Source organism: Varroa jacobsoni, unplaced genomic scaffold, assembly GCF_002532875.2.
Source record: "Varroa jacobsoni isolate VJ856 unplaced genomic scaffold, vjacob_1.0 contig00117, whole genome shotgun sequence".
NCBI lineage: Eukaryota > Metazoa > Arthropoda > Arachnida > Mesostigmata > Varroidae > Varroa > Varroa jacobsoni.
This window is the reverse complement of record NW_019214410.1, coordinates 164,057-236,145: the sequence shown is the minus strand read 5'-3', so window position 1 is coordinate 236,145 and position 72,089 is coordinate 164,057. Positions and strand designations below refer to the sequence as shown.

General features: G+C 39.5%; 2 protein-coding genes across 7 annotated transcripts; one reads left to right on the top strand and one right to left on the bottom strand.

Moving 5' to 3' along the window:
• Positions 1 to 29,927: 29,927 nt before the first annotated feature.
• LOC147752084 (uncharacterized) lies at positions 29,928 to 54,196 on the bottom strand. Of its 6 annotated transcripts, none has more exons than XR_015315074.1 (5): positions 52,788 to 53,413; positions 52,643 to 52,672; positions 37,004 to 37,219; positions 31,730 to 36,619; positions 29,928 to 31,506 (listed from the first exon to the last, which is right to left on the bottom strand). XR_015315074.1 is itself a non-coding variant. In XM_086972621.1 (5 exons), exons 3-5 carry the CDS (start codon positions 37,816 to 37,818, stop codon positions 36,577 to 36,579), a joined length of 312 nt encoding a protein of 103 aa, XP_086828747.1. In that variant the 5' UTR covers positions 37,819 to 38,224; positions 52,643 to 52,672; positions 52,788 to 53,019; the 3' UTR covers positions 35,026 to 36,576. The 6 variants fall into 6 exon arrangements, 4 of the variants coding, with proteins under 4 accessions (XP_086828747.1, XP_086828748.1, XP_086828749.1 ...); XM_086972621.1 differs by lacking the exon at positions 29,928 to 31,506 and adding an exon at positions 37,766 to 38,224 and having other exon boundaries at positions 35,026 to 36,619; positions 52,788 to 53,019; XR_015315075.1 differs by lacking the exons at positions 29,928 to 31,506; positions 52,788 to 53,413 and adding an exon at positions 54,036 to 54,196 and having other exon boundaries at positions 35,026 to 36,619.
• A 495-nt stretch (positions 54,197 to 54,691) lies between these two features.
• On the top strand, positions 54,692 to 59,631 carry LOC111270767 (U-scoloptoxin(01)-Er1a). The gene is made up of 4 exons (XM_022851168.2): positions 54,692 to 54,867; positions 55,986 to 56,156; positions 58,120 to 58,232; positions 59,265 to 59,631. The coding sequence occupies exons 1-4, from the start codon at positions 54,831 to 54,833 to the stop codon at positions 59,394 to 59,396; spliced, it is 453 nt and encodes a 150-aa protein (XP_022706903.1). The 5' UTR covers positions 54,692 to 54,830; the 3' UTR covers positions 59,397 to 59,631.
• Positions 59,632 to 72,089: the final 12,458 nt, after the last annotated feature.

Genomic DNA, 72,089 nt, shown 5'->3' with positions numbered 1-72,089 from the left:
GCAATACATTTGAATTTAAAAGTAACCTACTGACATATGTAGCATGTCCAGCGCTCTTCGCATACCCATAATCATAAAGAGCAGCTTCTCGCAGACGCTGCGCGACTAAAACGAATGATTCTATGGATTTCAAGCATTTACTGTGCTACCGCAATCTGGCTATCTCACTGATCATTGAAATTTAGATGCAATACTATTACGGAGCTTAGTTGTCTAGCAAGGAAGGTTACTAGAAACATCTTATTGCGTACGCAATGATAAGATGACCTTATTCACGTCAAAAAGGCTGACGTAAGCACGCTCGGTGCAAACTGTTGTATCTTTTACATTCAGAGGAAACGTACGTATATTTGCATGTATAGCGAATTTGGATGTTAAACTACATTTTTAAAAGTTTATGGGTCATTCGCTCGGGCTTCAGCACAGCAAAGAGGTTCGCAGATATTCAAACACAAATATTTCAGCGTTCATTGTTCCCAAAAGGAGAACATGGATGAAAAGGGAAATTTATTATTTCTTGCAATCATTATTGTCAGTTGTAGTTTATCCCCGACTAACCAAGACGCATCTGCAGAACCTTGTACCTGACTACTGTCGTCTGAAAGAGACCTACCAGTGATGTGTTTCAAGGTTTCTGTTGAAATGGCTAACTCGTTGTAATTCTTCCATGTTTACTTAGGTGCCCCTGTTTGTAATTTGAAGGTAGTTTACGACAGCCATACAATGTTCGTCTGATGGAACGTCTAACGGTGGCATAGGACCTAAAACATCGTCTATATCGTCTCCCACCATCGAACGACAAACGGCACCATCACCGAACCCCGATGGAGTCGTGCCGTCTCGAACCTGGGGCTGCACCCCACCGCCTGGCCGCCATCGTTTAATCCGCTCGATTCGCGCGTTTTACACAGTAATAAACCCCTATGTTTCGATTTTTAGCTCAGGGGGATGGCTGGCTGCCAGCACAAAGCGAACCGAGCATCTACGCCCCGGCTTCGAACCCAAACCGCAACGTGTCCCTGAGGTTAGCAGGCCAATACGTTAACCACCAACCTATCATAGGGTCGCAGCAATAAACCAAAGCTATCTTGAGGTTACGTTGGCAGAAACTTATTCTAACCGTTAGTAGAACAAACCTAACTGGACAGTTTTGTGCTAACGTTGCAGCCGACGTTTCGGAGAAAAAGGGGGTCTATTTAATGGTTCCGCTTCCACTGTAGCCAATCGCTGCTAACAGCGACTTATGTGATCGTGCTGTTTAGTAGACAGCGCTGTCTGTGCATAGGTAGCTGGTAGTCTGTAGCAACATCAACGACGTGTATCACTATGAAGCTCTTCTAGGGCACTGCAGACTGGAACCGAAAACACAAGTGTTTGTTTTGCGTCTGCTGTGTCGTGCGATTTCAACATTATATTTGATTAAATACAGTTTATATAGCTAATTAAGTGGTAACTTTAAAGATATGTTTTTATTAAAAGCACAATTGACTGATTGTGCTTTTTGCTTAAGCAAACTATTCAAGGTTCCGCTACATGATTTAGCCATCTTCTGATATTTAACCGGGTGCACTACATTTAGCTTTCTGAGCTATCAAAAGGCTGTACTTATTCATTTGGTTATTTATATGATTGAAGCGATCCCACAAGGTATTACTAGCATAGGTGAGTTCCTGCAATTGGTATGCAAGAGACGAAAAGAACAGTGAGTATAGTCCTATTCAGTGTTTGTCTATATTCTACAATCTCCATCCTGTGAGGCAGTTAATAAACAATTTGTATAAGGGGTTGATGGAAACAGGTTCGCTTCTGAACTCATGAAAACGGTGGATTAACATAGACGTTAGATACAAATGTTTTTTGGTCTGCTCGACTACGAATATGACGTACGTGGTTACGGCAAGAAACTGATTCGCGACGTATCTCAGTTGTCTGTAGAATAGAATGCGGTACTTAATCACTTCTTACGGCACTGACGAGGGGCAACTTGTCATAAGCCGTATAACGATCAACTTATCTTCAGTTCTGCATGAAGCTCGTCAGGAGTGACAATGAGTTTAGAGCGTACGCAAGAAGCTCGGTACAACGTTCAGCCATTGTACTTATGGTGCGACAAATATTTATAGTACTATCGTTCAGGAAATACTAGCAATCTAGTTGTAGACGTTTGCTCTTCGTTGCAAATGTTCCTTGAACGGATCTGTCATGGCGTAAATTGTAGTAGTCGTGGCTTTGGTTCAACATAAATTGTCATGATTCTATATAAATAAAATTATAATCTCCATGTAACTATATCGGTACCATGTCACACTGAGGCAGAATATTCATATTTCTTTAGTCCATTTGTAAATATGTACGTATTATTATAATATATATATATATATACACTTAAGAATAATAATCGTGTAATATCGCACGGCTAGACTCTGCAGTCTAGCCCAATATATGATGTTCTTTAACTTGAGGCCTAATTGCCATCGTCGTCCTTCCTACTATCACGAACGCGACTTTTGGAACGGATCAGAAAATTAACGTTAGATTAGATTTTCCTCATTACGCCAAGCTCTAATGACAAGGGAGTGTTTTACCGTAAAGGCACCACTAAAACCTATCGGACATGGAAGGCACGTCCTTGATCCTTAGATTCCTTAATCCTCGACGATCATATCACTGCGTAACAGTCAGTTACTTTGAACCATCGTGGATATTATGTACTTTTCAGCAATTCTTAGCACAGTTACGATGCTAGAAATAGTATGTTCACTTAAACACTCTTCTTACGGGAGGGATTTGGATAAATAAACAGCGATCTGTAATAACACTTGGACATACCCTACCTATGAGAGAATATTAATACAGTCAAGACTATTGGATCACTTCTACAGAATAGAAGACTACAAAAGTGCGACTTCTTAAGGTGGAAAAATCTTTCTTGAAGAGACTAGTGACTCTTAAAGGTTCCACACAGGTTACACCTCAACTCAGTCCTTTATGCCTAACAAAATGTCAAACCATTTCGACTCCTTGTCTGCAAGCAGTTTCAACATTTCTGTGTGTGTCTATATAAAACTGTTACGATTCGGCGATATGTGCTATACTGGACTTATGTATGCTTGATAAAGTTGTCCATACCTACGCTAAATTTATCAAGTTAAAACAGAAATCCATGCAAAATATGCTAACAGGTAACAAATTAGTTTTTCTGCATATCCATGTTCGGTGTAAAACCTACACCTTTCCTTAACATGTTTTTGTAAACGGGCTATGTTATTTCTCTATCGATTGCCCCGCGCAGTCGATAACGATTCCTTATCTATGTAGCCGTCTCTAAACATCGTTATTTCTGTTTAATGCTAGATTTTTTAGCTCGGAAGTTACTTTAGACATACGTAGTCTTTACATATTCATTGCTGTAGAGCTCGTGTAAGACTTATTGCTGTTATAAATGTCGGGAACATGGGTCAAAACCGCATTACGTTATCGCGCAGAAAATGAGGTTTCCTGCCTTAAGACATGTTTCCTCTCCTTTCCCTTCCTCCCCAGCCTTGCCACTCCGTTGTTTCAAATCGCCATTGCTCAAAAATTTTGTTTCAGGAAACCCAACCCTGTCTGCAGCAAAAAAGTTTAACCCAAAAGTTTAATCCAACGTTCGTGTGCCCTAAGCATATCGTATGGGCAGACTTCACACTTATGCGTAAACCTGCTTAGGGCAATCACCGGTTTCCACATATTTTATATAAAACTGGTCATGATAGGTTAACCACATACGGAATAACGCAACGAAACAGCCGCAAACGAGCGACATCGTTGAAGGAAGCCAGCCATGTGATTGGGTCAATTAGAGGAAGCTTATGGGTTTAATTGAACTGCTCTTTTCATCAGCTAGTAACGACAGCTTTTACTCAAACAGCCACTGCTAGCACCCGTAATGACAGTTACCGGTACGGTAAAATGGGCAGTTCTCTTATGCGCTGCGTAATGGTTAGGTTTACTATGACTGTAGCTGCGATCGTTTATGTGGACGTATTTAGTATACCCAAGACTAACCTGGTGTGGACGACAAATTGTGAGCGTGTAATTGTGGTCGTAAAAACAATTGCGCGAAATAAAAGGTTAAATATAGGGAACGCACGTTGAGTGATAGGTTCTGAAACACGAACATAATTAAACGTGCATTGGTTTTATAGGTAACCAGGTTTGGCCATATTTCTATGGAAAATTTCGCCAGCCGGCTTCGCAGAACGAACAGTAGCGAGATTTCCTGGGGGCTGAAACCCGGCGCGATATTACTTATCAAGATCAGATAGAGCTTGACTAATACTCGGAACGTCACGAACCAACAGCACGGTCAGGTGGGCAGCATAAGCCTACCTGCAAGGTCACGCTGAGGTGAAATATATCACGCTTGCACCCTTCAATAGATACGGGTCGTAGGGAGCCAGCGTGATAAACAAGAAGGGATACTGAACAAATCCTACAGATCTTAGCTGCTGACCAGCAAATGATAACAAATGCAATGACGATATCGGGTCCGTATTATGAAGCGCATACAGGAATAACAGTTGTGGGGGTACGCTACGCAAGCGAAGAACCTTAATTCTACGTAAACACGTATATGCAGCCCGGGCGCACGCATTTGCATAGAAAAGAATGTTTATTGCAATAATTTAGAATAGATAGTGAGTGCCAACCACGAGCTGATTATACGTCAAACTGACGAACCCGATAAAAGAGACTACGGATAAAGGAGCATGGCATAAGGTACTCTACTTTTTGACTAAAATAATTATTACCATTTATTAAAATATTGTGGTTTAATCATCCTTGAACTGGAATCGAAAAGCAAGTAGATTTGTCATACGGATCCCGGTAGTCCATATTTCCAGTGTTGAAGTTTCATCTCGTTATGAAGTAGCTCAGATACGTATGACAAACCGTTATACGCATCTGAACTACTTCATACGCATGATTAAACTACAATATAAGTAATGATAATTATTATTATTTTAGTCAGTATCTACATTTAGCCTATTAGCGTTCGACCTGAATTGCCAAACTAAGCGTGTAGCACTCACTAGCTGAAGTGATGAAGTTAGTAAAAGAATTTTACATTCCCCCAAGCAAATTCACAAACAAATTGATTTTGTTTGGCTTTTAATCACATGGCATCAGCTCATCATCCTGATGTAGCAACTATGATTGTTTATTTTCTAAGTTCTAATGCCGCAGATTTTGCAACCTTTTTATTACCTCACAAAGGGGTAATTTTGTGATTCATCTTTCGAGGCCGTTGTCCTAGAAAATTGTAATGACGAATTCTAATTATGTATTATGCAGCAGTGAAATAACAGCCGTAACATTTTGATAATTACCTGCCGGTGGATCATCAGGCTGGGAAGGGGGCTGCAAACAGCTGTTCTGTCGATAACGTATAGGAATCCTAGACAAATTGCGAAATAGTACAATCATAAATGACAAAAACACCATCGAGGTAGAGGTAATGTACGGATACACGAGCAGCCTACAGCAATTCTGAAGGGACTTATATGGGACGTGAGTGGCTCGACGGCTAGGGTTTAATGCTTTATGGCTTCCGTACTGATATTCAAGAACACTTTGAAGCCGGAAGCCTTCAGGGACCCAGGCTCGACACTGGCCTAGGGCCAAAAAGCCTAGCGACTTGTAATTACCTGTTACCAATAATTTTTCAACTGGTATTTCTGGCTTTGAATTGATACTATTTTGATAAGGAAAGCAAGCAAGCCACTGAACCTGACTCTGGCTATACCCAGTTTTATATGGGCGACTAAGCTGGGTTTGTGCTTTAGATGTCTACCTTAGCAATTGTCTAGCGTTTTGAGGATTACATTGTATATAATTCCTTTTCGGCAATGTGCGACACCCGTAGGGCAACAACGAAAGAGGTTAATTTATGAAGTAGCATCTTAAGGTATACGTTGCTTACTTTACAAATTGAAACGACACAGATAATAATAATACAGATCATGGTTAGAACAAGGCCGTCAAAGCTGATTCAATACTCCAGTCCAGTAACTTATCAAGTTCGACTTCACGAAACCTCGTTGCCGAATCACCAACCAAAGGTTACCTCAAGCAACTAAGGATAAGAACATGTACTTTAAGTAATACACACAAATATACACTACGGACTTATAGTTCCTGATTTCATTATCGGTTATTAAACTTCTGCTAAAATTCGTTGTAATTCTTCCTCGTAGAATGTCAGGTCAGTGATGGTGGGGGAGTCGCCGCAGAAAATTGCTCTTATATGACAGAAAACTTCCATTTACTGGCGTGCTGTTGGATTTTGACTCAGATTGGTTTGCACGGATTGATCAGGCGATTCCCATGAGAACAAAACTAGTCTTTGTCTTGCATCTCTAGGGCCATTTTTTCAATTTTTCTAGAGTTTTGAATACGATCATAGCTTCACAATTAAATTGGGCGTTGCCCTGGTGTTGCGATGAGTGGTTCTTGGAATAGCTCATACATGTCCTAATTTTTTTAACGCCTACATAAAACGCTCATGTTATCGTATGATACCACTGCGGGACAGATTTTACTGCTTTGTCCATGTGTATTACAAGAAGACGTAGCTCGTTCAAGGGTGTAATGCGTTTTCCCCGTATTTATCCAATGCTATAATATCCCCTAAGCATCGAACAGTAGTGATACTTTGTCCAAGTTGGTTTATTTAAAAATATCCTTTTTGTAATATAAAATAAATAATATACAGATTTGATAGCAAATATTTGTATCAATTCAATTTGCGACTTAGTGCGTCCTCAGAGGAAGAAATTGACTTAACAATACATTTTCTACGACTGGAGAGCTCATCTCGAATGAAAAGAAAATAATTTCAACCCAACTATAACATGCTATCTCAAAATAAAGAGCGTGTCAGATGTTTAACCGTAGAGAATGTATTTTTAACCTCGTTGGCTTTAAAGCAAAAGAAACATTTTAGCAATACGAAAAAAAGTTTCGGTAAGTTATTCGTAGCAGCATAATCATTAGAATTAGATACGAATCGACAAATAACGAAAACTGTAGACCCAGTTTGCTAGGCCAAAAAACAAGCAAAATATAGATAAGTTAATTTAGCTTGCCGCCGACTCAGTAGAATAGTTAGACGGCATTCGAAAACTTGCCATTGATCTTTTTTGAAACCGACAGAATATTGCACCCGCTAAAAGAAAACACGTGTAAGTATGTCGTTATCAGAGCAAAAATGCTGATACGCGATCCCTAGCCAGACACATTCACGTAGTGATTACTTATCTAAAAATAGTATGTAGTCAGAGGGCACAGGCAAATGGGTCAAGCTGACGGAATAATTAAATTAGAAATAATATAGAGTTGACTAATGCTTCGGGCGTGGGCCAGTCATACATAGCTAACCCCATAACGGTTTATGCAAGGCGGCAAAACGTATTTTCACTGATTTCTATAGACCTAAAAAGTAAATGAATAATCCAAAATTGCATTTAGCCCGACAGGCAATATGATGACGAACTATGCCAGATGCAGAGTCGGCCGGACAATTTTGCCCGTCGGCGCTATCAAAGAAAAGGGCAAATCACAACGACCACTAACAAATAACACTAAGAGCGCCCAAGATAACATTTAGCTTACATGTGTTATATGTACATGTTTTACATAATAGAGCTGCTCCGGTCGGGACAAGGGTGCTGCTTGAGAAGTGCTCGTTAATTAACTGAGCAGAGTATTCTTCTTGAGTACCTTGGTTCTGGTGTGAGTCTATAGAGAAAATTACCCGCCATGTATTTCAGCGGCTGCACATATTTATATCAAGTGACTGTTGGTAACAGCTCGTTGTTTTCGGTCAGTGAATATATCACTAGGAGCAGCTTATTCCGTTCACTTCGCCATACTTCCTTATTTACTTGCACAACATAGTGGAGTTGTTACTCTTTTAATCATGTTTATTTATTATCAGATACAGAGGCTCACAAGGGACGTTTTTTCTCCAACTTGTTTTTCGTATTAATAATGATTCCTTAGATTCAGTGTTAAAATCAGCGGAATCTTTCAAGTTTGTTACTTCTAATTGATTTTAAAGGCTTACTTTGTATTATTACAGGAACTCCTTTGTGGCCATGCGGAACAAACAGAGTTCTCTTCAACTCGCACTTTATTATATCCATGATCTGAACTGTCCGCTAACCGCTAGGTCCTCGGGAGATAATTTAACAACACTAGCTACTGTTTAATATTGTGGATACAGAGAATCTTATGCTGCAAGCGAGCCCTCGAAACTAATCCTAATTAATAGACATCAAGCACAACTCGAACTACATTACTTAAAGCTTTTCAATGATGAGATTCAATATAATAATGCACGATAAGCGGACGACAGCAGCTGAAGGAGCGCCAGCAGGGACAAGCAGAATAACGTCCATACACTAACCGAATAGATCCTGGAGTAAGACTTTGTAGCTTGCTTGTCGATATCATAATCCTGTCATAAATGACGTCGCCTAATCGTATTCCCATAGTTCTATTACACTTTATATATATACACGTATAGTTCTTATATATATATATATATCCGTATATACCGATAAGATAAAAGCCATCTGTAATAGTTCCTATTTACCCAAAGGCGAGAAAGCGTTGCTGACAGAAGTGTATGTTTTAACGAATCAAAGAGATTACAAACATTTTTCGCCAGAGCTACCAAATCCAAAATACAAACCAGACAGAAAATGATGACGACCAATTACGCAGAAGGTCTGTAAAGTTGCTTAGAGTGGAACCATCGAACATAGTTGTTAGAAAAGTAGTATTTACTCTGGCGCTGGTTTTCATGGGGGGGGGGGGGGTTGAAACTTACTGTAGTAATCTATAACCGTCAGATGCGGCTCAGTTTGTGAAGTTTTGTATGAGAAGAAATTAATCTTTCCTCATATTTTTACCAATATATAAGCCTACGATAGTATATATAGGATTTATTCACATTAGGTTCAGGTTAAAAGGTCTTGTAAACAAGGCTGTAGCAACATAGCAGTATATGCATGTGTACATACGCGTATACTCAAACATCCCATTAGTCAACTTACAGTACACGTGATAGTCGTGATTGTGTCCTGACAATGGCAACAAATTAAATTTAATGAAATGTTTGCAAAGCTCTTCTGTGCTCGACTTCATTATGCACAGCATGTTTCAATAAATCTTCTACGAGGATGTTCAGTAGAAAATGTTCTTTTGCAAGGATCCTGTTGATAGGTTTCGATGGTCGAAAATATGAGAGACATACGAGCATGGCGTATACACGCCTTTGCTCCTAGGATGACTTCTAACATGCTATGATCACTTACATGGCGAGATAACTCGTGAAAGTTTGGGGTATAAGTATAGGGTATTTCACTGATTCTCAATGTCAAAAATTGTTTGATGGCTGGTTAAAACGAACATAATCTAGGTACGCACTTAATTTAGGATGCATATTGAAATAGAAAACGGAAAAAAGGGCAGTACACTAACAATCATTGAGTTCTCTGCCGTAAAGTATATGAATATCTTATATGCTAACCAAAAATCGGTCTAGAACTGCAGCCAAACATGAGTCGTGGGAATGACTCCTCTTAAGCATAGAAACACACTATAGTTAATCAACATCAACATATGCCGCATATTTGGATTGATTAACACAGATCAAACCCGTTAAAGAATATCGTGCAATCTCATATCAAGATCCAGTCACAACAAAGTTATATAGAATGTCGTTTGTTGTGGGTATCATTTATTATCTTCGCTAACCTCTTTTTTATCGTGTGTAAAAAGCACCCTCGATGTTAGTGCGAGTTCCGACAAGTTTAAACATCACTCAGATTAAATTAACTCATTACGGCTTTGAAGGATGTAGCACTCTAAATATTGAATCGTTCGCTATAATTTACTTGACCAACTGTTTCTGATTCGTCATCGTTCTGAACTTCAGACGGATTTATAACGGAGAGAGATGTATTATGCAACTTGAACTTTAGTATTTATCCCGTAGTGCGAGAGTCTTACACACTGGAATCAAAACTCTTTCGCGCATTCTTTTTTTCAAGAAAGGAAATGGAAGCAAAGATCTGGGAATGTTAGTTAACATTATTTCAGAATCTCTCTAGCTGCATGTCTTAAGCCACGGCCTTTCCTTCGGTGAGAGGTTTTACTGACGCAAAATGTATAAGCTTGGAAGAAATCGTGACCGGTTTGGATCTGTGAGAGCGGGTATGCACGGAAACAATCACGTTAGTTAAACATGTAGTGTTAGGTTCGAAAAAATACGTAAGATATACCACTCGTCCTAGCTGCAGAGAAATCCATCTTTGTAATTACGCTTCGAACGTCCATTACTGGCTTATTTCCTAGAGGAGGAGCTAACTGCCACTTAAGTGCAAATTTAGTAGCACAGAAGTTACATAGTATTTGCCTTGCGACTATCTGAACAGTCATTGTAGCAATTATTCAGTCTGCTTGGGTAATCGTGAAGATTATAAATCTTTATGTTCTGTCAGAGCTGGGGCAATGAGCTCTAAATGCAATTCTTCATATAACTTTTTACCTTTCCAACTCTCTACCTTTTCCAAATAATCGAGAAGATTCCAGATCCTAACAATTCTCCACTTGCCGACCAAGAAGGGACAGGTGACCTCTCATGAATATTCAGATTGTTTTCGCAGGGAGCAAATTTATTTCAGGGTTTTGGCAAGATTTATAGACATTTGTAACACTTCCTGTATTTCCTTAAGGGTGATCGAGAGAAAGAATAGTGTTTTACACGGTAGATGGCAGTCTATTGAGGGAAGCGTGTATTTAGGACGGGACGATCACGCTTGTGCACGCCAAGGATTTTCAAAAGGGATAGAATCTCAATAGGGATTCCGAAAGTGAGATCATATAATATTCTGCACTCTAGTTAATATAACTCTTTCTCATTATATACGATGTGTCCGAGTAGAGATAGCATAGAATCTATCTTGTTTGTTGCTATTAACTATCGTGGGATATGTAGGATGTTTGCATTTTCATGAATATTGGGCGTATCCGGAATTTCCATTCCAGGTGTCTCGTTTATTGTTATTTGCGATATCTGTATGCGCTGTGGTAAGGCCTTTCTGCGTTTATTGCTATGTGAATGTATGCAGGAAGGGCCTAAGTTGTACTGCGTCCAAGAAGTGTTGGCTTCAGCAGTTTAGTGAAGCTAAGGGTTCTCGACCTGTTTTTTTGCCTCCTACAATTGACTTGCTTCATTATTCGATTATCTTGTTGGTAAATAAATTATATATCTGTGAATACCGATAAGTGCAAAATTTGCTTGATTCTCTTGTAGGCCCAAGAGTGCCCTAGCCGGTTCCACTTACTAATCTGTGATTCTTCTACTTGGACACACGTGTTATGGTCGTCGCAGTACCACAAACTCGATTGCCAAGTTGTTTTTGAAGCAAGTATCTTGTAATAGCTTTAGCATATTCGAGAGGGCAGCTTCATACGGCTGAAAACAATATCTCAAATTCCATTTAAATACGGCATCGTATACAGTTTTTACGAATTTGATCAGACGTGCAATTGTTATCCTCAATTTAGCTTTTAGCACGTTCACATGCTTCCATCGGATGAGTTTTTTTTTATTCAAGCGTGACACCTGGAAGTTTTTTGTTGTCTCATTATTGATTTTAAAGCAGTCGCGTATGTTTGCTTGCTTATTTCAACATGTTGCACCGCAAGCTTTTAATCCTTTTCGGACCTTATTAATGTGGTAACTGATTTTGCCCCGTTTAGGCTGATTTGTGTAAGCCTATTTTTGAATGTATGGAGCGGCTCCTGTCCAAACTTGTCAGTTTAGTGTATTCGACGACTATACCTGAGAATTTGTGTGCTGTAGCTGAGGCTGTCTGTATCTACTACCAATAAACCTAGGATCAATAGTTGTCATTTTGTTTCGTAAACCTAGCTTGTACGAGTCCTTTTTTCGTCTAGAAATTATTAAATTGGCTTAGGAGCTACTTCTTGAAGTTGTCGTCTTCCAAAATTCTGCTTCAAACAGACGATTGAAGAAACGCCTATTTGACCCTGCAAATTTTCGTCATTTTCACAGCCGTAACACCTGTTTACTTATGCTGATTGAAGTAGATAACGACAGAATTTAATACATTCATACATTTTTCTTTATACAACACCTAACTATATAAAATATATATTTTATAAATTTAATTTCAATTTAATGGTATCTATTATCCTGCCCGAGGAATATATATGAATGAAAATGCAAAAATAGCTTACAATACGGTACAGGCGCAGACCGGATGAGCAAGTAATAGTGGAACAAACTTTATTACGTGTAGGGGCTAAAGTGTCAGTATGAGTCAAGGTTGGCGCTACAGTTACGACAACTTCAACTATAACTATAGCAGGCCGTTTGTAAACGCGTGCCCGTCTTACAAGCTAACGTCTTATTTGAGAGTGCAGTAGGGTAGCGCCCGTCGAGATGTGCGGGCGTGCATTTATGGTAAAGCTAATCCAGTTGTCGGCAGTAGTCCAATTTCTACTTTGGTTCTGGCTCTGTTCTTCATAGCAAAAGAGTACACTTGGCTGAAATGAAGCACCCCCTATACCTGTAGGATTTCTATTTACAAGAACACATAAGAAGTATTTATCGCTATCCGTTACACCCCATAAATGTTCCGTCGACATCGAACAAAGGTAAGACAACCCAAATACGGGTTTGATAGGTTTCTCGAACCAGCAGGAGAAAATGAATGTAGAATCGAAGTGCCTATCTCATCCGTCATGTAATAAAATTTTCATATATGTCATATCATAAAAAAAAGTATATATATCTGCTAGAGATGTTCCCACAAAGGGCTGCTTTTGCTAGGTGTGAGGTAAACGTGTGAGATTATGTAGCAGTAGACCTGCCGATCTATATGTATTCTAGAAGCACTCGTTTGATATCTGATGGACACCAGATTTGATATCTGTAGGGTCTTCGTAAGACTATGTAAATCTGTGAGGAACTAATAATATCTTGGCAGTTTCGAAAATAACTTTTACGCAATGTTTCCCATAACGACACACTTCGATAGAGATAAAGATCTGCCTTTATAGGTTTGCGAAACTTCGTGAACTCGAGCTTGATTGAAAACTTCCTGCCGTTTGCCGTAGTGTTTTTTCCACTACTGTTCACACATAAGTGCAGTGCATCTGTTATAGATTTTCATATTCCTCACACGGTGCCCATGGACCGTCTGTTGTTATCGCTTTGTCTGTGTAATAAAATTTTTGTCAAAAATCAGGCGTCAGCTTTAACACTTTATAATATAATGTATACACAGGTACTAGGTAAGAAACATAAATGGTACAATAAAGTGAACAACTTAATTGAGCCATACTTAGATATATGGACGAATAGTAGCCAAAGAGGTACAAAAAAAAAAATAAATAAATGGAAGTGGACAACTAATACGGGGCTTTCCAAGAAAAAACATACAGGTCCCCTCGCTTTTATCGCCCTCGCTCGAAGGGCTTTTATCAATACCATTCATTGAGTTTCCATTCAGAAGGAGACGCATCGTTCGACTCGGGGATTAAGTTTGAATGAGAACTAAGTAGTCCGTTTATATGTAAGAAAGATTAAAAGCAAACGAGCTTGACACAACCCATCGTTCATCGACATAGCTAAGCCGGCTTAGGTAACAACCCACTCACTATCTTTTTCAGATATCTGCAGATGCCAACGAGGTACATAGCAATAAAACTTTCTTCCTAACTTAAGTAGAACGATTTTATGTTCGTACACCTATTCAATTAAGTCATCTTTGTTCAAGTTATTTTAAGTTGACATGCTTTTGATTGTGATACAGCAGCCTCTCTTTCCGTGGTGGTTCGGAAGGATACTAATCAATGGTTTAGCTTAAGCTGAATGGTCGACAACGTTCACTGTGCTAATGTAGCTTTATCGAACAAATTACTCTGAAAAGCATACCTTAAGTATAGAAAACGCTAATTTGGATATAATCTATTCTTGATTGATAACCACAAGGGAATATCAGCGTGTATAGTCAGGCAAAACTTGAGCTTTCTGAAACATCGTCCAGAGCTTGCGGTACATGATACGTATGATCAATGACGAACGATGACTGATAGGTCAATAGTAACTTTTTCATGTCTATAACATCGGAGAAAATAATGTGAGTGAGTTTAAAATAACGTCGAAGATTAGCTCGCAAGAAAAATGAGCACGACTGCGGCCATATATGTACTTTCTAGATAAGCAAAACCTGCAAAATTATTTGTAAAACTCGATAATTGTTAGATAGACATTTTCGCTTGTCGTGTCCTTTACGCTATATTCAATTGCGTCACTGTCGTATGCCTGCGTATTTATTATATACTAGGAGTATAACCTACTGGGTCAGGTACTTCAGCTAACACCACTCTATGTATTACGGGCGACGTGAGCAAAACTGGACTGACAGTTGTTATACTTTTTCGATCCTATCCAAAGCATAAAAAAACATTTACACATGTCTGCTAAGACGTTAACGTTACAACTAAGTAGGTGTAGCGTCCACAGACAAATTTCACTTAGACGTTTTGCGAACCGAAGACGTATCCCAACTGAATTTATAGAATATAACTTTAATTTCCATCCTGTCATTTGGTGCTCACCAAGTATAGTTTTTGTGCGTTTCCAATGTCTTACTGTGTTTTAGGAGGTGAGACGAAGGTAATAGTGGTCTAAGTCCCAGAAAAAAGGACGAGGTTATTTATCAAAGAATGGACTGCGTAAATATTTACGTGTTCAATTTCTGTATGGATTTCCAAATTTTATCCACCTTGATTACTACATGAGATTTAACAATAGGTGTGTGTCACTGTAGCTTTTTTGTCTGCCTTTCATCGAAAACAGCGTTTTTGCTAATTTAGCATCAAAATACTACTGGTTAATCTTGTTACACACCGCTATCTTATCCCAAGTGAAACCATTAGATATTGATGCATTTCAGTGTACGTTCCTGTTAAATCTTCCTTAAGATGTATCTATTGCAACTAGTCTGCTTAAAATTATCAAATACAGAAGAATATCACATTGTCTCATATATATATACGTGTTATCATAGCATTTATTTTTCAATCGTCTCTCAAATTTTCTGATAATTGGTGCGTGAACTGACAAACCCGAAAATCCTAGAAAAACAATTCATACTGCACGTCTAATTTTATCTACACAACTTTTCGTGTGTCTGTCGTTCTCTATCGGCGCATTCGTGACTGTTCCAACAACCAGATTTAGGTGAGTCATAACACAGGATCGTGAGAGTGAGTTTTTTTTTTTGACAAATTTTCTGTGCCTAGCATAAACGCTACGCCCGCGACTAGAGGAACATTGGCACGATAGCGTGCTATATCGTTATAGCAACTATGATCGTTTTTCTAGAACCGCTGGTTAGAACTCCTCAACTGTCTAGTTTACAGCATAGTCTGACCATGGACCCTACGAAGGGTCTCATAGTCTGTCTGGCCCTTGAATAGTGTACGCCGAAAACACGATGTCCAAACGGAATAAATAGACAGAAAACAGAATGAGACATACTGCGTAAATTGTGCATGAATGCCTATGAGTGAAGAAAGGTCCAACCTCAATCGAAGATGTATCAGCGCGTTACTTTTTGAATTATATTTGGGATCGCAAAACAAAGCTTAGGAACCGCTATCGATAATCGATAACCGTAAATAACCAATGACCCAAGACGCTGACGCGTATCGCAAACAATACGTTCAAATAATATGGACTCGCCTCACCTATCAAATTATATTTTCGTGTTCGACACTACCACATATGGTTTCTATATGCGTATAATATGGTAATGAAACTATGGATTTTGGCTATTTCTATATTTTTAATCGTTTTCTCAGTGTTTGACAGCTCACAACGTGCAAGCCTATGTAAGCCATTGTGTAGCATCGTGACAACAGAGCAGCTCGCTTATATATCACAAAAACCAAAGTGTCGTACAGCTTCGCCCAACGGACATAGCAAGCACAGTGTGCAAAACGTACGTTGCAGTCCCCACAGATATTTTACACGATAGCGTTGTGAAACAAGTAAAATTATTACACATATTGCCTATTTCTGTCTCGAAGGCACTTGTAAGGCCAAATCGATGGCATGTTTATCGATGTTTACATTTTTAGCAGACGGTCGATTGCGTTCGATGAAACGAAATATGAACACTAATTAGAACAGATTTTATATGTCACGACTGCGTGCTTACATTTAAGTGGTACAGCGTCGGCATAAAGTTAAATTTCCCGTATTCGATCCAACTAATCTGAGAAGCTAGCTTGAACAAATCGAAAACTCCATTCTAATAATAGGTTAAATAAGGAAAAAAGGAAAGCAAGCAGCCATCAATTAGTAATTAAAAAACGATTCACGAAAAGTTACCAAGCATTCAGCTATTTTTTCTTCGGTATTAATGCGCATGTATAGCTCGTTGTAGGTATACATCGTTTCTGTCGTAATCGAAAATGCATTCATTAATCGTATTAACGCATTTTGCTGTTTCAAGCTATTGCACACGTGTTTTATGTCACACCAAATCATATGATCTGAGCCACCCCGTTACATTCTTCTTTCCGTAAGCGCTGGTTAAAAAGAAAACAGGAAACATCTATTTAAAGCATCGATTTAGGAAATCTTTCGTTTTATTCCAATGGCTGCAACCTGCCCTGTCGGTAATTAATGTATTAGTGCTTAGGCATGTAGTTTTCGAAAATAACAATATGCTTCCGTTAATTACTCCTCTGATTTTTAGGGAAATCAAGGACCGATCGCATAACCGCACCGACGACCTTCATCAAGGACAAAACGCGTTAAAAGAGAGAAATTGTTAAAGTTTAATTATTGCTAGATTCTAGAGACTCGCCTTTTCTCAAACTTAAACGGACCTCGATTCCTTTTTGCGTAGAATTGTACCTTGACCAATTGGCGGCTACACAAGGCTGCCTGAAATGCATCTTGGAAGCCTACTCGTGACACGATACTCGGAAGACAATTACATTAGTATAAGTAAGGGACACTTGCACTGACAGTAAGTCTAGTTTGCTGTAAATAATATCAAATATATCCCGAAGCATGACCCAAGCTCATGAAAAGGTCCAGGGTTTAGTGGGTGAGAGTCCCACAGTACCAGACAAAGCACAATTTAGGGATGTCTGGTCTGCATAATGCATTTGCCCTCAATCTCCAAAAAAAAAAAAAAAGCTTAGTTTGCTATGTCACGTTTCCGTCTGAAAGGTTAAATCATATGTATTTAAATCAGGCCAGAAAGCTAACTATGTTACAGTATTCACTTAATCATATCATTCCAAAGCTCAGTGTAGATATATAAAAAGCGCAAAAGTGTGATCAATCGGTGTTGGTTTAAGCAAATATACCATATCTAAAGATTTCACATTTGAACTTAAGTACAATTGTAATAATTTCCCTGCGCGTTGATCTCGGCACGTCGATTAGACTTCATTATAATCTGAAAGCGAATCTGTCACCACTCAATGTAATTTATCTTCTTTTTATCGAAATCAAAACAGTCCGTCAGTATATGTAGCGAGGAGCTGATTCGATAGAAATAGATCTTATAGCGATAAGCACCGCTATAAGTCAAAACGAGATAGGTGAAAGCAGGCCTCCTAGATGGCCCACACGTTGATCTTGTATCATCCATAGTTGTTGGACCTGGCAGCTAGAGCTTCATTCAAAGTTCGTGAATCAGGTCGGTAGAGCTGATAAAGAGCCACAGCTCTATTCCTGTATTCATGTCTTCCGTCTTTTATGCGCCTGAAACCTTTCGTCGTAGGCAATACCACCTTATTTCACGTCTGATTATTCGATGGAATGACAGTTCAGATGGCGTTTGGGCACGTCTTAACATCACCATTTCGCCGTGGGATATTTCAATATTACAAAGGTTATGCAGGGTGTATCAACAGCGAAATTTCTTCAAGCAGCGATCTCTTGTCTGTTTCAACTGGAAGCATAACCGTCTAAGTAAGATAAATGTACGTGCGTCCGCACATTGGAATACACCAGCTCCAAGTAACAGCCACTGGTTTTAGCAGACAAAATAAACAGATTGCAGATAGGGCTTATAAAAACTGGATCGTAAAAACGAACCCTAATCATTATGCAACGTTTAGACAAAATGTGATGAAAATACGGTTTGCCTAACTTCATTTTCTCCTCTTTCGGTTGAGGCAGATCGAACCCTAACGAGAAGTTCCGACTACAGTAGCACAACCATGTAAATGTAAAAAGAGTCAATAAATTACCGAGTCTAAGTTATGCTAACCCTGAAACTTTGGTACCGTAACATGGCTTGAGAAAGCTGCTAAAATAATTAAAATTATCCTAGAAAATCAAAAAATAGCCTAGAAAATCAAATAGCTCTATCAGTTACTCACGAAAATATAATAGAGTTACGTGCGCATATGAATATATACCGATTTAATAATAACAGAGACTGGATCTTAGCTAAAGACTAGCGAGCACTCTGTTTCGATAGAATTTTAACAAACCTCGTATTAATGCGATTAGAAAATAGTCAGCGGTTTTAAGAAGACGTTTTTCAATGCTCTGTAATGAATTTACATACGTACTGTCTAGATTAGCTTTTTCGAAGAACTTCGAATAGTACTAACACACACACACACACACGTTATGCATAAGCGCATTAAATGGGTTCACGTCAAATATATAGAACAATAAGATATAAGTTAACAATAAGTTTAAAATCAACTAATTAGAACTTGTGCCATCATACATCTCGGACAGAAGCTATGTGGGAACGAGAAAAAAATTCATAACTTGGATCTATGCTAGCAAACTTGTTAGATGTACACGGTCCAGAGATTCAACATAGTTCACGATATTTCTAAGCCAAGTATGTTTCGCATTTTCTCAAATTTTTGCTGTTTCAGCCAGAAAGCGACATAACCAGCGCGCCCTTTAAGTATAGTTTCATCTGCACCAAAGATACATTTTTAGCAGTAAACATTCGATAAAAGTCGTTACGTTGAATTATATTACACGATCATCCTGAGGGCCTATGTGAATCAGGCTAAGCTCATGCCAATGTATTCCGAGAATCTAGGATGCCGTATATCGCTGAGGCTAATTTTATGTAAGTGGCCTCAGAGAACAACTCGGTTCAGTAGGCACGTGTCTATATATGTGTATGTATGTTACCTTATATTGAGGCATCATAGCTCCGTTGTTCCACTCGTACAATATGTCGTTAGTTTCAACAACGTCACGTAGTTGCCCTCGAAAAAAAGATTTGGCGACTTCGGTGGCATAACGTGTCGTTAGGACAAAACCACGCGCGTCACGTTATGAAATGTTACGGGCATAGATCAGACAGTACTATCTAATAGATACTTTATACCAAAATAAATTACTTACTACGATGGTTATACAGGCTTCAGCCAGGTCGGCTTTAAAGGACGGCGAACACATTGTTATTGCGTCTCCTCATTTCCCGAAGAAGATGCAACCCTAAATGTGTGATCATTTGGCTTTTTCACAAGGCGGCTCCTCACTGTGATACAGAACTTTGTATAGCATGGGGCATACGAAGCCACATGATGTTGTTGACAGGCCTAGTCTAGCAGCCAATGATTAAGAAGTATCTTTAACCATAATAACAGCCCTTTCCCTAACAAAAAAAAAAAACATTTCTTTTAAATGCATGTTTTCTAGAAAACGAATAGACTACCGTGCGTACCCTCTGGTCATATAATAGAAGAGTTTTTAACGAATAAACGTATTTTCTTTCTTTTTCATGGCACCGGTTGTCTCCAGTGATGACATTTAGTAAATTTTGGCCCACTCCCTTCACTCGGCTCTTGTCCTTACTGTCACGCAATTCTTTTTGGAATTGGGTCTACTCTAACTTGATCAGTACTTTACTAAGTACATAATACTTGCGACAGATTTACTAGTCACGTAGTTCGATTACAAGCCTAACTTAATTCGTCTTTCAGTACATCATAAAACACCAATTTAACACGGTGTTTGCGTTACAACCTGTTTTTGTCATGCAATCCTAGCTGTCTAGCTACTGCTGGTTTAAACATGTGTAGCGTACGAGTGTTCAGAATATGTTGCCATCTATGTATTTTTTGAGATGCAAGCAATTAAGCTACTTCAAGACGGAAGGTCGAGGTTTGCAGTGACGTTATCAGATACCAAGTTATCAGAAAATTTGTAGACGACAACTTATCATTTCCGAGGTTACACCGGAAATCTGGAACGTCGCGAACAGAATACAAAGGTCAGGTGTAGTACGACTGAGAGTGCAGATTGGTAATGTAGACATATTGCAAATGTATTGGCACACCAGTATTGGACATGCGCGGTCATAGCAGCATCTCACTTTTGCTGCGAAAGACAATACAATATAATTAGCCCGACAGTTTAATGTGTTCTGTTTATGTGTTATTTTTATTAATCTGCCATCTACGTGCGTGTGAATGGATAATTTCAGCTCCGAGCCGGACACGAGTAATGGAAAGGTCTTTTACATCAGTTTGCGTCATTGATTCAGTCAACTCTGGCTCGGCTCTTCCGGTTAGAAGTAAGCTCGGCGGCTTCAACCGGAGGAAGCGTACAGTCTACTTCTTAATAGTTCATGGTATAAAAAAGGGATTACCATTAAGCTTTCGTACAGCATACTGTTTTATAACGTTTTCGGAATCTTTAGGTAGGATAGGTTGTTTATGGAAAATGTGGCAATAATATTTTTGGGGGGTAATGGAGAACTTGAATAAGGTTCTCCGTTTTTTTTTTGCTTGGTTTTCATAATGTATTGCATACAATGGCGTTTGCTCGCGTTGCTTTGTATCGCTTGCGTGCTTTTGAAGAAAGGCTTGGAGTGAAACGGGCTTGCGATCGTCAGATGGGTAAAGCACAAAGAGCGGCCATTTAGTGTATGTATTTCAAGATGTTTGACAAATATCCAATATAAATAAGGCATGCTTGCTTCTTTTAGTGACGTTTATATGTCCTAATGCATACACAGGTAACAACTCATGCACCTGACCCTGTACACCGACATAGTCAAATTGCAGCTGGCCTTCTAATATGTTAGGTTTTTAAATGTAGCGCATAGCGATTAGTTTTACCTCGGGCCGCTATCAAGAAGGACAGATACTTTTGCTGACCTAATGTATATTACAGATAAATCATAGTTACCATTAACTTTTGAAAATTTGCAATAATCCTGCAAGGAGCCACTGGTGAGTACTGTTGTGCTGGGATCAATCAGTATCCAGAAACATTTGTTTGCTCGCATATATTGCAGCCAGTTAAAATTATCAATCAGCAAACAGACAATTGTTGTGTTTAAGTGAGTTAGAAATGCCTCAACAAATTGATCCAGGATAAAACTATCTATTGTTAGGTAAATAGTTAAAGGGCATTATCATTTTTCACTAGAAAAATACTTGTTTAAATATCTCACTTGATATTTTTTTTTGTGCTCAGTCCTTCGCAAGCTCTGTAAAAATTGCTGCTGCTGCTGCAAAAAAAAAAGAGATTCTATTTTTCATTAGAAATCATTGGAACTTAAATTAGATTTGAATTTCGATTTGTTGTTCTTATGAAAAAATAACCTAGGAGTACACCTATTTTGTTTGCTTCATAATTTTTATCGACTACTCTCTACCTAGGCGCTTTGCACTACCAACGTTCGTTATGTCTTTTATTAGAAAATGCTACGAAACATTGTGTCGATATTATTATGTTTACGTATAAGTTATACGCAAGTTCCGTGTGGATAAATTGTATAGCAGATACTTTCACAATAGATGTTTATGCAGGATTAGTGCAATGATATATTCGTGTCTACCGTCGACTTCAATGCAGAATCCTACCTGACAAGGTGACATTGGTTTAAGTGCAATATGCTTGGTATAGACGATTTCAATAGAAGAAGCCTTCCAATTCGTCTTGCGTTTGAACTCGATCCGAAGGCCAGATGAAAAGTTAGAAATACAAAAAGTCCCTTGAATAAAAGACGTTGTAATCCCCGTTCAACTCAACTCAGAATTTATTAAACAGTTTATTAAATATTTGGTTAACGAAATGCACCCCGGCGATGGCTTAAATTGAATTTAGCATGTTATTGTGTCTTGTATAGGCATATGGGAGCCATATGATCTATGTCTATGACTGAATTGCTAAAATATTACACCTTTTCAAACCTCGAAGCAGTACTTTTTGACTCTGAATATTTTGGAATGCAAATCTAGAAAAAATATACCTTATGCCTATTTGGAATATATAACCAATGTTGAAAAAGTGAATGCTAAAAAGTTTCTCTTTTTCTTTTGTTTTTGTTAAAAAGAAATCGATATGGAACTAATGAAACATTTTGACTTTATACAAGACCTGACTTATTATGGTTATTGTACGAAGCACGAGAAAAGTTACCGATACGATAATGAAGGTCCTGCGGTGGATGTAGAAAAACGGTGACGATCCAAAATTCGCAGACAGCTTCGAATGAATTAAGACCACTAACCTCAGAATTAAGGAGGGCATAAGAATCTACTATGCTGAAGAGACTTTTTAAATGAGACGGGGTTCGAAGTTTGCTTTTCACAGAAAAGCCGAGATTTTCAAACCGGTAACAGCTAGAACATGGCTGACACTGCTACAAGTCGTGTCGTAAATATTTTATACCCTCACATCGTCTCCCTAGACCCTACTGCTTTCAAGATACATTGGAAGCCTTCGTTTTCAGCATTTTACGTGCGTATGTATCCTGACTCTTGAACAAGGTTTAAATTAGTATTTTGTACTGAGGATAAGTTTAGCGTTAAATCATTATACTGGAAAGGGGGTACCTAAGCCAGGTTCTGAACGAGTACTACCATGGTTGGTGATAATAGTAAGACTACGATCCACCGACGGCTACGGCAGACCATAGATTGTGACGCTAGAGCGAATGGCAAATACAGCTATAACGAATTCGTGTTCAAAACGATGTTTCGAAGTAAGCAAGTTTTGGGCTACCAAATTACTCAAAAAAAAAAACTCCACTATGTTTACTCGGAAAGTCAATTAGAAAATTGAACTAGGAACGCATAGTTTAATTCACTGGGAAGGGCCGTATTAATTTTTTTATCTAAATGCATATTTATATAAGTGTTCAATGGGCGGCTTTATACTTTTTATTGCAGATCACTTTATTATGTTTTTTTTTTATATGTGTTTTATAAACGTGTGAGGTTATTGGGAAAGGGAGGAAGGAGGACAACGATATATAGGTTGATATGCGAAGCTAGTATATAAGCATGAACTATTCCATGAAGGATCGCCGAGTCAGTGAGCTCAAACGAAAGTTAAATCCATCAAACCAGATGGGTCTGAACAGATCAACGTTACCAGAACTTGGCTAAGTTATACAGATACAAATATCGCCATTGTTTGGCCACGTAGTTACTCGTAGCAGGACTGTAACGCTGTAGTAGCCGGACTTATTATGAACATAGCATGCCACACATAGAGCGTACAGAAAACAAGTTATTTCTTCAAAATGTACAGTCATGTACTAGAAGCAACAAGACTTTTGCATCAAAATCTCAAACCAACAAAACCGCTTATGTGGTGTGCCTCTCTTTATTTTCGAATATCTAGCTCACGTGTCTGTACTCCATTGCGAAGGAGAGAACAGAAGCTTGTTTATAGTAAAGGTTACACCTCGAGCACAGCAGTGCATCTTCAAACTTCAAAGAGTAGCCAAATAGCTGCTACTATTTGTGACACTGTATTGCTCATTAAGCATTATGATGCAATCAGGGTAAATGGCACGAGCGGCCTTTTTCGTGCATGACCAGGGTCCTAAGCGGCCGTCCGCTTACGCGGGAAAGAGAGAGAGCAAAATAACACAGAAGAAAAAAAGGAAAAAGGTGAGAATCAAACAAAAATAAGCGTTTCTGCCTTCATAGACGCTGGCCGACGCTGTTAATCGCGGGCGAAGGAGCAACATAATCGCGACTAACAGCCCAATTATTCCCGTGCAAGGTCTTGAGAACGGCTCATATATAATAATCAACAAAGGAGGCCGAGACAGCGGTTCTGCTGCTGTCCTCCTTTGGCAGGTCGACCGCCTCCACTGACTGGCTTATACCCGCGCACCGTAGCGACGTTTTCAGCAGAACCTTGCACTGCCTTCGCTCCTGCTACAAAAGAACATCGCTATATTTCTCAAACCCGCATAAGTAGCAAGGTCCACGGAATTGCGTGGTGTGCCTGTTTGGGTGGCTGGCTGGCTGGCTGAGAGTCAGAGGAAAATAATCTGGCAGAAATTATAGCTGCTTATTAAAGCATGGCGAAACGAAAACATTAGAAGTGCATAACTATTAAAGATACAGGTGTGCTTTAATATAAGCTTATATGGCCCACTATTTTTTTACCATCAGCAGCAAGAATCTACAGCCTGTACTCGAGTACCAGCCGTAGGATTGAGTTACTCAATTCCATTACATTTTGAAGGTCACGTAAAGCTGTGTAGTAAAAACGGCCATTTTCTAAGAGTCTTGCCACGTCGAGATGACATATTTTTAATAGAGGCCTTTCTCCCTTTTTAGCCTGATTATCATTTTCTATCGCGATTGAAGATTGCGTAGACAACGTTTGCGTATCCTCACCCTCAGTGCCTTTTAAATACTGTACATCGGTATCTTTACCTTTTTACAAACTAACCGACCATCAACATAACTGAGGACCACCGGACTAGATAAATATTAACGCCATTTCTCTTACACTGTACTAAAATAAGTACATTTTTTTAAAGATATGTAAATGTTTGTTAATCAGTATTTTTACAACAAACTCTGTGACTTTTTATGCCTAGTTAATACGAAAAATACACTAATATTACTGCTTATTATCCAGTATACACATTGGAAACCACAAGCTGTAACGTAGCTTAGCATCAATTAGTCTATGCTCAACTAGCCATAGCTCTGAACCGCTCATGGTGGTTAGGGCAAACGTCGCTGACCCGCAGGAGCTGATTTATTGGCCACTATTTATGAGCCGAATTTATCCAATGCAGGCCGTCCGATTAAGTCGAATTTAGTCAGGTGTAACCTCACTAGCGTAGGGGGCAAATTCCCGATCATGTTTACAATTCACAACGTATTAAATCATAGTGATGCACTTCCCTTTGCGGGGTTTTAGATTAATCTATAATACCCCATGAAATTAGTTGCTAAGAAATATCCATCGGCGATAATACGCGATTGAGTAACAGAGCGTTGATTCATTTGAAGTCACTTATTTGAATAAATTGAAATTAATTATAATGAGGTTAACGTTTAACGATCCAAGCACAAGCCGAAGGCCGGTTTGAACGTCAGACTAACCATACAGCCCGTTGATAACAATTATTTTAAGTAAACCATCCATCTTCTACCAATATTAGCTCTCATAGGGACTCGGTCTTTTGCTTTTCATTTTATTCATTATAGCTTTTTATATTTTATATAATTTATTATAGCTATCAAGTCCCACATCAGGCACCTACTTTATATATATTTGCATGCAATTTCATTAGCAAAATAATTGGCGCTTTTTTTTTACCACTTTACGCTATCTTGCGTTACGAAGGTCGAATTTGGCCCACACTTATCGCTCAACTCAGATTCATAGCGCTGATGTTCACCAATGTCTTTCCGCTAATCGACAAGTTGTGGTAGTAATACTTCACCCATTTACCTACTTATTTCATCACAGTCAGTAATGTTTTGGTGCATGTTTTCTTGTGAGCAGAAAACTCGGTAAACCTATCGTCGAAAAATTAACTTCGAATGCTCTCACATGAGTTAGAGTACAATAAAGTTGAAAGGGCCACAAGAACGTATAAGACACCACGTTTGCAGTCGATCTAAAGAGTCCACAAGCGGATCGAGCCTAAAGCTGTTCCTTTTTTTTTTTTTGCTGTTACAGATTTTACGTAGCAGAGCCTCGAGGATGGCGCAACTTGTTCTGTAGTTAGCGAATCATTGTGGTTCTAAACATTATCCCCTAATCATTGCTTAAGCGGTCTATAGTAGGTCCTGCGTATGTTGGGCCGATAGGCCCGTTCATGAAGTAGAGCTAGTTAGTCCCATCAGCGTATTGTCAAAAAGGACAGCCCGCGAAGGCTCTGAGTTAATTGTTCACTAATATACATCAAACCGTCGCTTCCAATGTTCTCCACTGACAGATCAGGAACCTGTATTTCTTCGATGATCGCACCGCCGGGAGTTACCCGAGAGCTTATGCTGTTGACGAATCCACCCATCCTATGAATGCCTAAATCTCATTAAGCGGATTAGACGTCTTTTCAATGGAAACTCTCAGCGAGTTTTAGTAGGCAGATTAATGGCATCAAGAACATCAGTCAACTCAGGAGAGCTAGAGCTATCTTCGTGCAACACATGGGTCCAATTTTGTCACTTATTAATTTCAATACGTAATCAATTTAAGCCCATGTCCGGTGAGAAATTCTTCACTTTGTAATCCCATGCTTCAATCCCATCAACAACTCCGTCCTTTTCATCATTTTGAGCGATTAATTTCATGCCATTCGTTTGTTTACACTAATTTAAATTGCAAACCGCACTTCACACAATAACCGTTGAATTGACGCCACTCGTTAACTCAATCACACACGCTAGATCTAGTGCCTAGACCAAATATATGTAAGAAGCAATGAAGAACATACTGAATCTTGCACGTAGGGCTGTGAACATACCTTCCCCTAATAAGCGACTATTATTTAACGCATTTACAGGATTTTCGGGCATAGCAAAGATTCCCCGTAATGTAGGAAAGGAAAGACTATCTTGCAACAGTTCCTATCTCCTTTGCATGTTGGCGAATCATATAAAGTGACTCCGACCAAGTCAATACGAGGTACTTTCTTGAATAGTTTAATACCACGTACAAAACCCTCATTCCATAACGGTTTAAGAAGAGCAAAGGCTGCACATACGATCAAAAACAGGCATGCTAAGAACGAATTAACGTTGATACCAACTGTTAAGGATCAGCCATCAAAACTGCAAAGGTATCAACAGCTCAACGTTAAATAGCTATTTAAAGTTAAATAAATATCAAAAGCGCACAATGGGTAATGCAGGAAGAACCGAAACGTTGATAATCAAAAACATGAAAGCCAGAAGGAGTATCGTTGACGTTATATGTGGCTGATAGAAACGGCGAAGTACGATAAATCAGAGGATCCAAACCACCAGAACAATGGGCCGTTTCTAAAGCTTTAGTACGGGTTTCTTGACCTACGGCAAGATCAAGAAAGTATACCGTGACCGAACGTATCGGGATAATGGTACAATTAAAGACTAGTGTGTCAGGATCTGATTACCAGTGACCTCGTAGAAATATCGCCAAAGGAAACACATCATCCCTCCAGGATCATTGTCACGGTAAACACAGCCAACCAGTGTATGATCCGCGCATATATCCAATTCAACTTATATCGGTCACAATAACGACTCCAACATTTTTGAAGGACACTATTATCAAAGAATACTAGACGATAGCACACTAAGTACAGCCTCTTCTCCTCCGTTGCATAAAACGTCACGTAACGATTATTAGATAAGCCATAAATAATTTAAAATGACTCTCAACTTAAAGCTAGGTTTTAAAGCGCTAACTATTAAATGTACGTTCGATCATAAATACGAATTGGTAGCGTTAGTATTAAAGAACTGCAATGGCTTTTTTCTAATAGATCTTTACTTTCGACCTACTGTAAACAGAGCAACCCAGCTAATACATAGCGACTGGTCCTTTGTTCCCATCATAGAACACGCTTGTCAAAATTGGATTGATTGGTATCAGCACCTGAACAACATTTGTAAAAATATATGAAAGTGCATATAAATAGCGTAACACTATGGCGTCTGGCAGCCCCTGTCTAGTTGCGCATCCAGTAGGTAGCATCGTCCCTCAATCTGGATCCCCCACACGGGTAGGAAAGATTAATATCTGTATCAACCACAGCTGTGTTGCCGTCAAAGCTTGTTGGACGTATATCGTAGCCTTATTTTAAACGTTACTCTACAGAAATCATTCCTTTACGTAAATTGAACTACGACTGAATTAGGCAAAAAGCCACTACTGCAACTGTGTCCCGTTATAATTGTACAAAAGCTTTTTGAGCTGATTGGTTTTCATATATCCACAGTCGAGCATAAAAATTCCTAAATAATCGATTAAATTGTGGGAACATATTAATGTCGAAACTCCAAATGTTTCTACATGAACGTGTTTTACCGAGAGCGGCAAAAGGTGTGAGAAAGCCGTTTCTCTGGTAGCGTTCGCCAACATGGTGAAGGTGTGACCAATTGATACACGATTTGAACAACCAAATAAATGTGAAACTCATGACCTTTGCGACGAGCGAGCACAGTTTTATGCGGGAATTATGTTGCCCATTTGTTATATGGGAATTGTGCTAACTTGGCAAACGTGTATATAGAGAAATAATATCGCTATTATTTAGATACCCTCTACAGAAAGACACAAATTACTGAAATGCAAAGTTCAAGATTTCGTTTTCGATACTGAGTTTCCTCAGATATTCACCAAGAGTAACTGCTCGAAAATACAAAAGAATGTGATAATATTGTACCTCCTTCTCTTAGGTTTAGATAACGTAGTCTTCCGTGCCACTTCAGTAGCTTATTTAAATAGCTATTCCAAATCGTATGCGTGATAAAGTTGTTCAAACTTCATCACGCATATAATAATAGATAAATAAATAAAAAGTTCATTTTTATTTACGTTTCATGCGCATGTAGATAAACGCGATAAAGACTCGCGCACTTTTTATACAGTGACGGCAAAATATCAGCGAAAAACTTTAGTTTTTATTGTTCCCCAATTAGTGGAACATTTCATTTAATATTAATGTAATTCATGTCTACTGTGTCTGGGATCTCCAGCCTGCTCTTGTTCTATGTTTCGCATCACATGTATGTAAATGCATGCACATTATAGACAAATGTTGACACATGACGCAGCATGGAAAACCGGACTCATATAGATAAACGTGTGTAGAGAAAAAGCGTTAAGTATTGTTACGCTCAGTGGAAATCCCTATCTGCCTAATTTCATTGCAAAATAATAACCAGAATGTATCCTTTTAGGAAGTATTTACCCTCATTACACAATTAAGCGCTTTGACCTTTACGCCTAGAGCCAATGTTAAACACCATAGAAGACAGTTCCTCCTCCAGTATCCGTGTTTTAAAATCGGTTACATCTAGTTTAGGCAAAGAGTTACCGGAATGAGAAACAGAAGCGAGTTTGCCGGGTTTTCGTTCCCACGTTAGCCCAGCCCAGGACAATGTCAGCTAAGTGTACTTCCAGGAGCTGCTTGCAGAACCCAATCCTTCGTTTAAGAGATTTTGAATCACAGGCCTGCATTATCCAGCACCGATCCTACCAGGCATTTTACCAATACTCTTGTTCAGGTCATAAATTGTGTAAGGCTATGAGGACTTAAATCATGACTCCTGGGTGCCCACTCAATGTTACCGCCGTAACGTCACGGTCAGCCAAACTGGACACATAGTTTCAGGAACGTTGATTGTTTCCTGCACTGCGCGGCAGGTTGCTTCTCTTGCTCAAACTAAATGCCTTTGGTTTAGGTCAAAAGATGGTCTAGAAAGTGTCACTATGAAGCCCGCTATTTTCGAATCGTACTACAACGTGATTTTTCTTGTAGGTGAAGTAATTGCTCGACACACACCTTTGAGTTATCTGAGCCAGAAATGTAGGAAAAACAATTTGTTTTTGTATTCAAAAAGTTGTCCTGCGGACAATGAGCTTTATTAGAGAATCTGATGTGACCGAAGAACTTACGCTCTAACATGCGATCAGCGAACAAATCACGCATTTAATGGATCTTGGATCCTTAATGATTAACTATATCGTTAGTCCCGTTAAATAATTGTACCGTTATTGGTGTAAAACCAAGTAATATTATGATCTGATATTTTCATTAAGTTAAGATCGCTCCTTATAGTTCGTGTGAATTCGCTGTTAAAGCCTTTGTCGCTACGCGCGGGGACTGTGCAAATTAACTGAACACTCCGACGGCTTGGGGATGCTTCTCGCGTCAACCTTTGTTGGAAAGCGTCGGCAAAAAGCGACTGCCAATTAGATCTTTGAGATATGGCCAAATACGCATAATGTGGAGATTTGAGAACGTTTACGTGTCCGCTTGTCCCTGACCCGCATCCAGATGCAATGAATACGGGAAAACCCATTTGAACGATTAGATAACGACGCAGTGGGTCGCACTTATAGAGACGTCTCGGCCATTTTGTCATCTAGATTCCTGTCAGCCAACATATAACTGAAAATGAAACTTCGCGCACTTCACGCCATACTGATGGAATGGTGCATCTACTGCGCCGGACTTCTTATGCGCGCTGAAAGTGTGTGCATTTACTTACAAAGATATGGTGTTAAGAAGCATTACCGTAAAGTGAGTCATCCACATCTGCATTTTTAGGTCGACGAGTATAGCGTGGCTAGGACGGACACATAATGCACCTCCATCCTAGCGGAAGAAAAGTAACACAATAAGCAAAGATGTACAGCCGATATAGAGGTTTACTTAACTAAAGTATTATTGCCTGTCCAAAATCACCGATTCGCATGAGATGCATTTCTGTACACTGTGGACGCCATTAAATGGTCACAGTTGGGGATTACACAGAGTAACAAGCGCTCAGCGTAGCGCATTTCGCCTGAACTCTATCGAAGTTACGTTTTTAAGTTTAAAAATTCAATATTATACTATATTAGATAATAGTATCGTTAGCTAGAGTTAGCTGCCACTATAGTGACCACGTTAATTGTATTCATTTACCGTTAGGTAAAATAAGCAAAACAATTGAAATCATTTGCCTATGCCAATTTGTTTAATAATTTGATAACTTGATTTGTAAACAAATATATACTCTACCATCCATACATAGCATGTAGGCCGATGCAGAACTTGTTTTATTGTGATACTATATAGCTAGCTAACGTTCTTCAATGATAGTACTACGTTGAGCTCACAGAATGAAGGTAGTAGGAGTTTTGTATCCCGCTATAGACCTGGCTCGTTCGACGTCGTGGGAAACCTAATTACGACGAGCTCAGCCGGTTGACTCAGTAGCACCTGCCGCTTCTTACGAGCTCACAGTATGCTTAAAAAAGAGTCCGGGCTGGCATAACAAAATTTATTTAAGAAAAAAATTGAAAATTCTTGGGTAGTAATGTCGTCGTCGTCGTCGTCAACCGCCGAGATCAAGCTTGACATTCAACCGACATAAACTAGGTTTAACTTTGGTGGTATACAGTCGTGCGTAAATCGTGTTATTCATGTTTTCCTAAAAAAACACATCCAGCATAAATATTATATAAAGCTCAGTCCTGTTATTATATATATATATAGGCGATCCAAAAGACTAACCTTATCGAGAGTGTAATCCTGCTGAATACTGCAACTGTTGCTGCAACAGGTAAAATGCAGTACCTTCATTCATTCATGCATAACGAGAAAGAGTGCGGGCTCATCTTAAATTGAATTTGCGAGCCAAGAAGGGTCGTTACCTTCATATACAACCTATATCTGGGATGAACTTATCTTCGAAATCCCTTTCCATCGTGACAACGTAAATCCTCGTTCAGAGCGGGGCCAATAGAGGTAATGGATACAGACTCGACCGGAGAGGTGACAGAATTATTTGCATAGCAAACAATTTCCTTCCCAAACGAAGTGTTAAAATAGCCGCTGCTTGGCATCGCCTTTAACCTACAAGGCGAAACGAAATTGTTCTTTTTTAAACAGACCATTATACAAAAAAGCCGTTTTTATTTCCGAGCTAATAAAACATACTTTTCAAGCAATGGGTAGTCGGGAGAAAAAATACAGCGGTCGAATTCGCTTTGATTAGGTGTTTTTGCATAAAGGTCAAGCTTAGGAGCTCGCCAACATTCAGGAGATACAATTTCTTAAGTATTCTTATAGAAATTTAGAGATACTGAATATACACAGTGAGAAACACGACCAAGCATCGTTAACTTGTTCCATTAGTAATTTGGACACAAAAAGGTACTTTATATAATATTAAAAAATGAAGTCGATTAACTTTCGTGGCCGTTCGATATATGTACGTGTACCATACTATACATGAAATGAATAAAAGCTGAAATAACTGTAGTGGCCTTTGTTTATAATACCCGACGTAATTAAGCTATGAGGAAACTGTGGACCTCTGTTCAATACGGCGGTTTTCTGGTGGCGTATATAGGTATTTATGACAAAGATTTCAATACTATTCTTAAATAAATCTTTGCCTCCTGCAATGATATGGTAAATAGACGTCTTCGAGTGGCCCACTTTATTTTATTGGACGCTGTTCCGTTTATATATATATATTAGAGCTGCCTAATGAACTAGCAGACAAAATGAAACTCTACGTTTATATGAAGCTTTTTCTTTCCCCTGTTTCAGCGAATAAACTATACTATATATATATACGCAGGTTCTACGCAGTTATTCCGCGTTTTGGAATTTTGGCTGTCTACCCTTGCTAATATTATATCGATTGATGTACAATATCTATCGGAACGGTCTACGTACTCGGCTAAACACATTACTAGCAATTCGTCTGGTTCCCTAATTTGCAGTGGCTAGATCCCCAACGTTGCACCCGTACGCTCGATTCTGGACTAATAAAACTCGAAAAAGTCTGTATTCAGATAGCCAATAGTTCGCCTGACGAAAAAAGTGACGATTCTGTTTTAACAGGGGAGACCTAGCCTGGAGTTTAGCATGCAGCTATACAGGTAGGCATTTAGAGATGTCGGCTGCCGGCCGCGGTTGCAAACAATGCAAGGGCCCGAATAATTGAACTGATGTATCTTGATGGCGAAAACCGATAGAGTGGGCTGTAGAGTGTCCAGGAAGACAGATAAATTTCAGAATAAGGCCCAACCGATTTCAAGTGATGCCACCCTGTTGTACTATCTAGTTTATTTCAACACGCAAGCGCATATATGCATGGTATATGACTTGTACGGTGCATCTGGAACACAGACTGCTGTTAGTATGTGAGTAAATTAAATTGGCTAGAAGACAAACTACAATACCTAATGTTACTATAAGTAGAAACGCGTCAGTTATTGGGTAAGTCTAGTAATAGACGTGTCTTTCCTGTGACGTTTTGTAACGTCAAAAGCTCGTGTCAGTTCGTGCCGTGACACTGAATCCTCATGCAGACCCGTTTAAACGGCCTTTATTTTTACAACACAGATAACGTGAATGGTCCAAGAACAGTAAAAATATAGCAACCATTCATTGAAATCGATAGGGATACCCAAAGCTTGTTCCATCCATTAAACCTATTTTCGTCTACTTTAATCAAATATAGTCCAGTCAAAGACTGCTTTGTTGTGTTATGCTTTTCGATACTCAGTTTCTTCGATCTGCCCGTACGAAAAACGTAAAAAAAAAATATCCAGCTAACTCTTACGAATGCATTATAACCTAGGTTCGAAGCCGGCGTAGACACACAGCGTGCTTGATCGGTCCTGATGGAATGCCTAATAGTGATGGTGGACCTAATACTCGAAACATCGAGTTTTGAGAGCCGAAAAAATTATAGCTGACTCCAGCCTTAACTCCTTAATTTAAAGCTCCTTGATTTAGTTGTTATACTGCCACGCGACGCGGTGCCTCGTTGTTATTCAATCATTAATTTTACTGCCAGCAGCACTAAGTAACTGGCCATGAAAGCATTATATGATAAGTTTTGACGTCCTTGTAGTGTGTTCACTGTATCTTTCTATGCGTAGTAATCTTTCCTCTCGCAAGCCCTTTGAAATGGTTCGCGAAAAGATCGTGTCTAGAAAAGATTGGTTTTTGTTCTCAACGGCTACCGTCGTTAGCTGCACGCGAAAGACAAAAGCAAGAAATAGCACAGGACGAACGAACCCGACCAATTAGTGACAATCTGACAGATAAAATTTAACAAGGATAAAGACAGGCTTGCGCAGGAAGATGGAAAGGATTAGGTGCTTTGTTTTGCTGCATCGCAACGGTTTTACATGCTACCGAAATAATTCACTTTTATTGAAACAGTCACTTTGTGTTTTAGATGGAAAGTGACCGAAAATTATCAAACGTGTGACCAACAATACGAGCTTATGGAGATTCGGAAAAATAGGCTGGATGTTGGTGCAGGCCTTATTTCATAGCCTGACTCAGACCAACTTAAAAGCTAATGCTATAAAGTTTTATAGGTAAGTAATTAGCTTATCTGCTAGCTGTTACAACCCGAGTGAAGTTGTTAAACTCTTTGAAGCTGCTGCATGTTTTTTCCGAAAGGATTAGGGTAATGCAATTTATCAACGACGGGCACCACCAAAGCATAAGTGTATCCTACATGGGCCGTTAAGTGTGAAGTTCACCCCGACGGTTGGACTAATTTTCGGAGCGACTACTGCCCATTAAGCCTTAATTAGGCGAGACCCATTTAAGCAGCTATGTGTTATATACGGAGGGTGCCGTGGATACGGGTCCCTACACGCTGGCGGCATATGCGACGTTTGCTCATGTCAGGAGGCGCGTTGACAAAGCGGACATGCTGCACTTTTCTTTACAATAAAATAAAGGGCTTTATATATTAGCTTACTCAATCGCGATAGTGTCAGAAGCCCTGGCCAGGCAGGTCTTGAAAGAAAAGGATTGCCTGATTAAGCTTTGCCTAATAAGCATGCATTTAGTCATTTGTCTGCTCCTGTCTGATTCTGCATTTTGATGGAATGGCTAAATACAAGGTTTTAACGCATATTTCTGAGTGCCTAGTTGTACCTAGTCTCATTAAGGATTGATGCACATCGAATCTTTCCTGATTTGAGAGAAAATACGCCTATTTATTTTTTAACCAATAAAATAAGCCCTTTGCTGATGCAAGAAACCTGTCACCTTTTGCTTACTGTAGGTAGATGCAGTAAAAAAACGTAACTGACTAATACATTGGCGCATATAGTTGAAAGCCGCTTTTATCGCCTAGAGTTTTGAACGATCAGTAAAGCTTCTGTTTGTTAATGGGACCTTTTGCCTAAGACAGGAGACGAGCCAGCTAATATTGCTTTATTACTCGATGTAGTATGCGTAAATTGAAATGGCTCAGCAGCGTTGCGTTCAATGAACAAATAGTAAGCATTTATCGCATAGAAGATTTATGCTCGGCGAGTACTAGCCGTACGTCAACTGCATTACTCATGCCCTAATAGAAAAGAACGTAATTCTTTGGCTCAATCCCTCATTGAGCGCTTATAGATTACATTAGTATGTAAGGAAAGTAGCCTAATGAAAATGACTTTTATCAGTAATTTCCTTGATTTGGCTCGTTGTACGATATTTCTTTCGATAGCCTTTGCCACCCCATCTAATTATTTTAGCCTGTACAGAATTTTGGCATACAATCGACAGCGAAGTTTGCAATTATTTGAAAAATTTATATTGAGACAATTGCCTATATGCGACGACATTGAACACTGTTTCACTACAATATAGGACGATCTAAACGGTAAGTCTCATTCAAAGGTCGAATCTCATTGAGCTTAAATACCATGCTCTACCACGTCCCTTATAGACTCTTCTTATAATTTATTCTCATTTTTAGTTATTCTATAGTTTATAAGTGACCCTTATAACGCCGCCCTTATTCTTGTCTTTTTTTAGATCATACTAATTGTCACTTTTTCTTTTTGCAAAATTTCTACACGTTTGGGGCTTGATATCTGCGAGTACGTTAGTTTTATCTAAAATGATAGATTTCCATTAGAATGAAACGGAGATGTCCTTTAAACATTATTGCAATCCTGATATATTATCATCGATTTAGGCCGTTTGTCGCTCTGTCGTAGAAGAACTGCCTCGTTTATAACTGCTTCTTATGAATTAAGGTCTACGCCATAACTCGTGTACAAATTTGTAACTACACCGTACCATTGCGCCTCAGATAGGCCGTGTCGGGAACCCAATTTCCCTCCACAACACTTACCCCTACCCACTTCACGTGGATTGTACGTCATCAACTGTGTACGTCGCACTCAAAATTGCTCCGTATGCAGACACCTTCTCTGAGAAGGAGTCGTAAGAGTGACGTCTGCGCGGATATTTGAAACTGAATGCTGCTTACGTTCACGCTATTTATAACGCCAATCTCACTGTTTCGGCCGTCACCGAGAAGACATTAATCGCGGAAAAACAGAAGGGTTTCTAAATCTTTTTTCGAAGCATCTTCGATCAGCGGACTTGCTTTGCTGTCCCGTAACATACTTCCTATAAATTCGTTTTCTATTCTATAGACGTTTCGCAAAGAGCTTATAGTTCCAGATTAATAGTAGTCAGAGATGATTTCAAATGGCATTACTGGTCCTTCCCTTCAACAAACGCTCAGTTGTATAAGGAAGAGTGTTCGGGGAGTTCTGCAACAGATCAGATATAGAAAACCGACACAAGCATGTAATAAACACTTTTTAGTTTATGGAGTGATTTAACTAAAGGCTTCTAATTTGTTGTACGTATTACTCTGGGGCCGAGAGCTATCCGTTTGTGGCAGATTTATATTACATAAATATGATAGTAACTAGAATAGGTGCAAGGATTAGAGTATTTTACTATTGGATTTTCTATAAAAACCATGAACTATAGTTTCTTCATGTTCAAGAGATAGAATTTGGATTACAGGAAAGCTTTTTCTACCATAATTGGACAAGAGCAGAATATATGCATTTAATATTTTGATTTTGCGTGTTAAACTTTACCTGACTGCTAACAATATAGAGACTGTAACAATAAAGTCTGCTCACCCTTTGTTTTGTGTCTCCTTAATTAACATTTTTGACGATCTCATCAGCTTCTTATATAATTTAGCTAACGTCGGTATACGGCTGGTCATACGTGTGTCCTGCTGACGGTTTATCGTTGACGTCACAACGAAATGAATTTGCTTCTTTTTGCAGTTGAGCTTGATTGCCCGGGTGCCATGAAATACAGTGGCCCGCGCAATATAAGCCCGCCTTTTCCTAGGGATGCAAAGGAACAATGCAACGTGGCTCTTATCTGTAAACCCTACGGTACCTGTGATAATAATTTCTCCGATTTCAGTAACGGGTTCTACCGATATCACAACGTAAAACGTGGCCCGTTTCAAACTAAGTTAATAGGTAACCGAGTTATTCCATGTCTGCGGGGAAAAAAGTTTTTGCTAAATTGTACACGTACAATTTTACATACAAATGGTTTTTTTTGTGTAGATGGTAAAGGTCTACGGAAAGCGCATACTGCTGGAGTGGCTTCTACCAATTGTATCACCTTTACCTATGATGGGTTTATTCAGTGTTTAATTGCATCTGTTTTTCGCAACTCAAATTAGTTTCAGCACCCGATTACACATATGGCTAGATAATAGCCACGCTTGGACTTTTTCATTGAAAAGTACGAACGGCCTGTCTAGGTAATTGCACGCTAGCAAAAAGAAGAATACAATATGACTGCTTTGTTTGAATACGCGTCTCTAAGACATAATAATGTTGATAATTGTGAAAACCCACATATCCCGCTATGTATACCTCATTGTGCATTCGAAGATCCTTATATGATCTGGAAAGGCGTTGCAAGTCATCCTTGAGCGATTTACGATTATTAACCATAGTACATTTCAGCTGTCCTTTCCGAAAGATCTTCGCGAGGGCCGCCTTTTTTAAAACGGGCATCGGTAGGAGATTGTAAGTGTAAAGTACTGCAGTTGATAAATCGACTTTGGCCACTTGATCGTAAATGATTATTTTATTCCCCTGTTGAATGGTAGCGAGAAAGTCGAGCACATGTACAGATGTACCCACCTCAGCTAGAGTGAGTCCAACCTTTTTTATGAAAATGAGTACTGCATACAAACGGATTACGTGACGTGGCCAGTGTCTCTAGAGCTAATCAGCTAGTAACGTCCAGCGCGCGGTTTCTGTGAAACATTCCTTCAGCTGGTATGGGGCATATGATCTTTAGGTAGGTAATACTCTCGAGCATCTCCCCTATGGGAATAGTGCCAGGAATAGGGAAGTATCCGTTAGAAACGTTTTAAAAGATCGGGTGCTGTAGAAATGGTCATTTTGGGACTCTTCTTCACATTAAATATATCGATTCTATTTTGCGTTCACGTAAATTTAACGTGTAGGCGGATGATAAAACGTCCTGACAATCGCATATAACTATAGTTCGTATGAAATTTGCGAAATCAAAAAATACCTAAAAATTGTAACTGTTCCTCCATATTTCAGAATGCAGGTTTTACGAGAACGCCCAAAGTGTTGAGGAAACACTCCTCTCTAAGGCATATACAGCCAGGAACGCATCGAATTCAGTGCGGACGTTATTTATAATAATAACAATAATAACCTTAATTGTCACCGTTTATGGAGTAAAATAATTCTATTATATATAATTAGTATACAAACGATTGTAATGTGCCTTCTCGGATTACGGGTAGGCTGCTCACCAGGCGCGCGTATAAGTTTGGGTGCCGTGCAGAAAATGGAACACAGAGTTCGTCAGAATTCCGACTAGGACATAGGACACGTGTAAAAGGACTGTAAGGAAGACCCCTCCTGCTACAACTGCGGCGAGAAGGACCGTCCCACGAATTCCACAAACCGACCCCTTCTTGCGAGGGGACAAACGCTACAGCGGGCTAAGAGACAGCAATAAACGCCAAAAACAAAAGAAGATAGCGGAAACGGGGTAATAACTCCACTTTCAGAAGTAAAAATGGGGACAAAAAGCGCTAAAACGACTGAATAACGATCACATAAAGTTTGAAAAAAGGAGAGCTGTTTACGATCTATTTGGGGAACTAGCGTGGGAGAAGGAGCTGATTTAATAATTATTAGCGAACCTACAGGGTTACGGAACAATCGATAAATAGCGTAAAGTCTTGATGGCACAGTATGCATTAAAAATAAAGCAAAGGTTTGACCGAACACTGGGGCAGGGGCAAGTTTTCTAAAATACCAATTGGAGGCTTAGCTCGCATCTACTCTTGCTACTCAAGTCGTGATGGGATCATACAAGACTTTAACAGGATTTTAGATGAGATCGCGGAATCGATGATTCCAGCAGGAAATTCTCCAGTGCTTATTACTGGGGAGCTAAATGTAGCATCAGAAATGTGGAGCGCTAGTACAACGGGCAAAAAGGTTGTCAGTTGGTAGAGCGGATAGCCTAGCAAAACCTGATCATATGGGCAGAATCCCAAATTTTCAGGGCCATGCGGGGCCTTGCTTTGTATATTTCACGGTGTGTAGGAGCGACTTTGGGGACTGCTTTGGCGTCTGGAAGGTGCTTGAAGAATAAGGAAAAGAGCACCTAAACGATCACAACGGAACGGAGTTTGTGGCCGATCTACCGTATACAAGTAAGGCGAAGGCATTAACTCGCTTCTGATAAATCAAACAATAGGATGGTGCCGCGCAAAACGGGAGGGCCCACGAAAACTACTGGCAGGTGTTCATGAAGAGAAAATACGGTTCGTGTAAATTAAAAATAAAAACCCAATTACTAGTCGTGTGAGGGGATCGCACAAATGCGGAGGGAATGTAACCGAGTCAGAAGACAGTTGAAAAGAACTAGGGCTAGTTGCACTATAGGAGGTGCCAAAAATGCTTAGGGTTAGGGCTCGAGGTTAGGGCTAAGAAGTCGGTTTTCTCGAAGGAGCTCCTAGAGGAAATAGCTTATAGAGCCGACTTAGGCTCTATAAGCTATAACGAGGAACACCAGAGGGTAAGTTCCGTGTCCCATCCCGTCAAACTTTTGATAGAGCAAAGGTTACCAACCAGGACTCCGCTAGAAACATTCAATCGGTTACACAAGAAAAGGTACTACTGACGGACGAGCGAATCTGGCCAGGTAAGGCTTCTGAGGAGAGCAAAATTCAGCTATAGTCACGAAGACGTTTTTAAGGCGTCGTTGGATATTCTAGTGATAGAGGCTGTGCATATCCGTAACTTGGCCGTTTCCTCATTGGGAAGAAGGTAGTTGGTACTCATTCCCTAAGGAAAGGGGATCTACAGACCCGTATGCTTATTCGAAACGCTTGCAAAGAGCATGGAGGCCATCATTAAAGGCTTACAATGTACGCAAAAAACTGGATTCTTTTCCGAGAATCGGTATGAACTGAGGTGTTTAAAAGAGCTAAGAAAGTGAACGAATCTACTATATTCTTCAAAGAGTTATTCCTAATGATTCTTTTAAACATTAAATACTTTCAGCGGCTATCTTTGGCGTACGATGTTTGCTTATTTGAAAAAGGGAAAGGTCTTTCAATACCTAAATATTTGATCTACATGCAATACAGATTGGTAATCAATAGAAGCGCGACATTTCTGCTGACTGCTGATGTCTTGCAGAAAAGCCTTATTGACTAGTATAGCCCAGCGTACGTTGATAAGAAGGATGCAGGCGTAACGATGTAGATTCTGGCGGACATATGGCCAAGCAGCTGGATATATAACCTGTTCACACGTCTGCTACCGAAGGAAGTACATATCTAATGCATAGAATCTATACTGGATTCATTATTATATCCTTACGTATAAAGGGCTGCTGCGTTTGCGAGACCTACCGTTAGAAAGAAAAATAATTACCTACATAGATGACTTTGTTGCCGCTGTGCGGGCATACACGTCAGAAGATTATAAATCTATAAAAAGTAGAGAAAATCAAACGCAGAAATATTGATATGATGAAAGACGATGGATTATCACTAGCCTCTACTGAGCCGCAAATCATAATACTTAGTATCGAAAAAGCGGCTTTTTTCGTGCTAATACAGGATCATAAAGGATTAGGCTTACTAAACCGCAAAAGATCTGACGATACTGCTAGAACGCTCAACACGTGGAGAAGGCCACATCAGAGAGACTGTTGCAAAAGCGATTAGAATATCTATGGAAAAAACCAGAATTCCGCCAAACCTTCATGGATCAAGAGAGAGAAAGAAAAAGCTCCTTAAGGTAGTCGCAGAATCGATTTCACTGTTTGATGCTTCCGTGTGTACTGCCTAGGGCCTACGGTCAACGATGCTAAGAAACTCCTACGCAGAGCCCAGCGGGTCTTAGCGTTAAGGGTCACTCAAGCGTACCGCATGGTCAACACAACCTTACGGCCTTAAGGTAAAAGAGAAACGTCAGGAGAGGCCGAAGCAAGGTTCTTGGTAGTGGCAGGACAATATTTGCGGATTTGCGCTCGATTTGCGCGGCGTGCAACATTCAGGGACACGATCCGAGGCTTCAATAACCTAAATTACATAACCAGGCAATTTATCGACCATTCAACGCAGATGCTTATAGCCCATGAAGCCTTTCAAAACTGCCTGCATAAAACTGGCAAAGCAGTTTCAGACAATTGTGTGTGATGCACGCAGGGGACCGAAGACATGGCTCTTCACACGCTAGTGGCATCCACGGCGCTTGCTTACATCAAGGAGCGCTTCAAGCTTCAAAGCAAATATAGTGCACCTGAACTGAAGGGTTTTATATCTTACATGATCGGATCACAAGAGGGTTGGGGTGAGAGACAAATGCTGGCCAGTAAAGTCTTGAAGGAAGGGAATTGCCTTCTCAGCTTTACTTTGAAAAATATGGGAACGATATTTTGGGGTTAAGTTCAGGGGAGGCACGAAAAGTCTGCTTTTGTGCAGGGTATTAGCTCGTCTGGAAAAGTAGGGAACCTAATTAGAATAAATCTAGTCTGATCATCCGGTAGCTAGTGATTTTCTTATGAGCCTGTAATATCCTCAAATGAAGATCTGGGCTGATTTAGAATGAAGTTTGAGAGGGGGAGTGAGAGTTGGTAGGCAGTGGTCTCGGCGGAAGTAAGTCCAAGTGTTGGGGCTAAGCCCCACATCCGAGGTTCGATGACACTCACGGTCATAGTAGGCAGGCTTTTTATCTTTGGAAGTGCTTCATACTATATAGATATTATTTGCCCTTTCTTAGAAGTTTGATCTTTTCTGACGATCTTTAGTAGCAATTCAACCAATGCTCATAAAACTTGCATCAATTTTACTCTCGAGGTCTAAATGGAGTGGCCGGTAGGGCTAAATAGAGCTCCATTGCTTGAGCCAGATAGTTCCTGTTTCACTCATTTTACTAGGTGATCGCCATCGGATACAGACATAGTTATTACACGGGCACTGGATCGATGTAATGAATTCAATTTGGGTATAATCCAAGGCACGCACACACGTTAAATCTGGATAAGTAGCAAAAAACTAGTCAAATTATTTGTGTTGCATTACGTGAAGTTTAATTTTGGTGATAGGTACACAGGAACAGCAAACATTTTAGTGCCTATTTGCCCATTGTATACTATTGTATCGAAACGATGTTGCAAGCAAGCTGTGGGCAAATGATCGCCATCTGGGGATAGCAGACAAACGCAAATGATTCGAATCACCCACAAGGGGAAATGGCTGAGTAGACTGTACAAACTATTGACTTGTTTGCTTCTTTCATACTCGTGACTGCTAAATAAAATAGGACTTAAGGAAACACAAGCTCGAACGCATCCTACGGAACCGCTGAGAAGAATCGTGCTCAGAAAAATACGCCCAGCCCTGTCCAAATAAAACTCAATGGTAGTACATACCGTTACGGTCTCGGTGCAAGAAACCGTTCCTAAGTGATAACAAAGACGAGGCTAAACCATTTTCACTAGAAATATGCAAACTAAATTTTTCTCAATATATCTTATTTATGACTGTGTCCATAAATGCTTTAAAAGAGCTTGCTGTTATAATTGTTTCTGATTAATTATGCTAGCAGCGCAATTAATATACTAATTACGTACGCTCTGAAAGCCTGCTTTCCGTCGATTCAAACGTACGTACTACACAATCTGCAAGTCCTGCTATATAAAATATTGGACCGTAGATAGTGAAAATTGAAATTCACGCTAGTAAACCCAACAATTTCCCAATTATCATTCTGTCGGGATATTTCGTGTAATGTTGCTTAAGATTTTTCATTTTTCGCACCAGCGACAGCGGCAGTGGACGCACATGGAGGAACGTTTCGTGGTAATTTATTTTTTTTCTCTATGGCCTTTTTGTTGCCTCCTCCCTTCGCACAGTGGCCCAACACAGTGGCCCGCGTACGATGGACTCATCATCGCTGATGCTAGCGCTGTTTTTTCCGCCGCCGAATTGTAATAGCCACACCCAGGGCGTGGTTACAGATATCCGCGGTTTGTTCGCCAGCGGCGTTAGTCGAGACAAAAACGGTTTGGGAAGGCTTCTGCTAGCACAAAAAACTGTCAAAAGAGACAAACATGACGATTTTCGACAGTCCTCCCTAGTGCACCGTGGGTTGAATCAGGGGTAGCAGGTCGCTTTAGTTTGATAGGCTAAGCCAAGGGCCAGTGTCGAGTGGGGCCGTTTCCGCCTGGTATAGCAATAACGTCACCTTTTTACACGGCTATTACCCAATGCTAATTCCACTGATCCTCAAAAGTCTCCGTGAGGAACGCCTATGCAGTGATGGAAAATACCTACATCCACGCGTGGTTTCCTACAGTGAATGGCTTAATGATGACGTGAGAGCGTTCAGCGTACGTTTCGTCAAACGACATTGGATTGATGCGCCATAATCATAATGTCGACCACTGCAAACATTCTTTCTTCAAACTTCAACCTTGGCACTATATACAGAGGAATACCGTATAAATAACCATAAAATAGGCAGATGACCAAAAGAGATTTGGCCGGACAATCGCGCCCTCTCATTAGAAAATGTTTAACCTCCTACGTACTTTATATTTTCGATGAGAATGTTGGTGACACTTGAATTATTAATGCAACCAATGTCGTGTCAAGCGTACACAAATATGATCCGGCTATAAAAATGAAATTTATAATATTTAATAACGCGAATCGTACAGCCTTTGTACAGTTGGAGCTGGCACATGCTTTCGCTGTATAGACTTTAGTTGGACATCTTCAGGCCCTCATTGTTGAAAATGTTGACCCTTTTTACACAGAGTTGAAAAAGTAAAAAGAGACCAGGTAATTTTTAAACATTCAATTGTAGTATAACCAGAAATATTGCTACGTATATAATCCTAATATGTTTATATTGTTTTGTAAGTTTAAGCTGTACATCAGTTCGTTCTCTACTACGGTAGTATAGCAACGTTTTTTTTTTCTTTGAGATCATGAACAATAATTAAAGAACAATATCTCTCGTTAGCACATTTAGACTCCTTTACGTAAAGATATAGCTAAGAATAACTAAAATTACGCTATCAATACGCGCTTGCAATAGGTACACATGGACGAATTTAGGGTGTCAACACTAAATTCAGTTCGAGACGATTTTAGGACTTGCTGCTAAAGATGACATAATTCTACGACACGCCTGCGGTGATAGCTCAACAAAACGGCGGCGGCAGGCAATGCTGGGACAAGTACTTCGACTTGATCATCCGTTTTTTGCCCGTTTATCCAGACGATTATGGCAAATCCATCATAACAAGAAAAATGTAGACATTTCTAATGTGTAGAGAACCTTTCCCGACGAGCATCTGGCATTTTTAATTTTAATTTCAACCTATGCCTAACGTCGCTTAAATTGTTGCGGCTTCAAAGAACAAATAGACATGCATCAAAGGCCTATTTTTTTACTAGGTCTGAAATTAGCATTGTGGAACGTGTTGGAACCGTTGGACGGAAGTGTGAAGAAGTGACGCGGACTGAATTTCACGGCTCCAAAATTTTAGGAAGGTTTTGTTCTATGGTAGCTGCTGAAATTATTTGTAAGGAGCGATGAACATGTCCTAGATTCCGAGCATGTACCCTAACATAATAATAAGCATAACCACGAATTGACGAATACTCGCAATACAGCAGGCGTCTAAAAATCAGGTCAAGTATATGTACGCACATTTATATCTATATAACGACACGTTGTTTCTATGTGACTTACTCTTACTCTCTGGTTACGTAAACCATGCCGCTTACAAATGGCAATGAATCAGCTGTCATTATTTTAAACGTGAAGGTATCTTCAAAACTGTGTATTTTCAGAGCTATCAGAATTGCCTCAAACTGAGGCATTCCCATGTTACCCATAAAAGTTCAAAATAGGCACGTATATAGGACTTGTGATTGTCACGTTGAGGTTGGATTATCAATATAAATCTTTTAGCCATTTTTGTCGCAGAAAAAACTTTATTTATCTATTTATATGTATGTATACTATCTATATATCTTCTGACGTATTGGGATTTTGTCATCCATCTCTCAAAAAATAAGGTCGGTGTAGAGCAGGTCCTACCACAAGGACCTTCTATATAGCATGGGTAGCATCTAGGCTTGTTTGATTTGTGGAATAATTTAATAATATGGGTTACATCATTTCTGTAGGAAATTCGCAGTGTTTTTTCAAACGGTTTCATGGTTCCTGTTTAGTGCGTATTTACAATCACGTATAAAATGTTTCTAGTCAGTCTTATTACTCTCATTAATTATTTAGGTTAGGAAAAGTCTTAACTCGTATGCCATCTTAGATAAGTACTCCCCGCTCCGACGACAGGAACACGTTGTTCTGGTTTTGCTTTCGGTCGGTGCTAATTTTATTTAGACGGTATATTATAAAGTACTGGTGTTATGACTAAGGAAAGGTTATGTACATATATATCCAAGCTGTAGCTGAAAATAGCAGTGCTTTAAGTTAACAAGCATTGATTACGCTTTTTGAAGTTCTACCCGGCTGAATCAGATATCACCGAAGGAAGATTACAAAAATACATCTTCAATATTGCTACTTTATAAATTATTATGTATAAAAACAATTATATGAAAAATTCGGATCATCACATTAGTACCGAACGTGCAAATTTACAACCGCAGATCTCTTTGGCGTATGGTCAGAACTAAACCAAAGCTATTGACTAGATAAAGCAAAAACTTACTAAAATATATTTCAATATGTTTAATATTTTCGGTATTTAGCAACATTATTACTCAGCCAGTGGGTACACACGCAATGTAAATGAAATCCAAAAACGTTACTTTACAAAACATCTAATTAAACGCAGCTATTCATTGGCTAATCGGCTCCAAGCAGAACATAAAAGCAGCTAAGTATTGAAAGCTCTCCATATTGAAACAGCAAAGACCTCTTGATCATTTCTGTCTCCGAGATAATTTCCGTGAGGCAGTCGATCTACCAAGAAGTACACCGACAATAACTGAAGATGCTGGAGGAGCAACGATTTTGAAGAAAACATTTTAGCTGAACCTGTTTTCCCTTTGCAGTCCGAAGACGAGATGATGGATAGTTCTTACAACGTTAATTTCGCCCGCCGAACACTGGTAACGTGATTATCTAGTCACCAATATCAGAAGTCGGGCGCAATACCAGATTGGTGTACGTAACATATTCATTCAAAATGTTCATATTATAGGGAGTGGTGGCGCATAAACCTATTTCCAATTACGCTTCAGCCCATCGGACAATCGATCGGAAGCACTGCATTTGACAGCACTGAATTTACTTTTCTCTACGTTTTCCATTTTCTACTCGGCCTCGTTCGTCAATGGCCTTCAGAGCTGCTAAGCCACTTTTCGTGTTCTCGAGTCGCGGTGGACTATCAGCCCTTGCACGCTCTGCATGAGATTAATCCGGATCTGAATGTGAAGTATTAAAACGAAAACCATCCACAGTTGGGTCCACTTCAATTCACGGCCAAAGCGCAGGCCTGCATTGCCGAGTTTCGGTTTCGATATGAGGTATGATGTTTCCTTCCATCCTGCTGGCCACTAGGTCTGTGAGCTTTGCCGGTCTATATCTGAATCATTCCCCAACAGATCTATGAAACGATGTGGTAATCATTTGCCAACATTAAAATTTCAGACCACATATCCAGAGTTACTATAGCAACGCGTTTAAAGAGATGCACATTAACCACCTGGTCCACGCCACCCATTTCGACCTACGAGGCTTGTGACGGAGCACGCGTTTCACATATACGGTTTAATTGAGCACATCCACTGAGTGACCGACTTTAAAGACACTGAAATGTGCGCAGAACTAACGGTCAGAATGACGATAAACGTGTGAAATGATAACAATATAGGAAGCAATTAGGTAACCAGAGATGATAACTGGCGATCGTAAGATTGTGGACTTTTTTTACTCATGTACCACCCCCTAGTAAACATATCTTCCATAAGGCATCTGCTATTTTACCACTGGGATACAGTAGCCTAGTGATAATGGGATTCGGCATATAAAAGAGACGACTTTTTACATTAGGTCCCCTTATTAGTAGAGCTATGTCGGCTCATTTAGCTACTGCACAATTGGCAAACGTAAAATGAACATCGATTCGGTCAATTTACGTACAGCCTTTACTGTGCGTAGAGATACAAAAGGTTTGTATTGAATAGAATATAAACTAGGTCTATCCAAACACGGCCACAGCCGCCTATGACACACGCATGATGATAGTGTTCACGGGGCCAAATGGTTGGTGGCTTCAGATATTTTCGTCTTTGGTGAGTTCTTTGATGAATATTTAATTAGCAATCCGTAGTTGGAAGCAAGCAAAAAAAGAAGAAAATACAGCCGATATGCCAGCGAGCTTAAATCAAGATCGAACAGGGTACTATGTAAGGTCGCTGCCGCGAATTTTCTCAACAGGTTAACAAAAACACGATTTTGTCGTATCTGTTTAACTGTCAGAAATAATAGTATTCATGCATTTATTTCTATGTTCTCTTTTATACACCAGCAAGCATCATTAGGCCACTAAGTTGTTCCCCGGCGAAACGAAGACGTCTACCTCGGTACACTGATATCTGCCCTATCATTGGCTTCGTTTTCTCTCTCGACGATTATTCGCCACCACAGCGGAACAAACGCCCGAGTCACGAGTTAGGGATTATACGTCTTTACGATTCAGCTCTGACACTGTTATAAACGTACGCAGTGGATAAAGCGATCAGATCACGTGGTCAGAGTGATGCCCCCTCTGTTACTGTTGTGTTGATGGGTTCATGCGGCCAGTTAAATCGCAGAACGTATTCGATTAATAACAATAGAAATGTCAATTGAGTCATGGCAAGGAAAAAAACTTAGCGATCACCGACCGCTAGAAATGCTCACCGTTCAGCTTCACCATGCTTCAAACGAACGTAAAAAATGTCAGGCAACTTCCAAGTGCCATATTTTTCGTATGTTTCGTATTATATCATAGTTTGCCGCCTGTTTGTTTATTACTAGCGAACTGGTAAGATGAACTGGAGTTAGAAACTCAGCTGACTGGCGTGTTTCTTCTGTAGAACACTGTTAATTCCGCATGTAGCAATGGGAGTGTCACACCGTACTATACAGTAGCGTAGCGAAGAATACAATGCAATCGACAAGAAATAATATCGTTATCTTTTGACCCAGATTAGTCGATTGTACCGCCCGTTGCTCCGTCGAAAAGGGCCGTTCACAGTTAAAGTAAGCATTATTTTAGACAAAATCCTAGACAAAATACATGAGTGCTATTCTGAACTTACACTTCCAATCAAATGAGACATTAAATATACTCAGGGTTGGGTTAAACTTTCTGTTGCACACTATATTTGATTAAGTACCCTTTCGAGTTACCATTTCGGCACAGATCCCACTACGATACTAACTTCTCAACTTCTATTATTAGCAATAAAAGAATCAATAAAAATTGAAAGAATCGGTACGTATCTGATTAATGTGTGTGTTCCTATTCAACCATTCGAATAGCGCTACAAACTCCGGAAGGTTGATCCTAAAAATTAAATTACAGTTGCCTAAAAGCCTCATATATAGTGTAGGGTGGCAATCTACGTGAACGGCACTGTTGCTCGATCGCAATATGTACTAGCTATGGTAGTGCAAATAATAATATAGAATTATTGAGAAATTCGCAGAGCGCTGGTTCCGATGTATAAACATATATGCGTTGATGTACTTAGCATAATTTCAAAATTATGTAAGTTCTTCGACGTACGAACAAAATAACAGACAACTGCCGCCTTTTGCAATTTCACTATAGACATTATGACAACCTCCATATGGTAATAGCGCGACCAGATTCACTGGAAGAAAATGGCAGACGTTCTGGTGGCATATGTGTCACTTTTACATCTAACAGGATAAGGCAATATGCAATACATAGGACAGGGCAACCCGTTACACCGTATGTGTCGTCCGATTTGATTTGGGAAGTAGAAAACCGTACTTAATTAAAACGACAATGAGATTCGTACTTTGTCTAGATAATATTTGCTCTAAAACTAGCTAGCTGCTGTCACATGACTTACACTTAGAGAAAATGACGCTTTCATTTTTTATCAATCTCATCGTATTTTTCGATCCGCTACTGTGCGATAGGACGTGACGCTCCCGTTACCACACTCGTAATTGGAAATTTTTTAAAATTAGATCAACGTTTCAACATTCCAGAAAAATAACATCCTAACCAACCGAGTTTCTAATTTGGGTCTATTCTATCATTTGGTTACTAGCGGTCAAGCAGACAGGAAGCTGTAGTATAGTACAAAAGCAAAACATGTAGCCGGCGATTTACCTGGCGTCACAGGTCCGGCCGGTGAGCGTTGCGGTGACTGCGAACGGTGTTACGTGGCAGTGGTCGTCCGCCCTAACTTTTCTTGAATCAATGAACATTTCTGTCGTTACTAATCGAATACATTTTGCAATTTAGCTGGCAGCGTGAACCCAGTTTAACTACGTTTGTTTCTCTATTGAGAGATGATAACGTCAGAGCTAACGACGGAGCGAGTAATAAAGGGGTATCATATATGATCCTTGACCCGTGACCTCTTGCGTTTGTGCGGCTGGAGTGGCCAGAAAAACGCTGACACAGAAAAGAAACTGAAGTTAAGAGGCAAATATCGTTGCACTGAAGTGTTTGTTCAACGTTTAACAAGGCAGACGTATCTCCTGATAAATGAAAATCTATGCATATGCTGACCTAATGCTGCTTCATGAAAGAAATGGTAGAAAAAGATACGTAAGCTCTATTGCCTTAAAACACCTATATATATAAAATAAAAACGTGTTTTTTGCCTCCTTCTTGATTAAGGTTCGTTTGTTCGTCGCCTATATTTTCTTTGTTTGCCAAATACAGATTGCTAATTAAATATCGTAAAGACTACTGATGGAAATATGGTTCCATGGTCCATATCAAACGACCGTGTTCGAACGGATCTAGCTTGTATTCTTTACGGTATAAACCCCTTGCATCTCTGCACACAGCAACATTCCTATGTGATTAATTGACTAAGTCAGCGTCCGTTTTGAGTACGTAAATTGCATATCAGCTAAATCAGTGGACGCACTTTTACTGATACAGGCACCTAGCCCGTCCTATTTGCCGAATTCCATTACCATTGAATCACTGTATCTACTGTTAGAATCTTAAACAAAGTCGCAAGAGCTTTAGAGAAGACATATTCATTAAAAATTTGTATCTACGACGTTTTGGGATGGCCCATTGAAGTAAGAAAACTACAACATTTACTACTGAACTTCCGTGGCGCGCGCCCTATCTTCTTTATGGTAAATACTGTTGAAAGTCGCTAAAGTAAGGCTAAATTATATAATAACGAAAAAAAAATATTTTGTGACACTGTTCTATTGTTAGAATTGTTGCGAAAACCGATAACGTCACTATATACACGTATAATGATTACGAACCTAATGGCATAAGGAGATCATAATCATATAAAGTGTAATTTATTTCAACATATAATATGCAACGTTATTCTATCGTTGGCAAAGTTCATATAAATTATCAACGTGGACAGCGCTCTATTATAGAATCCTAAACCATTGAAACCATATTGAAATGCCCGAAACTGTCCTACATCTCTAAATGTCGTACAAATAGAATCAATCTTCAACCACACGAAGTGCCTCAAATGCTGTGAAGTTGAATATTTAGGTTCGTGCGATGATGGGGAAATTCAACCTAACTAAAATTTATTTCTACTTGCAAGCTATCCATGAACTTCAGGCGTACCTAATAGCCTCATTATCCTCTGTTAACCTTCTTTATAGCCTTCAGCGCTCAATGATTAGCTAGTCGCAGGAGTACCTATGAGTGAAATATTCAAGAGGCGAAGATAGCCGATATAACTTGAGTTACCTAGTGCAACTATTGTTGCATTATAATACAAGTGATGTACTTTCGCTTGAAGGGTCAGTTTTTCGGTAATTGGTAAATAATAACTACTTGTCACTGAGCGAAAGTTTAGTGTTTTGAGTTTATAGTCCAGTACGGCCGTTAAACGTTGCCTGGGGCAGTTAGCCCCCCAGAACGAAACCAAGCATGCCTACCCATGACGACAGAATAACGGTAATTTCAAGTTCGCTAGAGACCGAAAAACCCCTATCAGCCGTTTAGTATCTAAACACCGTAATATCGCGATCTTTCACAGAGCCTAAGTCGTAGCCTCCGACCTTCATAGCAATCTCTCGTTTATAACAACCCCAAATCATACAGCAAAGTCGACTGTTTTGTTACAGATTTCAGCTCAGTGAAGAACCTAAAATGGAACGCAACGGTCTCCTAATTCAACAGCGTTACTAATAACAGGAAACAGGTATACGAACCGTAACAATTGCCCTTTACGGCAAAAAAATTTAATCGAATGGAGTCTACGCATCCTGCACTAGTGAAATGTTTGGGAACACAAAAAAGGATTTATCGATGAAATCCATTGTTGGATCATTACAAAGAGGATCGCACATGCTCACGCATCCCTGTATTACTAAACATTTATTCAGTGAACAGGTTATCGGTCTATTGAGTCTAAAGACAATATCTCGGAATATTCAAATTGGCTATCGATTCTTCAATGAAGTGCGTATGTGATCCTAGGATGAGAAGTTGCGAACTGCAACCTAAAATCCATATCGTGGCTATTAAGAATTACCTTGCTCGACAAGATCAACAGTTAGTATTTATTGCAACGGTATACAACTGCGTAACAAAAATGTATTTTGGACCACCGGCTACCACACCATGTGCCGTACGCCCGGCTTTCTCATTTGGTTCATTTTCACACAGAAGCCTGTAGCAACGTCCCACCCGACGCTGTTATGTATTATACAAGCTCATATTTAAGTTAACCTAATATTCTGTGGAGACAATTAGCACATACGCCTCACCGCTACCGATTTCATCTCGCATCGAAGGCCTCGTAACTTTACTACGTAGTAGTAATTAGATTTCCGGTTACGTCAATATAGGTCCCGTATTTAGGCTTTTAATAACCTGATCTAAAGCTAATCGACTTTACCTGAGAACTAGCTAACAATGTCATTAAGTAACATAAATATAACTTTGTTCTAGACTATTTACATGCTTTATAGATTAAGCTATATGCTTTTAACACTTACAATGTGTCGTATTTCGTCCACTTGATGTGTCTGAAATGTACGAAATCATATCGGCGGCAATTTCAGTATAGAAAGCAAATATTAGGCTTATTACGGGGAACCTTAAGGGATTCACTTAATCAGTATCATGACGTCTTCTGCTTACCTAAGCATGCCTCTAGTCCTAGTCCTTAACGTACGAAAATTACTATAATCCACCTCGAAAAGCTTGATTTCTATAGAAACAAGTTACGATCAGTAGGTCCAGAACGCACAGACCACTATGGACGACAGGTTCATTCGAAGAGCAAGCATGGCGTATTTCTCAACCTAGACAGACTTACATGAGGCTGCCCGTTACCGTAACGTATTCAAAACGTTTCGATCAATATTTTTCTCCTATATCTGCTAATTGTCAGGAGCCAATATTATACCTGTGTTAATTTCCAGAAATTCCAAATGGACGCTACCTTTAGTTACGCCGAGAACCTATTAGTTAGGTGCACAACTCGAACCTCGAAGTTATTTTTGCGGAAGCATTTTTTGCAAACAATATAAGGGCTGTCTGGAAAGAGCCTCAAATATAGGTCTTAACGGTGATCAAGTGTGCCATATTATTGTTACTGTATTGCAATAACACGTCTAATAGCTCCTTCTTACTGTGGTTCATTCATCATGCCGTGTCATATTCAATTAAAGAGATCTATTGCTAGAGCGAACCCAGAAAAAAAACGGGATTCAAAGCTATCTACTTAATCAAAGTAGTGGCCTCTGCTCAAAGTGTATTTATCATGAGGTAATGCACGTGTGCCGCATGTACATAAGTTGTGTGTGAGCTTGTTTTCGAAACTAAGTAGGCGTGTCTAGCACGTCGAACTGATCGTTTCGGTGTCAATGTGACCATAAGTACGGCGACACTGTTTTTTATTTCTATATATATGTAACATGTGTTATGTATTATTGTCCTTATTGAATGTCTCTATTTCCCAAAGCATTACGAAAGTTAGCATGTATGAACCTACGCTTTTTTTTCGACAGGCATGGATGGTTTCTATCATTAATGAACGATTTTTCTGACATGCATTATTAACTAACGCTCATTGACAATTAGTCTTCCATCATTGTCATTCGATAAGCGGTATCTACAACACGGAAGAAGGATCGAAAGACAAACTCTAGGATACTTCATTATCTTTACGCCTTTTTGCCTGAGAGTCAAACAATGCCGAGATCACCGGCGGATATAGAAGCCCGTTGTTGTTTTCCTCATTTTCCGCACCTACTGTCCTTTTCACTGTCTAGTTCATCTATCCCAAGAAGAAACTCTAGCTTGTTTATTGTTGTCGTACTCAAGTGGCTGACGTTTGCGACTTGTCTCCGTCTTTACTTCTCCTGCTCGGCGCAGTTAACTTACCATACAGTATACGGTACGTCCAATGGCGTTTACACATCAGCGCTTATAGCGACAACGTCAAGCAATGCAGAACTGTATCGCATCAGTATGACCGTACCGATCGGGGCATTACGTCATAGTTGGAGTTTCACTGCTATTAAAAGCACCTACACACGGTACGCGTGCATGATGATTTCCCACGGAAGAACACATTGCAAAAGACATTCGTCGCATAGACAATCGGATCTGTACTTGATAAGCATTACATGCAAGACGTCGCCCTCTACTATCACTAATCAACAGCACGCGCACAGCCCTTGAACAGGCAAAGCCTTTCGTTTTCCATTTTGCGCTCTTTATCGACGCTGTTGGTGCCTATCCCCACTGTCCCTTGTGACTACTAAGTGCCAAAGTAAATAGCTGGTAACATTAACATCACAGCAGGCGATAAACAACGTCATGAGCATCAGCGTCCCAGAAAAGCCGAACGGAGGCGAAAATAGGGAAAATGGAGAACTGAGAAACAATTACGGGAGGAATTGCGCAAAGCATCGCAAATGCGGAAAACTTCGGGCGACAACGTTCATCGCTCAAGACAAGACTTCATTGCAAGGAGGTGCTCACGAACACGAAAACGCTCACTTCTGCGAATGAGTAACCAACACTTTGGCGAGATTGACAGAGTCTTCCTTTCCCCTACTCGGCGTTCCGTCGATTTGCCCCTTCATTGTCACGTAATAACGATCATTCAACCGTGAATAAAGCATAAGAGCTGCTCGGTAAATTGAAAGAAGAGGAGAAAACAGTGATTCGACAATGAACGTGCTAGTTGGAGCTATCTGCTTAGCCGGAGGTTAGTACCTAATGGGCACGGATACGTGATACAAGGTTAAACCATATTGTTCCGAAGTAGCGAATCGTGAAGAAACGAACGGATAATTTCTTTGAGGAGGATGGATAGGTTTGGGTATTATGCCATGAGACATAGCGGTTACAACTATCTTCGATTGTCCCTTGTGCCTCCATTGTGGATTCACCACTGCGTCGAATTACGTGTGCCATTTTTGTAGCACGCAGGAATATATAAAGTTGGGATCGTTGGTCTCTATTTAGAGAGATGTAATCTACATTCAATTGTTGTCCCGATTATGGCGTCAGTTGGTTTCGGAATTAGTTGCCCAACGCATACGTTGCCCCGACGTGCCACGACTATCTAACTATAGTGTTACTGGCTACCAAACGTTAATCAGAGGTCGCTATCGAATTATGAAAGCTTATCATTATTATTTTCTAGATTACTAGATCTGACTCGCACAATTTCAGCCGATCTACTACATACGAAAACTACATATACCAACAAAAATACTTCCTAAAATTAAACACACGTAATGTATTGTTTATACATATTCACGATCGCTTTCATTTCGTCGAAACATTATGTATACACCCATAACGTATACACTAAATCTACATTAATTGATTATTGTCTTCATTTCGAACATAGTAATTGGTAGTTGAAAAATTGTATGCTGAATAAAAATTTTTTAACAAGAAAAAAATAGCTTTTTTTTTGTCACAGTTTTAATATTCCGATACAGTTTTCAGTAAGCACAATATTGTTTTTGTGATCAGTAGCAGTTGCTGCTAAGCGTAAGAGTAATCTTAGTATGATAGAAACACTACCTCGCTTCTTATTGTGAGTTTCGTGCAGTAATTTTGAAGCTGTCAGACGGTCTCAATTCGAATTTGTAGCTTTTTTTTTTGTGTTTGCGCTTTTTAAATCTGTCACATTATCTGAATAGGGTTTGCGTTACGTCTAATATAATCTGTGCCGTTGTCAGTGAAATTACAGTTTCAATTCATTGTCACAGCATAAGTTCGAAGCTTTAACTACTAAGTAAGCACAAACAGCACCGCAGCTCCGTGTTTATTATGAGAATAAATCTTATAAGAACAGTTTTTTTTTTGTAGGTTTTTCGGTGACGCTAGCGATCGAGGCGTACGAGCTACCAGATGGAGCCGAGCTGATTGTTGGGCCGATCAAGACAACGTTCACATGTCCGGAGAAATATGGGTACTGGGCGGATGTTGATAACGACTGCAAAATTTTCCATATCTGTCATCCTGTAGACTATCCAGATGGTGAGTTTTCTATTAACAAGCGTCTAGTTATGAGCCTAACTATAAATCGTGATTAATTTTTGAAATTATGACAAAATGATAATTAAATCAAATGATAGATAGTTTTCTTTATATAAGTTCATTGTCGCAATGCAACTTCACTAGTAACGAAGAATGCTGAAAACTGATTTCATATAAATAATTACAATAAATTGTTGTACACACCTTTATAGCTACTATCTCTTCATAGAACGAAGGTGGTAGCATTGTGAAGAAGACACCGATTATAGAAGATCGTGCTTATCTATACTGTAACGTACTAATTGATGGATGTATATGTTTGCCTGAATTCGATAACGCTTATGGACAAGTGCGCTTTACCGTGTGACTGATTAGCTCTATTTTCACTAGTAAACATCACGTGCCTCATGATCACGAGTATTGCGTATTAATTATCATCATCTTATACATTTATCGTCATTATGGTTATAAATTCAGTGAAGATTCAAAATCGTTACATTTTGACGTTTTCAAAGCTGATCCTTTGCCACTGGGCGCTACAGGCTCAGTTACGCCGTTCGTGCGCTTCGGAGCTATTGGCCTCTCTAGTATGAGCCAGCAGCTTTAGAATTCACCGATAGACGAGGGCGAGCTAGAGGTAAACGAGATGGGAAAAATTTCGTAGCGTAGCCTTAGCGTCACTGAAAGTAAGTGCGCCATGGCTCTATTAAGTGCAGCTTTCGATAACAAGGTAACATTCTCTACTATTTCGATGTAAAGACTAACTGATCTAGACTACAGCCGGCTTCCAGTAGTAGTAGTAGCTATATCAGGGTTCGCCGCTCCGCCCAGGTCAGGTGTAGGTGACCGTGCAGTAAAAATGTTCAGAGCTTTCAATAGTTCTTTAGGCCGATTAGCTAACACGTAGCTACGTTCAATTAGACCTACTGTAGCATATGTTGGATATATTACTAAAATTTAATTGAAAGTCTATCACTAAAACACAATGAAATGTATTAGCTGAGTGATAAATTCACAAATGAAAGTTTCTGTTAGCAAAATTAAGCCCTATTACATCGCTGTCAGATTAATATTCATTTGTAGAAGTTCGTAAGCGCGTTTATAGAAATTGTTTGATTATATGGGCAACATTTAACACACTGAAAAATCGTCTATAACAGACTTATCTATTGGCTCAGCAGTTCGATTTTTATTTAGTTTAGGCCCTTACGATTAGACAACCGACCATCCTGCGTCCTGCTCAACTGGGCCGCGCACTCCACAAAAATATGAGCGATTAATAACTTGACGCACTGCTGTTGTTAGCATTGTGTTATATGGGTATACTTAACTTCGGCTTAAAGGTGATGTAAGTAACATGCCAAATCTGTATGGTGATTTCAGGCCTGAGTCTAACACCAAACATGCCATCCCACTTATGTATGCCTGTAGAAATCAATTGCCTTTCATTAAAGAAATGATTAGACTGCATTTGGGCCTGATACGCATATTTCACATTTACTCTGAATTTTATTAGACACTGTAGGATTTTTGTTTACCCAGTTGAAAAAAGAAGTTAAGACAATTTGAGACAAATACTTTGGTCATCGAGTTGCTGAAACTTTATTTAAATCAATAAGGCTCAGTGGAGCAAGAATGTACTATCGTAATGAGGGCTTTGAAGTTTCTCGGTTGCGGCTCGCTCGCAAATAGTCCGTGAGCCAGCAAGGGTCAATCGGTTACCTCTCCTACAGTGCTTAGCCTAATCTATCCTGAAACTTAGCCTTATGGCCTAAATGATTGTTTATTGTGGATCGTTACTAGCACGTTTGTATTGTACGGGTTGGTAAAAAAAACTTCGCAGTTCAGTTCCGCTAATGTTGGTAAGGCACGTTACTGTTTCTAATGTTGTTTTGCATCGCTGGTCTCCCTGCGTTCACCGAATTCCTGATCTGTCCTGATCTGTTGGTCGCCAAATCTACAGGCAAACACGAGTTATTCACATACTCATTTTTCTGCGGTAATCAGACTGTCTTCAATCAACTGACGTTCACCTGCGCGTGGCCTGAAGAGGCCGTAGCGTGCGCTAACGCTCCGGTAAGTTCGAATTAATACGACTCTGTCTAGACGAATAGTCCTGGCGTATCCTATTATGTATCAATTATGCTAAGCTAAGAAGCAATTATTATGTATCAGAGTGAAGATACAGCAGATAAGACTCAGGGCAAGTCTTAACCACAAATATATAGTTAAACGGACAAGGATAGTAAAATTAAACGAATAGTAAGCTAAGACAGAATATTAATTAGCGTATTGATTAGGGTATTGTTAACTTCAATAGAGTTTAAGTTACGTTGCTTGTTCATGAACCTACATATCCGGACTACTTCTATAGAGCTGGTAAGCTTCGCTAGGTCTATAATGTAGTACCTACACATATGAACAGTAGTGCTTCGAAGTCTTTGCGTTTAGTGTAAATCCTCAGACAGAGGTTTTCTGCTAAGTTAACAATATATTGATGCGAAGCTCAGCACAAACAGAGTAAATAAGAAGGCTTTATTACACAGTATGTTGCAATAGACCATTCGCAAGTCGCGGGTGTTTTGCACGTACATCATACATTTTTCATACACGAGAACCTCTCTCGAAAATTTCTTGTCGCTTTTTGTAATATTTGTTTAACGTTAGTCCATTCGTGGCTATATCACGGTAATAGCTGAACGAACACGATATTTTGCATAAGCCAACTAATAGGTCGCGTGTGTGAATTCGGACATTTGCGCAAAAAGCTTTTTACGCGCACTTTTCCGGCAGAATAGGTCTTTACATAGCGACAACTTATCGTGAGGGCTAGATTGGTAGTATTCCGGGGAACACGCGTTTGGAGGTTGCGAAGCTCAGTGCGCGCACCTTACGGCTTCCTCGGCGTCAACAGCTACCTAGAACCATACGGTAGCAAGCCCACATATTCAAGGCCCACAAGAGCAATGTTCATCTAAATCCGAATTCTTTAAATAAAGAAAATATATATATGGGCACTAGTTAATTCGTTGACGATTCGGAAGATGTCGGAGCGATGCTGCTTGTAAATATTGTATGCTAATTGGCCAATACGTTTTTCTGTCACAGGAGTTCTTCTATCTGAACGACCGTCTCGGTATTCCGGATGCGAAATTTCTCACAGACGAAGATGTCGATAAGGCCAAGCAGTACATCCCTCTGTACAACGGACAAGCTAACGCAGTTAGAAGCAAGAAATAACAGAGTCGTTGGAAATTCTAAGCGAACGACTGCATATGTTAAGATCAGTTGTTGCAGGGCTACACCTCTGTGGCGATATATATCATAGAACATAACACGCTACCTGAGCAAGAAATTTATAATTGGCCTATCGACCCAAGGGAAGATCAGTTTCGTTCAGTGCCTGTACTATATACATAAACACAATAAATAAAGCAGTAATTGCAATGTTCGACGACGAACAAGTATAAATTGACGTATACGGATTTTTTGCATCGCTAGTTATGTGTGTTACCATTTGGTGGGAATTTCTTGCTCAGAGTTTCCACCTTTAATTTCGTGATTGCTAGCTGGATTTATGGCTTCTGCTTCAAACATCTGCGTAACTATCGCTGATTATATGGTTCGTTGGCGGTACACAGCACTGTATTACTAAACACCGTTCGACGTAGTTTGACGGTTGGCCATTAAGTCAGAACCAAGACATATACTTGGGCTTTTAATTTAATTTCACTGTTAATGGGATCGGCAATTTTACCTAGAGATGATTATAAAATTTTTAGCCACTGAGAAAGACATCTGAACGTTCCCGAAGAATATGGGCGCCAGCTGTTCTCATAGTTTCAGCTAGGTGCATAGGTCTACGAAACGTCTCCGCCACGTTAAGTATATTTTATTTCATCTACAGTATGGCGAGCACTGTTTAGTAATATATTACCTTCAGAAATGAAGAGGTAGCCCCGAATGAGACTACAATCGAATGTTCATAACCGTTCCGAAACGATTATTAGCGCAAGAGATGATCCATCTGGAGCGCTTAACAAAAGCAAAGGCCGAACCTTCAAAACCCTCTGCTTATTCAAGAAAGGCTGTCAATGACAAACCGAGAGATGACAATTCAACGAAATTATTAGACTACCTTAAAATTTCACCTAAATAAGCATAATTCTAATGTGACATAGAAATCCAACCTATTGTATTTATTCTAATATTATTTGGAAAAACTTACGTAAAAGTACGTACTAAAATCTTATTTATGAATGTAGCGATTCTTCTTCTCCTAACTGTTGTTCCAAATCCACCCCTTGCTATAAGCTAAAGTAGGACATTTTTCGAACGCTCAGTTCTTGGTCCCGTTATACCTTTAGACTGGATGGAGATAGGACAATGTACAGAATGGCCTGCGAAATAGATTGATGTATTCTGAGTGCAATCGTAAAAATGCCGTCGCAATGGAAGAGAAGCATCAAAAACCTTTTTACTTTATTTTATCGCCATTATAATGTTTTTGAGACAGTCATTTTTAGGTCTGACTACTTAGTCTTTTGCGGAAGGCTCTTTTTATTATACTAGGCCAAGCAACTCTTTGATCGCACTGAAGCGCACTGATTTCGTTCTGTTGTTAGCCGGTAAGTATGAATGGTCCTTGAGGATGAGGGTCTTTGAGTTTAAATAACGGTAGACGTGCATTTAAACCTTAGATGAATATTATATATATATATATGCTATTATATACTATATATATTACATATATGGTATTTAGTCTATTGCAACTCGACCACACTTATCTGCCGAGTTGTTCTCATATTTTACTGTCTAGTGAGTTAAACTTCAAGCAACCCCTTCGCATGTCGGGCGGAACTTTATTTATTTATTTTTTTTTCATTTTTTATTTGGCCAACTAGTAGGTAGCACAGCCTGCCGGCCTTCGAGGCCGTCCGGCATACCTTGCGTGTGTTCGCAGTCGCAGGCTTATACAACCAATCCTTCTATCGTCCTGGACAACGCGTAGCCCTGGTAACTGCACGTAGTGATCGCGGCTATTCGCTCTACGCGGGACGCAAATTTTTTCCAAGTTCACAGATTTGTTACCGATGCAGTAAAAGACGTACTTTCACTCTGTAGCGCAAATTGGCGTACGTCACAGCTGCGTAACTGCTCCATACTGTAGTTTGTGGCACGCTACGAATCGATATATAATCTTTTTTTCGTCCGAATAGCCTCGATGGTAGGTTGAAAATACCAAGACCTTCGCAGGCCAGTTTATGATTGCCTCTGATTGATTCGATACATCATGGCTTGACTATGGTGAACCCATTGACCTCTTTCTATCCGTGTTACTGCCTTCCGCCGAGGACTGGCTAATAATAGCGTTATGATTGATGCATTGAGGATAGTATTTTTTGTAACGGGCATACAATTTAATGCGCGCAACAATCAAACACGAATAACAAATGGCTCGTTTCCATTAATCGAACGGTCTTTTACTTTGGCTTTATATTATCATTTGTATTTTGGCATTGAAATCGCGGTTTTGAGTGTCGTCTTGAGCAGGAAATTGTCTGATCAATATCAGAACATCTCTGTTCAATAATCGTCATTTCTTCAATGTGTAACTCCGATGTGATCAAAATTCTAATTAGTACCTCACGAAACGCCAACTGGATAATGCTACAATGTACTTTTAGAATATAAACTGTGCATACCTAATGTATTTTTTGCCTGTATGGGGCAGCTTTGGAAAGAAATAAAGCTATAATTTTCAAAATGCTGAGGGAATTCCCAGCATGTATATGATGTAATATCATACAATGAACGATATAGATTATAAGGATATATTTCTATTCGTAGAACAACACGATAAAATACTTAGGTGGCTATAAAGAAAAACAATTCTTCGATAAGGCTCAAACAAAAACCCAGCTATGTGCTGCTGCCGGCAGCGTTCCATTAATTCCTTGCCTGCCATACAGGCGAAAATTCTGGCCTTTTGTTGTGAACTGTCAATTGGGCAATAATGTGTGCACTGATTGCATCGATACTATATATATATATATATATATATATATATATGGTATTAATGCAACCAATAGTTAAACACTTGCTATCGATTATTACTAATGACTTAATTATTATATATACACAACCCGTATAGTTATCTTGGTTATAGGGGTGTTGCATATCGTCAGATTAAACCGTCACAGTCTATCTATACTTTACAAATATTGCGTTCGTAGGAACTGTTAGCAGTAGTACTAGAATGATGTCCGAAGCTTAACTCGGCATTAAAAAATCCTTATGCGAAACGCGTGGAACTTCCCAATACAACCAACCGATCTTAACCATGCAGAAGAAATTTCAAGAGCAGGCTATCTCAGCTTCCTAAACTTTGCCAAAGCAAGGAGGCATGAGATATTGTTTCGCGCCCTACTTAATATACATAATGCATGTCAGAATTAAACAGTACTTAATATTTAATTATGCCTCAATGATATTTTCTGCATAAAAAAACAAACTCTGTGGCGTCACGTCGTGTAGTCACAGCACGAGTCTACTAGACTAGGTTTGAAACGTTTCCCAGCGTGGGCTTAGGAGAGAAAACACTTAGCTGCGCCTAACCTTGGTATAAAACGCTGATCCGTTTCCTGGAGCCTTTCTGGGAGTGTTCGTGTTCTGCTTGTACCCAAAACCCCTTCGAGGTTGCACAACAGAGTTGCTTTTTGGGTAGCCTGGGGCAGTTACCCACATCTAAAAAAGCAAAGTAGAGCAAACTTGCAAAGGCACACAGGCATCCTATTTGAAATTTAAATTTTATTTCTGTGAGGCGATTGCCTTTGCCGTTACCTTGGTAAGTCCTTATTCCCCCTATTTCTAAGTTCCCTATAAATTGTGCTGTTCAACTATGGTTACTAACCATCAGATCCAATATAGGCTTGTTTTAGAAGCATGTCCATAGAGCGTGGTAAATTAAAGGTCTATATAATAACAAAAAATAGTCTCTACTCACTTTCATGTGACTTCAGGTCCAACTTCTAAGAAGCATCTAAAAGATAGAAGCAAATTGTTGCTGGTAAAATAGTGATGTATCAGAATGCTGCCACATTATGCTCAAAAGGAGTGTGCCCAATATTTTTGATAAATAAAAAAAATGAATCAAGCTTGAGTTGAATGCTTTTTTGCCGCAATTGAAAAATATACGACAGGCACGTATTTTTAATTCTTATTAGTGGAACCCTATGTCAGAGCTTACATCAACGACAACGACCTACCCTTATTAATGCTGTTTCTATATTTATATAGAGAAAATTGCAAGTTATTTATTTTTCCTTTACACATGCTCAAATGACTGAAGGTGTTACAGTCGAAGGAGTTTGCTAAATTAACTGAGTTAAGTACAATAGCGTTTTTCTCCTTGTTTTAAATAACTACTGGCTGCTGATATACAAATGCTTAATCGGTTTGGAGACACCGTCGCCAGGATTAGTTCACGGTCACATTAATCGTATGAAGATTAAGTTGGAAATTTATTCTATTGCGTCAAACTGGGCTTTTACATAGGGAGGACCCAACGTTTCAGGTCCTGACGTCACAGGATGCGAAACGTCCGGCCCTCTCCAATGCCATCACATGATTCCTTCGCACTGTGAAAAAAACGGTGGCAGGAGAAAACGAAGAGCTAGGAACTAAATATGAAGGCATAAATTTTTGACGGAAAAACGTCCATTTGTTGATGTACGAAAGGGCCAGATCTATATCTTTCAAAGACTCACAAGGTTTTATTCGGTTTGTTGTTAATTGTGATTCCTTGAGTTTGATAGTTTGCGTTTGCAACGGAACTTATATTGCTTAAATAACTTGAAACATATGTCGGCAAGTGGAAGACTTCTGGACAAGTACATCCAAATCGGGAATTTCGGGAAGATTCCAAAAATGTCTTCTACGTAACATCAAACCATCCGTCTGCTCGACGAGTCAACAAATCCACTTTTCCGTTTTCTTCGAAATAAAGTTCTCTTCTGCGACAAAGAATTGCATACGTTGAATAGATCGCCTTTGAAGATTTCCTAAGAAGGCTGATAGAACTCAGTCAGCGTAGACACCCACCTGCTTTTGGAGATTGCAATAAGCGATGCAAAAACGAGCAATGGTGAACGACGTCGTCGCACTGCCGTAGACGAACTTCTCTCGGTTGCATTGGCCGTCGACGCTTTTTTGCCCAGTCGGGCTCGTTCCCTTTAGCACTTAGCAACACCCAGAAAAAGGGAAAGCACTATACTACGACGATGACCTTATCACGTTGTTGTTGTCACATATTTTTACATTTGGTACGAGGCGAAACAGATGACGTTATCCATTTTCAGGCAGGACTTTCATATCTGTCTAGTGGCATCGTTCCAACGTCATCTGGTATTATTTACTAAAGGGCCGGGTATTTATACGGCGTATTACATATACTTGTTGAATGTAAAACGTATTATGTACTAGCGGGCAAGGGCTATTGTCCTACTATTGTTTTTAACCCAAACACACACACACACACACACACACAGACACACACACACACACAGAATTGGTTTTTCTATTGGTCTGCAATAAACGAAGATGCTACATAATTGGCTTCGATATAGGTATGTAGATAGGTATATTACATATTAAAGCTCTCTAGCATATTGTACGCTGTGTTTGTAGGTGGCCGTTGGACGGTTGCTAGCAGCTTTGCAGCAATGCTACAATTTGGCTTTAGAGACATTTATTTTAATGACTCGCGATGTACATTATGGATCCACGGGATCAATTACTATAGAAAATCATTCTGTGTATTCAGTTCAAGTCACATATCGTGTTTTGGTCAGTTGTTTGAGAAAAACGCCGAATAAACAACAACGAATGTTCATATATAATTGTCCACGTCTTTAATTGAAACGATGTAGTAACACTAACGGACTCTATAAAAACGCTTGAAGATATTATTGTTTTCAAGTTTACGCATTTTGACGTCACAATCGTAACTAAAGGCTTTCCTGCAAGTCTGTGTTCTGAACCAGTGAAGCGCACATTAGATCACGAAGAAGGTATCATTTATAAAGTTGTACGCTTTGTACGAGTTTGTGTGGCAGTTGCTACAATTCCAGTCATCTGGGCGCGTCGTTTAAAGAAATGGTGGTGAACACATCTATGTCTTTTATAACTGACTTCGTTTGAATAACTTCCTTCACGGATTTCGATGCTCGAAGTGTAGTACGGCGCATTTTGGTACAGATAGGTCGATATAAAGACCGTTCTCAAAATTGTCCTAACATTTACCAAGAAGCAGTCGTTTGCTACTGTCATTGACTATTGTATACATTTTCATACCATCAATGTGGCTTACACAATTCTAGGTGAAACACGTTTTAGTAAATTTTTATGCAACATGTACTTAGGCGGGCTAAAAATTACTCCCTGTGAGAAGCCTAATATGAGCAGGCAACGACAAAAAAGGCTATCATTCAACCGTATACGAAACTTCAAAAACGACGTAGTCCGATTCATTGATTTCGTCTTTACATCATATATTGTAATATGGGAAAAATATTGAGAAGTTAATCGTACGTAACCGTTTCGAATAGAGACCTGAAATAAAAATCATATGCTATTAAAAGGTTCGACGTCGTCTGTCCTGAAAGGCCAGTTATTCTGCATCTTCCCTAACAGTCGCCCCGCAACAGAACGATTCGGCCGGTAGGCATACTGCTCCCGTTAGATTAGGTCCTGGCTATTTTAATTGTTGCAAGTAAGTAGGATATTACGTTCAAGATCACACTTAGATAGCTGTTAACATAAGACTGAAACGGGATAAATCCGGCGTTTTTTGGACGTCTTTTTTGCCGGCGCGATTGTGGACTGCTTCAACGATGGTGGCATGAAAGAGGTTGAGAGCTACACCGCCGCCAAGCGAATGTCGAAAAAGCGAGGCCAGGGCTTCGCAGATAGCGCTTTCCAAAATCCCACAAATGTCTCGCTCGGCTTATCTGTTATTTTCGGTAAGTGGCCTTCAATATTGACTGGCAAGCTGTCAACGCAGTAGATCATATGCATTAATTAGGAATATTGATGAACACTTAAAGCTAGAGCGCATGCTAACTAATTTCTACAGGCAACGGGTACGTGGAAAAAAAGCGCTTTTTCAGCAAGATCAATCGCCACTGTCCCATTTGGTCTTCTAGTAGGCTAAAATCATCTTTAGCCTTAAGGCGCCACTGGATGTTTGTGAGTTGCAAATGAATCTCGGTCCCGAATGACGCATCTTTCATTGATGGTCCTCTCTCGGGCGAGCATCTTCTATAGCCCATGCTGAAACATGGCTACTACTTCTTCCTTAAGCCGATGAGTATTGCGTTGATCACTCGCTATTTTCGTTGCAACGAAGACCTAAAAGAAATGTCGCGTAAAAAACAAAGTGCTTGTACATCATGTTTTCATTATGGTAAATGGAGAAATAACGATTCTAGTTGATGGTTAGAAGATTATGAATTATGCTTCCTTTCTTCGGGCCCAGAAATGACAACCATACATGTTGAGGATAGGAAGTTGCATAAAACCGTGAACGTGGCCATCGCATAGCTAGTAACGACTGGGGCTTGATGGATCGTCACATCGACTTTAGAGTGATTATTCGACAGAAAAACATCGAGAATATTGTGATTTCTCGCTGGGTCGGCAACAAACTGCTGTAGTTCTATTTTAATGCAGAAATTTTTTGAAAAATATTTCTTTGTCATTCATTGTTGGGATCGTTGTTGCTCCTTTGAGAAGGGCAGCTGTAGTCGATAGGTGAAACTTATGTCACATTTAAGCTTTAGATTTCCAGCGAGAACGACTGTGTAACCAACTAGTACAAGGGCTTTAATGTCAGTGCTTCGTCAATTTTCGTTAGAGATTTTTTGCCGAGTCCGTTTGGTTGAGGTAAGAACTAGATTAGTCACATACGGTTTCTATGCATTACTAAATCGACCGCTATTCTCTCTCAGCATGCGTTATCCTGGAAAAATAAGGACTCATCTAATCACCACAGTTTTTATAGAGAAGCTCAAGTTTATTCGATGTTTTAACAACTGATATTTTAAAGGGTTTCAAAGGGTCTTGGTAATGCATATCGTTTCATAAATGCAGCGAACGCTTTAATAAAAAGCATTTCAGACTACATTTCTTTTTATTGCTATGAATTCATTTGGTATCTATGGTGAAGCTATTGTTCGTTACATCTAATCGATATGTAGTTAGTCAGATCTTTGGATGGGATTCAGTACCGCACATTGACACCTTTCTCTTACACCACCGTCTATATATTTCAATCATCTTTCAAAACCTCAATGAGCCTACGAATGTTAGTGACATACGGAATTCTAAAAGAACGTTTCTCTTATATGCCGATTCCCTGCATCAGGTATTACAAAATGAATTGTAAACTGAGCCAGCCAGCCAGCCGGGTTGCTTTTATCCGTAGTTTTTCGAAAATCAAGCGTCATGAAGGATCGGTTGTCACGTTCGCGATGAACAAAACAACTGAAGAACCCTAGATAACAATCCAAAAGATAATTCGACCAGTGATACATTCATAATACCACAGCGTTCATTAAATCTGGGTGTACTTATGAGAAGTGTATAACTCCAGAAAACGAAAGGTGAGGAGATAAAAACAAGCCACTTTTCTATCGATGGTGTGTTGGTAATTTCGTGAGTGTCTTTTTGGGAGATTCTTCGAGAAAAGTACAAATTTCTCTAGAGCTGTAATTCTCGCCTGGCTGAACGTTGTAAGGATATAGAATAGTTACTAACTTGACTTCTACCACTAAACGTATATATTAAGTATGGTACATACTTTCCTTGAGTATACAGCGTTTATCCCCCAAAGAACCCCTCGATTCAGCGCAACTCAACGATTCTATTGAAAATCTCGTACAATCAGATAAATCGTATGATCCCTGTAGATCTACCTAAAGATTTACGCAGTGCCAATTCTGCGACTGATTTACATAAGGCTAAAGGAAAAGGCCTACCAGGAAAAATAGGACTATGTCTACGATTCTTACTATTTGCTGATACTTATAACTATGACTACTGATACTGACAATTCAACCAAAGGCAAAACTATATAAAGATATAAAAAGGCTCATATGGTAAAAGGACTTAAAGTTCGATTATCAATTTTGAAAAAATCAAAACGCTTTATGGGGAGAATGTTTAAAAAAATATATCGTTGTTCTCGATATAAGTTATACCGTATACTCTGCAATGCAGGATGCGCGATAGACTTGTTTTTGTCTTCACACAGCGTAGTGAAAGTCAATGCGAATATTATTTTAATCGATATAGGATATAACAGATTGGAAGCAAGAGGACCACTACGAAACCATACGATAGCATGTTAATCAACCTTTTGTCGCGCGGATCAGAAAGAAGTTTTGCACGCCGTGTGTTGGCGACAAACGAACCACTTAGATAAATCAATTGAGTTGTTAAATATAAACTGTAACAGGTTCCCGTCATCGTTGCAGTCAATAAGACTTTACGAATACCCGCTGGTGGAAGGGAAGCCATGCGCGCAATTGACGAGACCCAGAGCATACGTACGGCCTTTGCAAAATGGTTACAAAGTTGGTGCCAAGTTGAAGAGTTTCGTTTGTGGCGCTCATGACTTGTAGCCATCCCTTGAAAGGTCTTTCAAGCCATAGAATAACAGGCTGACTGAACTAAGTAGTCTCGCTTGCTGCAAGATTATACATGGGTGTGCGATCGTCGTTCGTGCGATCGAGTTGGACCAGAAGGCAAACTTGGTCCACAATGTCAAAGTTCCGGTCAACTACCCTAAGGGAAACATGTTTTAACATAGTTGATTAGAATAACTTGAACAAGTCGTATAACAGTAAACGGGCAGAATTGAGGGAGTCACACAAAGTAAAAGAACATCTTGTATCAATAAACGATTACGTTAGACAAATAAGTGGCGGCACTTCTATAGACAAACCCAGCAGCATCCGTTCGTTTATTTCACACGTCTGCGACGAGGAACAAGTAACAGACAGCTGTGATTATCCGAAGGACATAAAAAACCGCTTATAGCTCAGGGATTATTTTAATCCTTCAATGATATTATTTTTATAAAATTTGTGGACTCTTATTTCAATAAGTAATGAAATTTCAGAGTCGTTACTTATGCGGTCTGCGTGTAGACAAAGACCCATAAAGGCGGTAAGAAGGGATCTCCTTTATTCAGTCTATAATATTTCCTCAGTATTTGCAGTCAGAGCGTACCATTAACCTATTTATTTCAGTTATGTCTGGTTTGGACGGGCTAACAGAGTCATGGTTTATTAGCCAATAAGCGAAAGTTTATTTGTTTCGTGTCGGTTCACGACCTCGACAATGTCTGCCAACGTAGTTCTACGTTATGTTCTATTTTCGGCTATTCAATGCCAAAGTAGCAGTAGGAATTTTCCATTTCGAAATATCATAGTATAAATGGAAAAATTTCTCCGACACGAAACATCTGCATGCACCTCCTGGATCGAAGGGCCAGTGTTTATCATTGTCGTCCATAAAAGAGTTTTCTTTTGTGCCACGCTGAATTCAGCGAGCGATCCGGGCTAGCAAACAAAAAGACACCCTTAATGAGACTATTTACACTTATTATAGCATCTCCCCTTCAAGATGAAACCTATGTCTAGGTTCGTTCACGGTTCCCCGGTGCGAGGCTCGTACCATGCCAATGTGTTCACTGGGCCATTTTTAACCGCTTAGCAAAGTGGCAATGGCTGAGCTCTAGTTAGGCCAAAAATTCCACCAAACAATTAATAAAATGAAACAGGCCATATTATGTACAAATGTACAGCACGAAATGTATGGTTTTCGAGGGTTCACTAGCTTGTGCCTACCCGCCAATATTTGCGATCGCTTCCTGACAAGTTTGAAGTCTAATATCAGGGCGTATACGACGTTAGAAACTAGATGATCTCTGGCAAAATATTTGTTTTGAATTGTCTTCCAGCCGCTGATGGAGATCGAAACGTTCGCGAACGTTACGTCGTCACTTACTTTCAGAACAACCCTTAGAATACATGTGTTAACAAATATTCTAATAATTATATATTAAATATTCTAGTAAACATGTTGGAAGGGTTGTAGTGCTTAGAACTTCGCCATGCGAACTCTCTTGTTAACGACGGCTTAATATGGCTAGTCATTGACTGTCTATTTGCAGCAGTGAAGCTAAATACAAAAGAGTCACAGATAATCGACCCCGATGTTAGTAACATAGAAACGCAAATTTCGAATACCGCTTAAAGAAGGCCCTAAAGGTCTCCTTGAAAGTCGAAATTTACGTTGAAAGCGTTCTATGACAAAGTAATTTAGCTGGATTTATAAAATTAATAAAAAAGCTTATGACAAGCCTCTACATAGCCGAAATCTGTTTCGAGATCGAGCGAATGAAGAAGTCAGCTTCTACTAAATAGTGAATGCTACTTCATGTTTTCCCTCGAGGATTGTCCAAGTGAGAAACGGTAGCTTTGGCCGGTGCGATATACTGGATCTGCAAATAGTAAGTAGCGATGTTCAAGCTAATTGAACCTTGACCGATTTAACAGAGGGCTGAGATTATATCGAAAGTAGGTGTTTAAAACAAACGAGCTTTTACGATCGTATCTATTTAGACACTGATGAATTGAAAATATTATTATTCAACGACGTCCACTCGCTCGGTTTTTCTCAAGTGAGTGACCCGAAATAAGCCAAAATGAATTTCTCGTCTGGGACACTGAGGTGCTGCATGTAGGTTTTTTGCTATGAGGGTCCATGTAAATTGTTACAGCCTTTCGATTTGAACGTTTTCGTTACGTTAAAGAATTCCCGTATAAAGCCAATGGAAAACGCGTTGTACATGATTTGTTTTGTTCAAAAGCTTCACGGATCACACTAACCCACTGCTTCGTTTGAAGTCCTAATATTAAGTCATCTTAGCTGTGTTCTTCAACAATCCAACTTCCGTTCTTAAAATAATTGCATCAGTAACAGTAATTAACTGTCATTTTGCTGAAGATTTTTTGCCAATTATTTTCACTAATCGCCGATAAACTCGAACAGCTTTCTCTTTTATGGATTCAGTCACTGAGTCTAGATCCTTACCACTCTCCTTAGAACTCTACCTTTATAATCATTATTTGCTCTGATGTCAGTTAGTCATTACAGATAAATAACGGCTTGCCGTTAATATTTATTAAATTTTGTCTGCTGGTAACGTGTAATAGTTATAAAAGTTTAGTAAGCAAAAACGCGCAATGCCTTTTTCAGGCTTTTTAACCCGCTCTGGATGAGGAAGGTAAAGAACTAAGTCGCTGACTGGTAAGTTTTCCATGGCGATGTGTCTATTGGCAACAGACAAAGCCCATTTCATTATAAAACGTATAGCAAACGTCAAAACCTAAGGAAACCAATAGCAATAAACATTATTTTTGCTACACTGCATGCGCAGCGCCACAGATAATAGTTCCAGCATTTTGCAAAGCGTACAACGCCGTTTTTGCATGAGGTCCAGCGTGCACTATTGTTGTGACCTCGAGCTAAAAGCACCAAAAATTCGTATCTATTTGTTGTTGTGTGTTTGTCCTCGACAAAAAAATATTGCTCTTATTCCATGGTATGCGCCCATGTTCATCTTTTATACAGATCTTGTATGATAACTCGTGGAACGAGCTTCAGAGGTCCCTCTCGTGGCTCGGCCTTTGAATGGCCTTTTCTGTTAGGGGCGATAATAAATTAGATAGTCATGATCACACTTTTCTACCTAGCAATATGAGTAGATGACTCATTCTGGTGAAGGTTCACCTGTCAGCTGGCCTAGTCAGCTATAACAGGTCTAGACGGTCGTCGATGAGTTGCTAATCAGTTTTATCATTT

Excerpts from the sequence above, each read along its gene's own strand:
- LOC111270767 (XM_022851168.2), top strand. The coding sequence starts at position 54,831 with ATGAACGTGCTAGTTGGAGCTATCTGCTTAGCCGGAG. Across the intron at positions 54,868-55,985 it reads AGCTATCTGCTTAGCCGGAG|GTTTTTCGGTGACGCTAGCG; the intron begins GTTAGTACCTAA and ends TTTTTTTTGTAG. Across the intron at positions 58,233-59,264 it reads TAGCGTGCGCTAACGCTCCG|GAGTTCTTCTATCTGAACGA; the intron begins GTAAGTTCGAAT and ends TTTCTGTCACAG.
- LOC147752084 (XM_086972620.1), bottom strand. The coding sequence starts at position 49,903 with ATGTTCATTGATTCAAGAAAAGTTAGGGCGGACGACCACTGCCACGTA. Across the intron at positions 37,220-49,805 it reads GGCCGGACCTGTGACGCCAG|GAAAAGGCGGGCTTATATTG; the intron begins GTAAATCGCCGG and ends TTGCATCCCTAG. Across the intron at positions 36,620-37,003 it reads AAGGAGACACAAAACAAAGG|AACTCCCCGAACACTCTTCC; the intron begins GTGAGCAGACTT and ends GATCTGTTGCAG.